Source organism: Rutilus rutilus (assembly GCF_951802725.1).
Source record: "Rutilus rutilus genome assembly, chromosome: 12".
Taxonomy (NCBI): Eukaryota; Metazoa; Chordata; class Actinopteri; order Cypriniformes; family Leuciscidae; genus Rutilus; species Rutilus rutilus.
The window spans coordinates 31,410,944-31,478,995 of record NC_140217.1 but is presented as its reverse complement, the minus strand read 5'-3'; the positions used below and the strand labels follow the sequence as shown (position 1 = coordinate 31,478,995).

Genomic DNA, 68,052 nt, shown 5'->3' with positions numbered 1-68,052 from the left:
ACATTTAACTCATCTCACCTGTCGCTGGTGGCATGCCTGGGAAAAAGTCCTGCATAGGGGCTCTCTGTGGGAAGAGTGGGGGAGAAGCGCGATGGTGTATGAGGCCAGACACAGAAGCGGGAACAGGCCCATGAGGAGCAACCAACAATTCCTAAAGCACAAAATCTTGCATTATTTGTCAGCACTCATAACTTTACTAGGACAGTGTTTTAATAAAATGTATATATTACTCTTATTGCATAAGCGAAGTAACCTGCTTCAGCTCCACTGTTAGTGAAAGCTGACATTGCTTCAATCCTGCAGTGTTGAAGCAAAATTATGTCAATCAAATAGATCAAATTGACTGGCCCCTAGGGGTGTGCCGGTTCCAGAATTGGCGTTGCGATGTTCATCTGTTATAGGACAACTTAGTTTGAATAAACGAGCAGTCACTGATTAGCTACTTGATCGCCTAAATAAAAAAAAATTAAATTTCTATTTGTGTAGTGTTCAATGTTGTTACCAATAGAGATACGCGGATGGGGTATTATTTCATCCGCAACCGCATCACAAAACTAATCTTCCATTTTTTGACCAAATTTCAAAGCCGCACCCGCCCGCCATCCGCTGATTGTTTTGCGGTCTATGGACGATGCAATGCTCTGCTGATGCGAGCCGCAAGAAAGCCCTTGTCTGTTCTATAAAGGATGCAGCAAAGATATTTAATGCTAATGTATGAGGCATAGGCCTACGCTGAGTTTCATTCATTTACGATGAGATGCGCTCTAGTTCACAATGCAATGCAAGTGAACGCGGTGCACTGGCGCCTCCATGTCACGGTTATTATATTGTCTGCTATATTTGCTTTTTATTTATTAAATACATGCAATTGGCTGATGAAACATTAAAATTAAGATACAATTTGTACAAAACGAAATTCGCTTTAAAGAAAGGCTTTTAACAATGCAATGCAAGTGAACGCGGCGCCTCAATGTCACGGTTATTATATTGTCTGCTATATTTACTTTATTAAATACATGCAATTGGTTGATGAAACTATTATTATTATTAATTATTATTTATTATTAAATTAAGATACAATTTGTACAAAACGAAATTCGCTTTAAAGAAAGGCTTTCTACAAAGCAAAACTTAATGAAGTGGTAAAAACCATTTCTCCCGATATATTGCGCATCTTATGATCCTATCTTTTATTACAATTGTTTTTGAGCTAAAATGTAATACACATCATATAGCCTATATACACACTGTATATGTTTCTTTTATCAAACATGTTTGGGGCCAGTCAAGGGGTAATTAAACTGCGCGATCAGTTATTGGTAATGATACGTTGTTTATTATTGCAAATGTTTATTGCTAATGTTTATTATTGCAAATGTTTTTCATTTGTTTAATAAATCTCATAATGATGGCACATCACTATGTCATAGCTTTTATTTCTATCTCAAATGATTGCGGTCGGTCAGGGGGTACTTGGCAAAGAATCAAATACAGTTGGAAACGACGTAGACCATTAATAACAGACTGTTAACAATTGTTTTTAATTAGTATTTAAACATTCTCTATGATAAAAAAAAAAAGGTAAAAAATATCTTAACACCACGGTTTTGGCAGTTATAGAGTTCTAATGACGGTGTTCAACTATAACCGTCGGTCTCACGGTTATATACTAACCGTCACACCCCTACTGGCCCCTTTGTGTGCATGAAGTTCTGGTTATGCATTACTGACAATAGTTTACTTCATTTGTTACAGTAGTTTACAGATAGTCATATCTGGTCACTGGGCTTACTGATATCATGACAAGTATAAATTATTTGTATTAAACAGAATGTCTTCAACAATGAAAAGGGTAAAGCTTTGATCACCTGAAAGATGTTTTTCTGCTGAGAGGCAGGTACCTGTGCCTCTGATAAGGACACAAGAGCAGGATCCACTGACTGCTAAAAACAAAAGCAGGGAACAAGTGATAACAGCAAGTTAACAGTTGCAGTCTGAAACAGACAAAAACGGATCAAATAGCATGCATGCCATTTGGTCCATGTTTTGTTAGCTAGCGTCACAAACTGATGGCGTCTACATCATACCAGGGACGGCTTGAGCAAAAAAAAAATTCACGGTCAGAGCGGGATATGCCAAGTCATGCATGCAAAAGTTCACTGACTAATCAGCCACAACTGCCAAACACAAATTTATGCCCATCACTAGTCAGAATAAACACTTCATTTACTACCCCAGACCAACTAGCAAGTAAAAAGCACTGGCATGAGTTGCATGCAAAACCCATTAAAGGCAGATAATACTTTTGTAACAAGCTGTGCGACCAATGCATGCGTTTCAGTCTCACATGCAGCAAGCACTTACAAAACCATGCAAACATAACCGACGGCTGCATACTTACATAGCTCCCGCTGGCTTTGGGGTGAGTGGGCAGGGTTCCACTTGCCTTCATGGTGCTCACTAACTTATTAAATGCAGACATGTCAGGGTCTCGCGGTCGTGACGCAGCCCCGGTCCCTCCTGTGAAAGCCTCTTCCAGGTGCTCAGCCATGAAGGGAGTACCCCCACCTCTGCTGGACTGCCTTTGAGGTAATGAAGCCGGTTCAGTCTGCACCTTCAGACCCTTCAGACCCACCTCCACCTCCTCCAGAGACAACACCACCCCTGAGTTTGCTATAAAAGGGCAGACAGATGTATTAAGAATAATTAATTTTTTTATTATGAGGGGAAATTTTACATTCTGCGTTAATGGGCAGCAGGCCACCGACACTGTATTAAACCACTGTGTTAAACACTTTATACAATATTCTAGCAAAACTGGTAAATTATACAGGATGCTACTCACTGCTCTCCTTTAGGTGAGCCTTGTTGACATTCAGGCTGGACAATAAAGGTTTCAGGTCAACATTGGCTTTATGCAGCAGTTCCAGTATGTCCACCTTCTCCTTGCGTTCCACTGAAGAAATGGGGGTGAAGTACAAAGATGTACCCTGATTCAGAGATCCAGTATGAGGATCGAGACCTGACACACAAAACAATTGTTAAAACAAAATATCCCAGTAGACAACACCAATGTTTAACATTTTATTACATATATATTCATTCGAGTTAACTAACACTACCGTTCAAAACATTTTTTACGATTTAATACATTTATTCAACAAGGGTGCATTAAATGGATACTTTCACTTGCACTTTCAATAAAATCAAATAAAAATCCTGAACAAGATGCACCACTTTCCAAAAAAAAAAAAAAAAAAAAAAAAAGTCAATTAATTGTTAATGCTAATTATTACAAGTAAATACATTTAAATATTTGAAGGCAACCTGCAGATATTTTATACATGTAGCCATTAAATATTCTTTTTATTTAAGTAAACGTTGCTTTAAACAAGTGGAATGTTAGTAATAAAGTTAACAGAGAGACATTACACATAATAGAACAAGTGGCAGGTCAATTAGTCTGCATTCACACAATGCACAGATCTATTTTGACAGACTTTTTGTCCCGTCTGTTGCTATGGTTATCACTGTCAATCAACAATTTGGGATTCAATCTCGCACTTAAATATAGCTTTGCAGGGTGCATTTAGAAGGGGTGCAGCGGATCGCAGTTGAGCCGGGGTCCTTACGGGCCAGGCCCCACGGTTTGCCACGCATGTAATTAGCGGATTAATTGCTCAGTTTAACCATCATTGAGTGAATGTGTAAAACATGTGCAAATGATAAACTTTCAAACAATTTTAAACCATTCAAGTGCAAGGGGCAAAAGAGAACTCGATCACGCACCGTTATCTGAGCGTACAGCTGTACACACCCCAAGCACACGCAGGCGCGTTTCATCAATTTGGTGTTTGCACGTCTCCTTGCGCTTGAACAGACTTGTACACAAAATTATTAAAATTCTCGTAAACGCAGTCGATTATGTCTTAAGTGAACGTAAACGGTTGAAAGAAATTGGATGTGTTATTATATTGGATCCATTCATTAGGTCTTAGACAGTAGCAGATATTTATAGGCTGCTGTCACTTTGTCATTTTGTTGTTTGTTAAAGGGGACAAATCATGAAAATCAGACTGAAGTGCTATAATAGGGTCCCCGGTGCATCTACCAACCCTGAAAACGTGAAAAGTTGCAACCCAGTAACTTTGCTTTGGTGAGCCTTTCTCTGCAAGCATATAAAAAATAAAGCCAATTTCCGATTTTATTACATTACCACCCCTTAATCTGCATGTTTCCACCCACGGCACCACCATTTGGTTAACGCAAGACAACAGTGTAACCAGTTCTAACACAATGGCAAATGTTCGAGCAAAGCATGCAAACTGTTCTGTTGTTGGCTGCACAAAACACTATTTGACCAAAAAAAAAGAAAAAAAGAAAAAAGGAAAAAAAGTCAGCTGTCTTATAAAGACCTCAGGAAACTGTCAATTTGTGTAAAAGTTAAACATGGCAGTACATGCAAGTCGATGAGATTAATCAATGTAACTCAACATCTACATCCATGTATCAACTAACCATTCAGAAACATCCAGGTGCAGTCTAAAAGCTGCAACCTCTTCTTGAGTCTCTCTGTAAGGCTGCATTCCGCTACGGGTTATTTCGGAGATTTGACTGAAATTAGAGTTTGTTATCGCTGGAGTATCCGAAGCTCGTGTAAAGGATCGGCCCTCTTCTGAACGGAGGAGGGGAGCAGCAACTCATTTGCATTTAAAGGGACACACACGATTTTGGTCACACCCAAAAAGGGGCAACTTTGACAAGCTATAATAAATGATCTGGAGGGTATTTTGAGCTGAAATTTAGATTTAGAATTAGAATACATCTTGTGAAAAGGGGCATAATGTGTCACCTTTAACCAAACAAAACTGCTTTAATAAAGATCTATATAATTTACAGTGAACACTTTCTCTCAGGAGAAATCATCGATGCACGTATGGCCGTGGCTCGCATTGTGAGAGGAATTATGAGTAGAGAACGTTACGAACACCTCCCGACAATTTTCTAATGAGTTTAGTTAACATTGGATAGTCTCCCCAAGTTTTTTAGTGTATAGGCTGTCCCACACAAACAACCACACAGCCTAGATCTATGAATATTATTATAGCCCAGTGGCTGCAAACCTACAGTGTGCACATACACTAACACTAGCTGTGGCTGTGTTGTTCTCTGCTATTCACCAAATCATTTGCACATTCGTCTTTTTATCTGAAGCTATAGCAGCAACATTTAGAGCTCCAGATTCTGTGTTTAATGTGAAAGCTCATGTGACTGCCGCTGGTTTGCTGTGTACTAGATGCTTTGACGCGATTATCGGGTTTATTGACTCGCAACGTGTGCAATGGCACACAACCTCCCGAGTGTCCTTGCACAGTGTATGTCCGCCTTAACACTGCAAAAACATTTTTAACATTTGAAGCTCTTCACAAAATGCTCACAAATACAAATGGGAGTCACTCGAAAAGCAGTCACCTATCAACAGGTACCAGATTTGCACTACTTTGGTGTCAAAGTACCAGAGCAATAAATGAATACAACTGTTATTGTTGATTATTGGTGAGCAACCTTACACCAGGTGAAGAGAATGGATTAGAAAAGAGTTACCTGCTAGTCTCTCCAACTCCTCGTGCGGTGTGGAACGTAGACTGCTGGAGCGGCTGCCAGAGGGACTCCTGTTACTGGAGAACCAGCGGCTGAAACGACTGGCCATGACCGGACCCTCAGCAAGAACATCTTCAATCATCTGTAGGAAAGAAAGAGGAGCACTTGTTTGTACTGTATTCTAAAACAGAAGCAAGAAACAGCCATGGGGACTAAATGACACTTACGTGAAGAGTGTCTGCAGACTGCTTAGCGCAAAGGGGGTGGAAAATGGGCATTGTGGAGCACAGTTTCATTTACAGGATCCCCCTCCCAAAAATTCCTAAATTAATTGGCACAACCGAGATGTGCAGCCAATCCCACACCTCCCACTCAAGAGTATCAATATAATCCTTACAAGTCAGATGGGCATAAATTTGCATTTCATTGAGCTTTCTGTATAACCAACATAAAACCAACAAATAGCTTGATGCCACAAAACCGCAAAAAGACAATTTCACATTTCTAACACCAAAGTCGTCAGGCGCAACATATGAACCTTAAACAGTCCTGCTGAACCATTCGGCAAATCACCAAAAAAACCACCTAATGTTACATTAATTCATGTAGTAGGTGCTTTTATCCAAAGTTACTGACAAGCGAGGAGAGATTTACAATCGATTCATTACATACAATCACATTAGGAGAAATCAGAAGTGCTGCAAGACAACTATGGCCAGAAAATTACTACTACTAAAGAGATATAAATGTAAAAGAACACAGTAAAGAGTAGAGTAAAAAGCTTAGATTAAGTATAGAGTATAGTATAGACTAATAAAAAGTGCCCAGAAAAGACCTAATAAACATCATCTGATGGACCACACATTTCTCAAAGCCCCAAAAAACCTTGCGTGATTTGTTGTCTGTTACTTATCCCTTTAAGACAAGCCAGCTATTTTGTGTCCATCACCCTTAGAAGCATGCAGTGCTCCCCATATCTTACCGAAGCCAGGCCAGGCATGGTCTTTTCAAGATTGAAGAACTCATTGAAATCAAATTCTCCAGGGGTTTGCTCAGGAAGAACCTCGGCATGTGGAACCTCTTGATCAGCTCCAGACTCTTGAACTACTTCAGGGTCCTCAGAGAGACCGCCATTACATTCAACTGTAGGCGTGGAAGATTTAAAAAACAAAAACAAATTAGCACGCTGATAGATGCACAGAAGCATTTCTTAAACATTTGCCATAACATTTTACTGTACATGCCTCCTTTAAAAGACTCTGGCTTCTTCCTGGAACGTTTGGACCTCCGTTTGTCATCCTCCAAAATTTTGTCATCAAAGCCAATGAGCTCAATGGTCTCAGACTGACTAGTGGGTCCACCAGAGAACCACTCTGGCTCCTCTTCTGCATACGAGTCATTTCTTCTTCTCTCACTGAACACTCTTTTGTCTCCAAAGTCTCTCTGTAGTGGAACACAGGAAAAAAAAGCTTTATTCTTTGAACATTGCAATAATAGCAATCATTTCTTTTGCATCTAGCCCATAGCACAATACCCTAAATCTCTTGTCCTTATAGTCACGCTCTCTGTCTCGCTCCCTCTCCTTGTCAACTCGTGTGTCCCTCTCAAATACGCGTGAGGCCATGATGCGGCCGCTCCCTATGCGACGTGCTCCCCCCAAACGGAGTGACTCATTCTCTTTGTTCTCCAGAGGGCTGATGGGGCGGCGAGGGAGGGCGGTGGGTGCCACTTGACAACCACCTCCAAAACTACGACGCTGAGGACTAAGAACCACTTCCAGATCATCATCTTTTACACGTTCCCGAGGATCTGGGGAAGGCAAAGTTAATTTAGGTGTGGGAAAAACAAGGCTTAGATAGTCAAATAACTATATAATAATAATACATTTTTTTAAAAGACCAAGTTCTTGTCCAATTACCTGCAATTCTGCGTTTCAGCGGAACTCTATCCTCTGCATAATCTTTCTTGTATCCTTCTGCTGGACAGCTGTTTTCTGAAGAGGGATATAGCGAGGCATGCCATTTTTCAGGGTCCCAGACCCCATCACTGGAAAGGAGACAGTACAGTTAGCACATACAAGGCTTAGATTTTTCAATATAAGCTCATTTAAAACAACACTAGTCAGTAACGTCACACTAAAGCCGGGTTCACACTGTACGGTTTTGGCTACAATTTGGCCGTCTGAGACAAACGTTGAGAATCCTAAAAGATTCCTCTGATCTGAAGTTTTGATCGCTAGTTTGACATTTTCACCGACAGCCATGATGGCTGATTTACTGACTGTTAATGACAAATTTGACCTCAGACGAAATTCTGGCAGTGTGACTTCTCTTACGACAACCATCAAATCAAAAAGCAATAGAAGTGCAGAAGCGGATGACACAACTAGTGAGAGACAAACCACCACTTGCTCCAAACACATCTTCGTTTTCTGACATTGACAACGGAGATGCCACAGTGTGACATTGCTTACAGCGGGGATCATATTTGTATAGTCTGACAATAGCGATGGGCGGCACTATTTGATTGATCAATTAAAGATACTGCTGCTGCTATTAGACTTGGAAATACTAGCTTATTTATTTAGCACATTAAATTGTTTTGCTCTATAGTTTTACAAAGGCTACGTTTAAATAACCATCATGTTAATGTTACATTTTAAAACTAATATTATTTTGAAAAGATTGACTTTGCATGCATTCGTTTTCTCTGTGACACTCCCCGCGGGTTCAGAGAAAAGTCCACTCGTAAGATGAGCAAGGTCATGTCAAACTAGTATATAACAATTACGCTTAAGGCTTGTTATATTACAGGTTATGAGGGACAACACAGTATGAAATTTTATTTCGGATTTAAGGAGAAACAACATGGAATGAAATTTACTTGAACAGTTGCTATATCAACGTCCTAACAATGGGAATACGCTTAATGTATAGTTGTCAGTACAGGTCAAGTTTTTTTGTGATTATCACCCACCATGTGTACAGACATTTCATACACAAGCAGCGCGTTCAAACCTGGACAAGCAAGTGGTTGCTGTGGTAACATACCTTAACATGCTGACTTATGTGGACTAACTTATTTGAGGAAATCTGTTTATAGGCTATTAGGTTTTAACTTATTGGTCCTGTGCTGCCTATTGATTCAGTTGTTTTGAATAAATAGGTCTATACTGCTAACGTTGCTTAAGTGAACGCTTAAGTTTAATATACATATGATAATGCAAGGCAAACACATCGCATGTATTTTACCTATTTTTAGTGGTATTCAGTGGGGGGGGGGGGACTAGTCTGTTGCAAATATTTCAGTTTAAATGATTATAAAATTAGTCATTACACACATCCCTATCTGACAAGCACCAGTTGTGAAGGACTATTATAAATCATACAGTGTGAACCCGGCTTAAGAGTATTCAAACTAATACTGGAAGGCAGCTAGTTTGTAAAGTGCTAAAGAACTACTGACAAAAGTAGGACGACAATACTAGTTGTCGATGCCTAAAACTTGACAATGAAAAGCTTAATGTTTAAACCCTCAAGGTGAATGTTGACACAAGAGTCCACTAGATGGCATGCAGTTGTGATGCATTATGCAGTAGATGAAGAAGAGTGTGGAAAGAGCGATACAAAAACCATGCTGTTCCAAGAACAGTAAACAAAGGAGCATATCCTTAATTTTTGTTTTGGTTCTTGTTCTAAACTTTGCATGCTATGGCAGATCCGCTACTTTTCTAACCTTCCAAGTGAATGGCTGCATCCAAAAATCTCATACTTCCCTATTATATAGTAGGCGAAAAACAGTATGTGACAATAGTATGTCCGAATTTACAGTACTCAGAGTAGTCAAAAAGTACCCGGATGACCTACTATTTCCGGCAAGATTTTGAAGTGCATACGATGGACACTTTACTATCCAATGAGTCCACGGGAGAGGATTTGTGAATGGCAGTGAAGCGATGTAACTGACGCTGGTAGGTCAACATGATAATGACAACATGGCAGATGTAGTACGTCCAGATTACATTCATACTATATAGAAAATTTAGCGGCCGTGAAGTAATTACTGGTTCAAAATAAGTACCTACTCAAGACAGTATGTGGTTTCAGACTCAGCCAATGTCCTATAAACGACAACCATGCACATGTGTCGAACTCTTTCATCCACGGTTGAGCAGAGGTGTAAAGTCCAGAGGTGTAAAGTCCAGGTTCAGAAAGTAAAAGTCCTCCTCAGTATTTTGTTCCAATCACCTGGATTTGCTAATTAGTACAGTTTTTCAGACAGGAGATAGAACTAATTAGTGAAATCAGCTGTCTGAGTTCATAGGTGGAATAAACATATGGCAGGACTTTTTCTTTCAGACCCCTGGACTTTACACCTCTGCAGTTGAGTATTCGTTGAAAGTATGGCTGGGACAATAAATCGATGCATCGCGAATCAAGAAATTATTCTGGATCAATTCTGAAATTTGCCGACCGCATCGCGACTCCCTCTCAAATTTATTCTGAGCTTAGTTTTTAACACCAGATGGCACTCTATGCTTTAGAAACAGCCGTACCCTGCTTGCTTCTAATTCCTTATACACCACTTGAACCTTCTATAAAATAATCATTCATAAAGTTCAAAAAGGTTGAAGCGAATTATGAGGGTGTTTGCAGTGGGCTGTTTACATTAATCTCGCATCATAAAAGCATCCTGAGGTGGAAGTACAGACTCAGCCTAACACACGAACGCTCTTCTTTGTGAGCATCTGAGCATGTGGTTAAAAACTAGCCTAGAGCGCGATCTGCTGTTAAAGCTCAGAATTGATTCGAGAGAGAATCGATGCATTCGAAAAATCTCAGAATTGATCCACGAATCGTGATGCATCGATTTATTGTCCTAGCGCTAGTTGAAAGCTGTCAAAGCTCAGAAAATGAAGTATACCCAGGCCTTTAGGTATACTGGAGGATATGCAGCAAAATGTCCTTTTCCAATGATCTTTTGCAAGATAATATGGTGCCACATTCATAATTACTCAAACTGAAGTTGCAAACAAACAATAAATAAAAAGTTCACCTGTCATATTTCTCTGAAAGACACTCTGGCCTCTCATTGGAAATCGGCAATTCTTTGATTTCCATAAGCTCTTCCTGCAAAAACAAACAGTTGATTATCAGCATGACAAAACATTTTCCAACTAAAAAAAAAAATGTGGGGGCTTTCACACTACCAATTCTGGATCGCACATGATCATTTCATTTGTGAAATCTGGTTCATTTGTCAGAGTTTGGTTCAATCGGATGATATGAACGCTGCTTTTCAAACTCAGGTACGCTTCATGTGAACTCCAGTATGGCTCAGTGCTGATATGCATGCAATCGTACTAAACCACAGTAGTGAACCGCTATTGCGTTTCCTTTTTATTTTTTGACTTTGTATAGTTTAATCAAAATGTAATTACTGGACCTTCCAGGGAAAATTACACTTTTCTCTGGTGATGTATGCCAGACTTCTCCAATCATTTAGTCTGTTTAAACACAGCACCTGCAAGTTAGCTCACATTCATCTGCCTCCACTTTTGAGTGAAACGCCCACATCTCAAAATCCAATCAGCATCAAATGCATAAAAGCAAGTCCCCGACCAACATTTTTCTCTTTTCTGAAAATCCGTTTCACTCAGCTGTACGTCACAATACGGAAGTAAATGTCGGTCTCTATTTCCGTTTCTTTGTGACTTTTAAAGCTTAGTTTCATTATATGGTAGAACATTTAGAGCTCTAAAAGTTAAAGTATGTGTTCAAAAGTATATCAGACTATAATATCAAAAAAGAGTCAAATTTGTTCCTCATTAGATGTCTCCTTTAAAGGATTGTTCTTACCTTGGTATATCTATAGGCGGAGGTCACCACTGAGTCCCTCACCGTGTCCACCATGTTTTCACCATTTTCATCCTTCTCCATGACTCAGGTGGGTGGTCAAACTGAAGTGAAACCCCAATATCAGACACTCTGGGCACCTGTGAATGACAATCTTTAGCATTAATTAAACTGCCATGTCAGGGTAGTGCACCTTTATTTGGATGATACCAAATGTATACTGAAAAGGTGGCACAGAAGTGCCATGTAGTAGGGGTCTTTACATAGATTGTTTAAAGGTGTGAGAAGTATTTACACTTGAATTACAACTATATAGTACATACTTTAATATTAGGGGCTGAAGTGGGTCAGAACAGACATAATTTAATGGCTTTTATGTGGTACTGTCTTTACACTGCAGGCACAGAGCAGCCTTAACTTGGCTGGTAAAGATGTCAAAATACTATAACATACATTAAAACTAGCTATGCAGATCAAAATCAGTGAGTAATTAAGTGTAGCCTAATTATTCAAACAGGCTGCAAGCATCTTAGAAAGGACTATATACAAATCTCTTAAAGTCTAGGGGGACATCGGATTATATTGAACTTGAATCTATTTTAAGGCAAATTCAATGTTGTCGGGAAATAAAATGACCAGGTAAATGTCTGGCTCCTCTGTAATCTGAGTAGCTGTTGTATTAGCAAGTGACGAGGCATACAGCACACGAACTACAGAATACTAATCAGCCTAACGCAGGTAAATTAAGCTACAATCTCTCACACGAAGAACGAGTCTGTTGTGAAAACCCAAGCTGCTTTCTCAATATATTGATGAACTCACCTGATATTAGAAACGGTGCCACAACACCTCCACTCTCCCCGCCTGGATACCTCAGTTAGCTTCTGGCTACCTGTCCTATACCAAACTACAAGAGATGCTGCAGTCAGTCCAGATTTCAGGCAGGACGCAGATGAAGTGTCCTGCTTAAAAATAAAGCTTCTCGGTCGACAATCTTGACAGGAGGTTCGGGTATCGCTCGTCAATCCAGATTGAATAGTTAATTGACAGATAGGAGCATTTCATTAGCAAACTGGCTAAACCCAACAAGCCGACGCAGAGGATTTACTTCAGTTCTTACGGACAAACGGCTCTATTTGTACCTTTACCGTTTTTTTATTTAAATGTTGGCTTGTTTCTACTTTGTGTTTCTTCGTGCGAGCGAATGTTTTTTTTTAAATCGTGTTTGTTTGTTTGTTTATTTATAGGCTAGTGAGTCGGGTTAGCAGGCTAGGAAACTTATTAACAATCATAAAGCTGCACGACGCACATAAAAATGCGCGTCAATACACTAAAGCTCACATATATTAGGACCAATTCCGACAGATAACAGGGTTCTACCACTTCATTAAAGCTTCTAGTCCGACTCCAACAAACAATGTACCTCGGGGTACTTTCTCTGAGCTCTCTCTTTCGTCTCTGTTCAGTCGCAGAGCGGCGAATTTCTTCAGATCTCTGACTGGTTCTGAGAGAGGCCCCAATCAAGGATTATATAGTGTCTAATCACGCCTTCTTTAAAGTTTCAAGTAACCAACACTTACATTTGATTATAATTTCAAATTGAAAAACACAGAACACAAAACTGTGTGGTTAGACGTGTGTATTTTATACAACAGGGTTAACAAGAGTCATTATACAATTTTAGAGCAAGAATACATTTCAGGCAATCAACGTGGCCACCCATTGTAAATTGTAGTCACGTGACAGGATTTAAACGGTTCTTTTGCGTTGCTTGATTTTTATTTTTTTTCCGAATTTGACTGATGTTAAAAGTGTTAAAATAAAGTTAAACGTGTTTTTCTGCTATTTATCCAACAATTTGTGTTAAGTTTGTCACACACAAATAATACGTAGGTAGTGAAGTTTTCCCATAGGCCTACTAACAGTGTTTAAATAAAGTACAAATGACAGAAAAATTTACGTTTTGTTAACAAAAATCAATTAATTGAACATGTAATATAATAAAACAGAACAAATAAATACAAAATATGATATATATATATATATATATACAATGAGAAAAAATATGAAATAAGAAAAGTGCAAAATAGAAACATTTCCTTAGATACAAAATGTTACCAACATAAAAATTTGAGTGAAAAGTGCAAAATTGGTCATACTCACACTGTCAAGGTAAAAGTGTGTTACTGAATACATTTCCGAGGTTACATGGAAACCTCCATAAGTAAAACCGTTAAGCCCTATGTTATCTACTTGTAGGCCATATTAGTGCCACTGTATTAGACTGAAAACTTTTCTGTTATGTGATGTTATTAGGACATGAACATAACCCAAATACATAGTTCCGACGTACTCATTGACACATTCTTTTTGGGTTTTATTATAATGATGAGAATCTAATCAAAGCAGGTTTTTGTATAAATCTTCTTTTATTTAGTGGTAAGTCTAATATCCATAAATGTAAATACATAAAAAGTAAACCCCACATTAACATCTTCAAACAAGAATTGAATTAGTTTAAATACAGTCTCAATGGCTATTCATTAAAAAAAAAAAAACATAAAAACATCTACATCTCTTTTTACCATGTTTAATAATCTTTCTTAATATGCTTTCACCTTCATTTTTTTCTTCTTTTTCATTTCTTAGGACATATTTAAAACAGGCTAGTTTTATATAATTTCTCTTGTGAACTCTTATGTCATAACTTGTTTATTGTTTAAAAGACTGTTTGTATGTTTCTGTGTCCTTTGTTTGATAAAATTGCAATAATTAATAAATAAATAACACTCTTAAGAAATCTCACAAACTGAAATGTTGACCATAACCTTGTAATGACTTCTGCATGACTGACTGATTGAAAAACACAACTTTAACAGCAATGCACATTAATGCTTCAATTCACAAAATAGGCCTACTCTGTACAAGTGAGGCATAAAAGATCAATTGTATAAGGCCACATTAATTATTTTAATATAACTGCATTATTTTAATACAACTGTATTAATATTGTAACTTTATTACAACAGGGTTGACAAGAGTCATTCTCATAATTATTATTATTATTATTTGCAATATAACCGTAGCATTAAAGGGCTTCTATACTCTTTGTAAAGGGTTCAAAGTGCCCCTTTTAAAGAAAGTCTTTTATTATGACATTATTTTACCGGAAGAATATTCCTTCAACACAGAGGAGCGGCAGTTATGGTTTGTTGTTGGTTGTTGTCAGTACGATAGCACTTATATGACAGATTTTTTAACGAGCTGTAGTAGCTTTAAAGCCTTAAGTGGAACATGTAAACCCTTAAAAGCTACTTTAATAACTTTATTTCTACCAGTTATAGCTCAAGCACCGGCTGCTAGACAGTGCGCTGATTGACTGAAACTCATGTATGCTCCAATAAACCATTGAAGATGCAAACGACAAGACCAAAAGCTGGGAAACTGTTGTCTTCTGCTGTTGAAAAGAACCGGCCACGCAAAACACACATTCGCAAAAACACGTACCGGGTCGGATATAATTGGAACCGAGGTGGTAGACTTAAAGAGCTACGGATAAGGTAGGACTTCGTTCATTTTATAACGCTGTAGTGGCATCCTCTATTCGTTGACAGTTGAAGTGATTATTGCATTGATTGTTTAGGCACCTTGCTCGGAAGTTCCTTCACTTGTGGATTCAGAAGACATTTGGACGAATAACAACATCACAAGCCAGGTATGTGTTTAATTAGTGCACTAAAAAGTCAGTCTTCTTTACTTATTTAATAAAAAAAAATATTTTCTGTTTAGGTCTCATTATTGTAAGGTGGTCTTGAGGAAGACCTTAGGAGCTTGGAGAGATGAGTGGTGGCACGTAAGAAAGGAATGGACCCTAAATATAAGGGCAGATTGCCATTATACGTAAGTTTAGTCTCATATGCTCACAAGGATGTATTTATTTGATCAAAAATACAGTAAAACACAATAATATTGTGAAATGTTTTCTATTTTAATATGTTCTAAAATGTTATTTATTCTTTTGATGGCAAAGCTGAATTTGCATCTGCTTTTTCTCCAGTCTTCAGTGTTGCATGGGCCTTCAGAATTCATTCTATTATGTTGATGTGTTGCTTAAAGGGATAGTACGCCTAAAAATGAAAATTCTGTCATCATTTACTCACCCTCGATTTGTTCCAAACCTGTATGAATTGGACCCCATTGCCATATATAGAATGGAAAAAAATACTATGGAAGTCAATGGGGTTTTCAAGAGAGGCGTCTATTCTTACCTAAGCTTAAGCTACACCATACATACATATGTCCTACATCGGGTCAGAGGTCAGCCTTCCGCCTGAACTCGACTCTCATGAACGTGCGTACCGCCATTGCCTGAAGCCAATGATTATAGTTTTTTTTTAAGGTTTAAATATAGATATTTTTCTTACAAAAACTTACTTTCAGATGGCATTTATTAACCCAATGGAGTCGTATGGATTACTTTTTATGATGGATGGATGCGCTTTTTGGAGCTTCAAAAACGTGGGCACTATTCAATGCCATTACGGGTATGTGGCGGGTGGTGTGGCGCAATGGATAAGACACATGCCTTTGGTGTGAGAGACCCGGGTTCGAATCCACTGTGAGACACCAATGTGTCCCTGAGCAAGACACTTAACCCCTAGTTGCTCCAGAGGCGTGCGACCTCTGACATATATAGCAATTGTAAGTCGCTTTGGATAAAAGCGTCAGCTAAATGAATAAATGTAAATGTAAATGTAAATTACAAAGCTGGGAAAAGCCAGGATATTATTTAACATCAATTTTAAATGGTATAATTTTCATTTTTGGTTTCACTATTCCTTTAATATTTTGTGGAAACTGCGAAAAAAAAAAGAAAAAAAAAGCAGGACTCTGATCTTTTTTTAAATTGTTAATGTCTTTTCTTTCATTTTTTTATTATTTTAATGCATTTTTGCTGAATAAAAGTATTAATTTCTTTCTCTTTTGAACGGTAGTGTGTACCCCATCCCATACTGCAATGGGGTGTTTTGTTTTGTCTTCATTGTTTGTTCTGTAGTCAGGGAGGAAAACACTTTGCTTAAGGGCTAGGACTTCAATGATCACCACCTGTAATATTTGTCTTTTTTCTTTTTTGCCTATTGTAGGTATATGCTGTACAGCAAAACATTTCAAGCCTGGCAGGATTATGTTGTTGTCCAGAGAGAAGAAAAGAAGAAACTGCAACTTGCAATCAGATTTGGTAAATAGACGGCTAATCTATTAATATTTGAGTTGAACAAACGTAGCTGTAACTGAATAGGCCTATTTGTACTGCAGAGACGGAGCACAAACTGCGGTGTGTGTGGAATGGCTGGGAGCTGTACCTGGACATGTGTCGCATGAAACACAGGATGCAAGAAGCAGCAGTACAGCGCGAGAGACTCGCTGTGCTGAAGTGAGCATTGCTCTCATCATGTGGTGTTAGACCAACAATGCAGAGCCACATATGTAAAGTGAAGCAGACCGATACATAATATACAGTGTTACAATCCTGGTGAAGGGTTGGAGTGACAGAACATAAACTTGAAAAGTTTGGGGTTGGTAAGATTTTTAGTGTTTATGCTTTAGTCTCTTGTGCTGCATTTATTTGATTAAAAATACAGTAAAGACTAATATTGTGGAAAAGTATTACAATTTAAAAATAACTTTTCTATTTGAATACATTTCAAAATATAATTTATTCCTGTGATGGCAGAACCCACGACTCCAGTCTTTAGTGTCACATGATCCTTCAGAAATCATTCTAAAATGCTGATTTTACGCTAAAAAAAAATGTATTATTATTATTATTATTATTAATGTTGTTAACAGTTGTGCTGCTTAATATTTGTGCATTTTTTTCAAGATTTTTTATGATGAATAGAAAGTTCGAAAGAACAGCATTTATTTGGAATAGAAGTCTCGTGAAATTCTAGATGTATTATTTACTCACTTTTGATTAATTGAATGCATTCTTGCTGAGTAAAAGTATCAGTTTCTTCAAATAAAATCGAAATTTTGAAAAATTGTTTATATAATAAGATATAAAGATGCATGTGTAACAGTTAAGTAATGCTTATGTTTAGTGGCTTGTAAGTAAAATATTTTTGTGCATGTGTTGGTTATTAAAGGTGGGTTTGGACTGTGTGGAACATGGCACTACAGCACAGGGATGTGGCGTACCATCAGGAAGATCTTGCCTTGCGACACTGGGCTCACACTGCACAAAGCAGAGTGAGTATGAGCGTGTGTGAATATAAATGTCTAGTTTGCGTGATCTCTAAAATGGCTGTTCTTCACAGGCATGGCTGCACTGGAGAGGCAGGATGAAACATGCCTGTGTTCTGAAAGAGAAGGAGTCCAAAGCTCATCGTCACTATTGTCTTCAGCTGTCGAGACATACACTTCATGGATGGATCAGACACACAGAGAACAGACAGGCTAAGAACAAGACAACAGGTGGCATTCATTTTTAATATTTATTATATGCACTACTGTTCAAAATATTGGGGTCGGAACGATTATTTTAAATGAAATTAATGCTTTTATTCAGCAATGACTATAATTTATCAAAAGTGAGAATATAGACATTAACAGTGTTACAAAAGATTTTTATTTCAAATAAATACTGCTCTTTTAAACTTTCTATTCATCAAAGATTTTTGAAAAAGGAATGCATCACAGTTTCCACAAACCTATTAAATATCACAACTGTTTTCAGCATTGATGATAATAATAAGAAATGTTACTTGAGCACTAAATCAGCATATTAGAATGATTTCTGAAGGATCATGTGACACTGAAGACTGGATTAATGATGCTGAAAATTCAGCTTTGCCATCACCGGAATAAATCACATTTTAAAATATATTAAAATAGAAATATTGTAATAATATTTCACAATATTACTATTTTTACTGTATTTTTGATCAAATAAATGCAGGCTTGAGAATTCTTTCAAAAAATTTCAAATGTTTTTACAAACCCCAAACCTTTTATTATTATTTTTTTGTTGTTGCTATAACTTTTTATATATCATTTTATGCATTAGTTTATCTTGAATCAAATTGAATTTGTCTTCTGTGTTGCAGCTGTTGCTCAGGATGTATGGCGTGTCTCTGTGCTGGAGAAGTTTTGGTGTCAGTGGTATAATGTGATGCAATCCAGGCAGGCTGAGAAAGACAGAGGACAGAGAGCAGACCAACTGGCCCAGCACGGCTCCCAACAGCTGGCGTTCTCCAACTGGAGACACTGTATCTTTGCTTGCACCATTAAACAGACAATTTGCATTTACTTTTATTCTCCTAGAAGAAATGAAATATGTCAATGAAAGCATGATGGCACGTCGTAGTGCAGTTGTTTTCCTGATCTGTTTGTAGATGTCAGTATGTGCTCACAGAAGGCTAAAAGGGAAAAGGCTGCCATGCATCACAGACATCTCTATCTTCTGGTTAGTGGTGTACTTGTTCTTAGAGGTTTTAACATGTTTTTATTTATTTTTATGTGTGTTATGTAGCTTTCTTTTTTTAATTCTTGTTTATTTATGATGGTCTTGTATTTCTTCACAGCGGTTGGGTTTAAAAGGCCTTACTCTAAACGTCACTCACAGTAAAACTCATCGTCTCAACAAGAATCTTAGTGTCCAGCATCATCATCACATTGTAAGAACAACACAAATAGAGAACATATACACAACACATGACAGAACTGTCCTTAAATGTAATATATTTGTGGAAATATTTTTTTTTTCTTTAAATAAAAGACTTTATTGTACCATGAAAACTAAATTTCCGTACTAAAAACAGGCCGTGATAACAGCAATTATTAACACATGGTCTACCAGTCATCTATCGGTAATGATTATGAGTGTTACGTCATGCAGTTGTGCCGAGTTTAATTGTCAGAAATGGATACTGATGTTTTGCAGTTGCTGGAAAGCTGTTGGAAAGTCTGGCAGTTGCGCTTGGATCAGGCTGAGGACAGAAGTCTGCAACCCCAGATGAGTGTTGCACAAACTCATCACAAGTTAGTCACATAAATGAGTTAAATTTTTTCACAGTTCTGCTTGTGCTTTTTAATTTGAAGCATGCTATATACTCAGCAAAAAAAGAAAGAAAGATCCTCCCACTTTCAACTGCTTTTTTCCCAGCTAATTTCTCATGTGTAAACATTTGTATGAACATAAAAAGATTTAACAACTGAGACATAAACGGAACAAATTTCACAGACATTTGACAAACAGGAATGGAATTACGAGTCCCTGAACAAAGCGAGGGTGAATATCAAAAGTAGCAGTCAGTATGTGGATTTTACAAAAATTATCTTTAAAACACAGTATCCTATAAAAGGGATGTTTCTTTATTTGCTGAGTTTATATATTTTAGGTCATTAATAAACATGAGTTTGTCTGTGAGGCTTTTAAACGGTTGATATTAATCAATAGGTTCTCTGTGCTGAGATTTTGCCTTGATCGGTGGAGAAAACGTCTTAAAGAGCACATACAAATGCAGGTAGCCACCACACTTTCTGACACTCTCATTATCTTAGGTCATAGGTCTTATCATAGGCCACTGCAATTATTAATGGACTGTGCTTTTTTCATTGTTCCATGGACTGTACCATTTTTGCCTTAAAAATGCTTCTAATATTTTATCACACAATCTGTATATGTACAAATGTATAGGAGTTGGAACTACGTGCGGATGCCTGCTTTGCCCGTCGTATCTTCCCACGATGTGTAAACACTTGGATGGAGTTCACAGCGCAACACACAGAGAAACGAGAGCGGAAAGAAAGAGCTGAACAACATGACAGGTGGGTTTCTGTAGCTAAGTAGTGTATGCATTTTTTTTTGTGGTGTGTAACGTTATAATAAGGTTAAAGGTGTTAAGATTATTTTCAGGTTAGGTAAAGTAAGTTGAGTCTGGCCTAAATTATAAGCTTTTTAAATTACTAACAATTTGGTCAGAAGACTTCTCTGTGGTATGTTCTTATTTAAAGTCTTAACACTATAAATCAAAGCCTTGGTAGGCAGTTTTTTGTAATCAATTAAATTTCAGTCAGCTGTGGGCTTCTTGTCTTCCGCTTGGGGTTTGTTGTCCTCAGCTCTGGGCTTCTAGGTGTCGGGGATGACATATCAGTATTCAAAGAGGCAATCACTCCTGTTGTTTGCCGCCGAGGTTAGGTTCTAATCTTCTTGATTAGTGTAAATTGTAACTTTCCCAAAATTTCCAAGATCCTTCTCAAGGCCTCTCAGGTGCAAGCTGTCTGCCCTTTCAGGTCCTTGAACTCCAGTTATCTTAACCGAGATGGCCGATTTCCTTTTAAGGTTCTAGGAGTAGAACCACAGTCTTTTGTGTCTTTGAGCACACACACATACGCTCACATACTTCTGCTCCTCCTTTTCATGGGTAGGCACACACATACATAACTAACAATTACTATACATCTCTGCCAAAACAGTATAAGGCATTTCTTAGGAACAAAAATAAATAACAAAGTTGTAAGCAATGCATTAAATTCAATACATTTGGCTAAATGTGTGTAACAAAAAGGCATCTACAGTAAACAAGGAGGCAGTGTAATTGCATTTCCTTGATATTATACAACAATGTAGATATCCATGTCTGTGTTGTATTGTACTGAAAAATTTACATGTTTTTGTCCTCGATATAGGCAACAGACTTGCAGTTGGGCGTTTTATACATGGTGGAGAAGTTTGGAGGTACGAGGAGATCAGAGACTTGCTGAAAGAACGGTATGCTGACAACCATGAATATACATTGGCATTAAAAGTTTTGAGTCAGCAAGATTTTCGTTTCTTTTACCAAGTAATCAGTATATTTCTTGTAGGCTGTGTTGCATGCCGAGCATGTGTGTTGTGCCCGTGCCTGGTCTAAGTGGTCCTGCAGTGCTGTACAGTGTAGAGAGGAGAGATTCAAACGAGCAGCAGCTGACTCCCTTTACAAACGCACTCTTCTACGGAAGGCCCTGAACCAATGGAGAAACCTCGTTGCCAACATACAAACCAGGTGTGAATCAGATAATGTAGCTGAATAAACTGAATGAAGTATTTTGATTTTGAAGTTTCAGCTTTGTTGTGTTTTGTTGATCAGTCAGAGACGTTTGGAGCAGGCACAGGGTCATGATGGACAGCGGTGTCTGAGAAGAACCATGGCAGACTGGCATCAGGTACGAGTTGCACAACTGGCTCTATTCACTAAGGGAAACAGCTGACAATGTTTTTTTAATCATCATATGATGCAGATGTTGTTGTTGTTATTGGTTTGAAATATTATATCTAAAGTAAATATGAGCTTGTTTAACAGTATGTAGATCACAAAAGACAGAAAAGAGCGAAACTTGCACAAATGGAGAAACACCACCACAGCAAATTGCTCAAACATGCTCTAGAAGCTTGGAAGGTATGAATATCATGTTTGTTTTGACACAGTATACAGTATATCTACAAATATTGCTGTAATATACTAGTGTATTATTATTTTTATTATTTTTTTTACTGTATATACAAAGCTTGCAGCTCTGAAGATGATAAACTCGTTGTTTTTACATGCATGCGTGTAGTCGTACCATTTGCAGACTCAGTCGATTAACAAAAATGTGGAGTGCCGTTACCAGGAGCATCAGCAACATCTGGTCAGGTATTATGATATATTTACTAAAATTGTTGTATTGTTTATTTAAAGAAATGTAATCTAATCTATCTTTTTTATTATTTGTTTCTGCAGGAAAATGTTCTGTTTATGGAGAATAAACGTGACACGGCTGATGGAAGAGAGACAAAAGGAAAACAGAGCAAAATGTTTTTCTCAAAAGCACATTCTATCTCAGGTGCTTATAACATCAAAATTAGTTATATACTGAAGTACAAAATTAACACCTATTATTTATCAGTGCAATTTTGTCATTTTACAACATATTTTACAATTTATATGTCTAAAAGGTGTTTCTGGCATGGCGACAGAGAACGGTATCTGCTCATCGTCAACGTCATCAACAGGAGGAAGCCCTGAAACAAGCTCAAATACACCTGGAGAAATGTACTTTGGTTATATAAATACCACTGTTAGTAGTCTGTGCAGTGATGAAATTATTCAGTGCTGTTTTTGTTCTGTTAGTACGCATGCAAGTGGCTTTGAGAAGATGGAGAGAGCGAAGCGTGGAGGTAAAAGATGAGAGACTGGCGAATGACAGAGCCAACAGACACTACAGCAGAACGCTGGGAAAAAGAACCCTCAACACATGGACCAGCAATATTCACCATCACAAAACATATCAGGTGCCAGTTCAAGTAGTCCCATTCTTAATTATTTTTAATATATATATATATATATATATATATATATATATATATATATATATATATATATATATATATATGTATGTATATATGTATGTATATATATATATATATGTGTGTGTGTGTGTGTGTGTGTATGTATATGTGTGTAGATGTACGTGTATATATATGTGTATATATGTATATATATGTGTATATATGTATATATATGTGTATATATGTATGTATATATAAACACAAATGTATGCTTTTTAGGTAATGAAGAAAAGAAGCTTTGAGCTTCACAGGTTGAGGATTTATCAGCGCTTTTTTATCTGCTGGAGAACACAAGTGAGTTTTGATTTAGCAAAGTGTTCAATCATATTCGAAGGCTATTTCACTCAGATATACATTACAATAGGGAAGAAAAGATGATCACAACATCCATTTCATGTCCACTCGGTACAGTCTTTTGTTTAAATATAGATGTTGTTGTGGTGTTAAAGCTTATAACTTCACCTGCTGTACAGTAGTTCAAGCTGCTGACATTGCATCATTTTCTTTTTTGAGCTGAAGCTACTAATGATTGATTGTTACTGTCTCTTTGAAGATTTTATATTGTATTTTTGTCTGATTTTGAATGATTATGACACACAGCTGCAGAGCAGAAGAAGAGAGGCGGAGCAAACTGAGACTGCCCTTTGGCATTGGTCCCTCAACCTACAGGCCAAAGTAATGCCAGATCTTGCACTGTTTATCATTGACAATTCAAGTTTCCTGCACCTGCATAGTGTCATACAGTTTGGTCTATATGCTTTAGGTGTTTTGCGTGTGGCGGCTGTGGATCGCAGAACGTCAGAGAAAACAGAAGCGTTTGACTGAGGCAGCTCAGTTTTACAGAGATGAACTGTTGAGAGAGGGTGTCACGCACATCCTCACGCACACAGCGCACATGAGTGCTTTCTCAACTAATATTGCCCAGCACAGCTATGAACAGGTGCTGTTTCCATAGTGTATATTTGTGCATTTCATTCTACAGTCTGTAAAGTATATGTGTGTGTATTTTGTTTACATTAATATAAGTAATCCTCATCAAATACAGAGCTGTCGTCAGCTTCAGGACGTGGTAAGGCGGTGTGCCGTTCGATGGAAGCAGCGGGCACTGTGCAAGCCTGTCAAGGGTAAAACAGTGCCGTCCAAAGTCAGCCACCCCAAGAAATGTGTGTCTTTTTTTCTGCCAGAAGACCACACCCCCATTCCTACCGCCTCTCCAATCAGGAGCCAAGCAGCAGAACAGAAAGATTCCATCATCAATCACCTGTGAGTCAATGTCATTCTTATTGCAAATGTTAATCCTAAGCTTATTTTTTGTTAGTTGTTAAAGTAGCTAGTAGAATTGGGTTTTTTTTGGGGGGGCGAGGTTGTTCATTTTTATGTATAATATAGTATATATTAGTCAGAACCAGTATTATTTTAGTATCTATCAGATTATAGTTTTTATTAATATTTTGAATTATTTTTTATTTTTTCATTTTAGTTAGAATTTTAGTATTTTTGTTGTATTAAAATGTCTGTATAGTTGTATTAATTTTTTTGATTTAAAACAACAAAAAACTTTTTTTATGCTTTTAGTTTAATTTAACTACAATAACCCTTGTCAGAACCGTCAATGGAAAAACATGCATGCATAGTGTAATTATGGTAACTACAGGAACTATAACTAATAGGTATCATAGGAAAAGAATAATTAGTTTATGACACAACATCTTATTTCTAATTTATCTTCTTTTATTCAAATTTTATTCTGATTTTGAAACTTATTCTGATGGACATGTCTCGAGTAAATCTGATCCTCCTGTTTTGTCAGCAGTTGGTCGGTTCGAGCATCTAGATTGCAACCAAGAAGACCAGATGACCTGCTGCAGTCTCCAGCCAAACCTCTGCCACATGACTTCAAGATCAGCAGGTGTAGTACTCGCACAAACGTTGTGACATAATCAAACAATTCTTTTGTTCACATACTAATGAGCATCTACCTTTCTCCATGGTGCTTCAGTAGTCAGAGGGTGTCTGTACGAGAGACTGCATTGTCCTCCAGCAGTCCTGCCTTTCCTTCTCCATTACCCTTTGTCCATTTGACCCAAAACCCACTGGAGTCACCTGCAGTGGTACCACAACCTAGGATCCTCCCAGTCAAACCTGGTCCTCCAGGATATTTTGCTGCTACCGGCCAGGACATACTTCTTCCTCCATCTTCATTTACTGTCTCAGTATCACATGGCAAGGTAATCATGATGTTGTAAGAACACTTGTTTTTTCTTAGGCTAGGACAAAAATAGGTTTTGTATCTTTTTCCCCCCGCCAGTTTTTATTTACTCCGTTACTTATTCTTGTTTTTGTTTCGTCATCTTGCCTCCTAATAGAAAAATTGTAATTTGGCTTAATTGTGAATTTCCAATTTTTTCTGTTTTACAGCAAAAAAGCTTAAGGAATCAGGAGCCCCTACTGCATTCTACTCATTTCACTTCCCACCTTCTCCCAAAACAAGGTAAAAAAACATAATCTTTCATAATATGAAGTAGTGCTGCACAATTAATCATTAAAAGACCGCAACCTCGATTCAAACACCCGCACAATCTTACTCCTAAATGACAACAATTCGACTTTTAAACCTTTGACAAGTACGATCAAAGCGAGCATTCAAATCTCAATTGGCACTGCTGCTGAGCCTGAGGAAGCAGATGTTATGAAACCGCTTCACAAACATTCTTTTCAACCACACAGTGTTATTTTATTTTTTTTCTGTTACAATAATTCAAATTAAGATTAAAGTTGGAAATTTGGAATTTTGAAAGTAATTTGACACTATAAAAAAAGATTGTATCAATTACATTGTTACAGCAGTAGGTGGCGACAAGTGACTGTTAAAAATGGGTTTGTCATTGAATCAAGAGATTCATTAAAAAAACGCAGATTCATCCAGTAATGAAACAAGTGAAGTTTGTGTGATTTGAGTCATTGAATCATTCATTCAAACTAATAAAAAAAAAAAGAGTTCATTTATTTATATATACCAAGTGAGTTTTGCTTGTTTATGTTTTCATTTACGTGACACATTAACACTTGTCATTTTGTCCGGGCTGTAGGTATGCATGAAAGATTACCTGAGCAGGAAGAGGAGAATGAGGAAGATGAGGCTGTGGATGTGGAGCAAACTGAAAAACTCACCAAAGATCTACTAGATATTAGACTGGAAATGCAACGATACCAGCAAGACAGAAAACAGTTACAGTATGTTAGTCTGGCTTTCAATAGGAAGAATATACAGTGTTTAGAATTATTATTCTAATTATTAAAGTTGTTATAATTAATTATTTGTTAGAATTATAAATACATACACACACACATGCATATATTATTGTAGATTTGCATACTATTTTTGTACATTTTTTTGTTTGTTTTTCTGATGTGATCCTGCTGTAAAAGTCACAAATCTCCTAAAATTGAAACCACTACTTTGGAAATGCATTTTATAAAAAAAAGTTAATTGAGCCTCCAGCTGTAGTTTGACTGAATCAACATATTAAAGTGGGTTATTTATTCTAGCACACACAAACTTGGCTTTTGGAATGAATAGTTGTTTCTGCTATGTTTGAGAGACTGAGGTGAAAATGTTTGGCTTCATGTTAAATTAGGGAAAGGAATGTTTTGCTTTTCTATTTTGTGTTCGAACTAAATGGGTATAACAGATATCATCACTTTCATATAAAAACATTGCATCTAATGAGATGTTTTCACTAATATAGTGAAATCAGCCTGCGTTTGTGTGTGTTTAGGACATGGCGTAAGCTCCAAAAGATCTTGAGTAACTGGCTCGCAACAACAGGCATTGAGGGAGAAACTGAGGAAAGAGAAAGCGTCTTAAAGGAGTTAAGTGAGGTATCCATATATCTTTCTTTCTTTCTCGCACACACTCGTAAACAAATTCTCATCTTTAAATATGTACAGTAAAGGATTAACAAATAAGTCAAGGCAACACTCTTGGTTCCTCAGACTGCACTATTGCACAGAGGACACTGGTGGTTTACATTTAACACGCATATTTTTGGAGAATTTACGTAAACATAAATCAAAATTCTCAAAACCAGCTGTCAGGAGTGTCACTAGATAAATGTTACAGATTGCATAAACCCTTGCTTTTATGTATGATGTGCAATACTGGAAAGTTATAATATGGAAAATATTAAGATCTGATATTAGTGATTTAATAATAAATGTAACATTTATTATCGTTATGCTTGTCATTACACCCCTAGGTCTAATGGATTTTGAGCATGGTGGTCTATATAAAATATCTTTATAAATATTCTAGTTTTTTTAGAGACCGCAGATATTTGTTAATCTCTGGTTTTGATTATTTTAATTTTCAAAGTAATTTTTTAATATTATGTTTCTTTGCAGCTTGAGAGTCGCATTTCTTCTCTATCTTTGAGATTAAACAAGCAGAAACCCACCATGATGTGCCATGCTGCCAGAGTTAACACCATCCAGAGCCAATTACTACCGCCCATGGTTAATACAAAAACACCTACCAAGTTTGGAATATAGACTAAGGCTATATTGTGCAACCTGTTATCCCAGTAATAATTCTAAACAATATTGTATTTTTGTAGTCCTTGAGTCACTTTAAAACCTGTTTTTTATTTCAGTATTTATTTATTAAAATACAGTTGTAAATACTTTTTAATAAAGCATTAAATCACATATTTTGATGTTTTGAAATTGCTTATTTAACTTGAGATCCTATGGATTACCTGAATTAAAATGATGTTGGCCTTTTGTGACATTGGAATGCTCCCAGCTAACAAGGAACGCTTCAAAAAATACATTTTGAACGTTTAGAGAACAGTAGAACGTTCAGAAATAACGTTTTGCTAACTTAATAAAGTTAGCAAAACGTTCTTGGAACAAACTTTTGTTAGTTTGGTTGGATTCTATCTTGGAATCTTCATTTGGGCGTAAGCTACACCTGGACTCCGTTGCTGCTTCAATGTAAGCCCAGTAGCATTTAATACCATTAATAGCATTTAACACAATGCCAAACAAAATGCGCTCTCTGGAAATGCCATAAAACGCCAGGCAAGAAAATATGCCTGGACGAGAATGTTCCACGTGACACAAGAGTTCCAGTAATATTTTCCATATGTGCACATTTATTATAAGAACTATTCGCTTTGGAAACACCCGCTTGCCCAATACGTATTTTTTCAGACTCGCGCAAACCAATTAGATCTCTAGGCGAAATGCCCGTTCAACTGAAACGTCTGTACAGGACTCGATGTAACGTTAGACTGTTACTGTGATTTATTTTTCCTAGAAGAGATTTCTGATACTATGATGAAGCGAGTGGGAGTTATTGTTGTCATTCTACTGCTGTGCACCATCACCAGCTGGGGTAAGTGCGAGCTTGCCAAAATTAAGAAAAGCAGCAAAAACGTATTTCAGGATTAGGGAGTAAACAGAAATGCCTGCTGCTCTGCCAGAACTTTCAGTAGCAATAAGTGGTTACAAAATGTTGCTCCTAATTAACAGTAACATACCGCGCTAAAAAATATACATCTATTAATGCACACGCACCTTAATCTACTCAGGGTGATATCGCTATAAATTTAGGAGTATGCGTTATATTAAATTAGCGTGCGAGGTACCGATATTATTGTGTCAATCAATAATAAATCCTCTAAGTTTTAAGTTATTTAAGCCTAAGTAATGACATAATTTCATATCGTTTAACAAAAGTTTCATATTTCCAAATAAATAGATTATGAGCCACAAATAAATTGCAAATGTCATTGTATTTATGAATTTTTGTGAAACTCCTAACATGATGGCTTGTCGTGATCTCATTAAATGTTTTTTTTTGTTGTTGTTTTTTTATGAATTTTTCATTTCTGTGAATCTCTCATTATCTATGTAGGCTATTTGGAAATATGAATTATAATATTAATCATAACGTAAAGTTTCTATAGTAGGCCTAATCATCTCAGTAAAAGCAACTTTGTGGTTACTGAAACGTTAATTGTCAACACTGTGAAATCTATTCTATTTGCAGTATGCAACAATAACAAAAAGTCTCCCCTCACCAGAATATTGAAAAATATGCCCCTCATTGATTTAACTGCAACACCTTTTAATGTTAGCAGCTCCTTTTGCTGCAATCTTTGGTCTTTAAAATCCTAAGATGATTTCCCACCATAAAAATATTTGATTTGTCAAACTTGAAATGTTCTTTAAGTGTATGCCTGTATACCTGCATTCAGGTAAGAAGATACGTTGGTGTACAGTATCAGAGCCGGAGCAGAGAAAGTGTGCAGAGCTGGCTAAAGCACTGGTCGCTGTCCTTCCACCTGCAGCGGTCACAGCCTTCGCACGTCTCTCGTGTGTGAAAGCTTATGGGACAGCTGACTGCATTAATAAGATACGGGTGGGTGACGTATGATACTGCATAAGTATGAAACTGCTTTTTTTTTTTTTAATCAACCCCTGAGACATAAAAGTAGATGGTTTACATTCTGCCACTATCTTTTATCAGGATAATAAAGCTGACCTAGTGACTCTGGATGCTGGAGAGGTGTACTCTGCAGTAAAACAGTTCGGTCTCACAGTAGTCGCAAAGGAAATCTACAGAGATGGTATACAGAATCCTAATGTAGTTTCATAGGCATCACACTCTGCTAGCACTAACATGTAAACATCTTCCTTTTCCACTTTGTCTCCTCCATCTGCTAGGTGGCTGTATTCTTGCTGTTGCGGTGGTGAGGAACAATAGTTCTTTTAATATGCGCTCTTTGAAGGGCAGTAGGAGCTGTCATAGTGGAGCTCGCTGGACTGCAGGTTGGAGTCTCCCTTTGGGACATCTCCTTTCTCGAAACCTCCTGCCCTGGGGAGAGGATGAGCCCCTCAGTCAGGGTAAGACAACCGCAAATCATAAGTTGTATATAAGCAGTGTTATTGTTGACTAAATTTAAAACTATTACAAAATATTTCATTAATTAAAATTATTATTCATTATTGTTAATCGAAATAAAATAATATATACACTCACCAGCCACTTTATAGGGACACCTTGCTAGTACTGGGTTGGACCCCCTTTTGCCTTCAGAACTGTCTTAATTCTTTGTGGCATAGAATCAACAAGGTTCTGAAAACGTTCCACAGAGATTTTGGTCCATATTGACATCATCCACCAAGTCCCAAAGGTTCTCTATTGGATTGAGATCTAGTGACTGTGGAGGCCATTTGAGTAAAGGCCATTTGGAGACATGGCACTTTGTCCTGCTGGAAGTAGCCATCAGAAGATGGGTATGCTGTGGTCATAAAGGGACGGACATGGTCAGCAACAATACTCAGGTAGGCTGTGACATATAAACAATGCTCAGTTGGAACTAATAAAATATCCCCCACACCATTACACCTCCAGCACCAACCTGAACCTTTGATACAAGACAGAATGGATCCATGCTTTGATGTTGTTTACTCCTAATTCTGAGCCTACCATTTGAATGTTGCCGCAGAAATGAGAATCTCACTCAAACCAGGCAACATTTTTCCAGTCTTCTATTGTCCAATTTTGGTGATCCTGTGCACTGCAAACTGTAGCCTCAGTTTCGTGTTCTTGGCTGACAGGAGTGGCACCCGGTGTGGTCTTCTGCTGCTGTAGCCCAACTACATCAAGGTTCGACGTGTTGTGTGTTTAGGGATGCTCTTCTGCAGACCTCAGTTGTAACGAGTGGTTGTTTGAGTTACTGTTGCCTTTCTAGCTCAAACCAGTCTGGTTCTCCTCTGACCTTTGACATCATCAAGGCATTTTCACCCACAGAACTGCCGCTCACTGTACATTTTCTCTTTCTCTCGGACCGTTCTCTATAAACCCTAGAGATAGTTGTGTGTGAAAATCGTAGATTAGCAGTTTATGAAATACTTAGACCAGCTCATCTGGCACTAACAACCATGCCATGTTGAAGTGAAGTGACATGTAAAGGCCAAGTATGATAACCCATACTCGGAATTTGTCCTCTGCATTTAATCTCTCCAAGTTAGTGCAGTAGTGGGCAGCCATTTTTGCTGAGGCGCAGATGGAGTGATTGGGGGTTAGGTGCCTCAGTCGTTTCCTGCTGGTATTGAGAATCGAACCCACAACATTGGGGTTACCAGTCTGACTCTCTAACCATTAGCCCACAATCCCATTCTGATGCCCAGTTTGAACTTCAATCATCTTGACCATGTCTACATGCATTGAGTTGCTGCCTTGTGATTGGCTGATTGGATATTTGCGTTAATGGGCAGTTGAACAAGTGTACTTAATAAAGTGGCCGGTGAGTGTAAATATTACATGAAAACCTTAAACATCAAAATCTATTATTTTAGAATATAAATAACACTAAACAACACCGTATATAACAGTCTCTAAAGGATCAATCCAGAAAATTCTGATTAAATGGATTAAGTTTTAAGTGATTTCCCAATTTTTTGTTGTTGTTGGTATATTTCCAGTCACTCTGTAATTTGGTCATAACCTAGGGAGTATTCCGTCATGTTCTCCCAAACCAAACAAAGTCTTCAAAAATATGTATGATTGTGTCGAGGTCCCAGTGCTCATATTTTGACTGTTTTGTCAGCGGTTAGCGCTTTCTTCAATGCCAGCTGTGTGCCTGGAGCAGCTACAATGGCAGCCAGCCTTTGTTCCTTGTGCCAAGGTCAAAGGTCATACATTCGTCAGAAAAATTTCCATTGTGAGACATCTCACAGTGAACCATTCTACCACAACCAAGGAGCACTCAGGTTAAAATAATCCTATTTACGTCTGTATCAGTGAGTCACTGCCAAGTTACCTTTAGGATCTTACAGTCCCACTGTTTTTCTTTCAGATGTTTGCAGTCACGGGCAGGAGATGTTGCCTTTGTGGATCACACAGCTCTGGATAGCATAGATGGTTAACACAATGAACTCTTACACAACTTTTTATTTTACCAAATTGTACATTCATGGTGTAACATATATGTTTATGTGGGTACAATAGTGATTAAATCCTATATGATGAAGACCTCTCTTTCTTGTTTCTATTTGATCACTTTACTCAATAGAAAGTGAGAAAGATGAGTTCAGACTGCTTTGTACAGATGGTACTCATGCTCCCCTCAGCAGTTTTAAAAGGTGTAACCTTGGACGAGGCCCTGGAGCGGGTGTGGTCACAAGAATGAACATGCGTAAAATTGCCCGGAAGTTCTTGGTCGCTGCCCAGGTATGCTTTGTGTTGAAGGCTAAAACTGACACATAAAAATTGTCTGATCCGACCATCCTGTACTGTAAAGTTTTAATAACAAACCAGAAATGTCTCAATCTTTTCATTTTTTATTTGCTGAGCAAAGAGGGTGTCCAGACTCGGTCCTGGAGGGCAACTGTCCTGCAGAGTTTAGCTCCAACTTGCTGGAAGTTTCAAGTATGCCTATTGAGACCTTGATTAGCTGGTTCAGGTGTGTTTAATTGGGGTTGGAGCTAAACTTTGTAGGACAGTGGCCCTCCAGGAGCAGGACTGGACACCCCTGGCAAAGAGATGCAATGTGTAATGTATATATGTGCATATATGTCCAATGTGCAGGACACATAATGGTAAAATTAAAACATAAGTTCAGTAACTACAAACTCAAACCTGACACAAACCCAGAATTTGTGTTTTCATTTTGTACCCATTTAAGATCAGTTTTTCCATGTACTACAAGACAAACTCTTGTAGTACATGGAAAAACTGATCTTAAATGGGTACAAAATGAAAATTCTGTTATCATTTACTCATCCTCATGTCATTCCAAATATGTATGCAATATAAAAGAAGATACTTAAATGATTGTCCCAGTGAGTTCATTTTTGGGTGAACTATCCCTTTAACAGATTGATGGTCCTGCCGGTGTCAAGTTGACCTCAGGTCCCTGGTGATGTTCCTTAATAATGTTATTATTATCTTGGCTGATAGGATTTCAGTATCTTATGAGAGAGAAAAAAATCTTCGCTTTGTTTTCTTTTGAAGATGTCGTTTGGTTGGAGGGGAAGGGAGCGTCAGCGCTTCCAGCTGTTCGAATCAGCAACCTATGGTTGGAGTGACCTTCTCTTCAAAGATGTGACTGAGAAATTATTAGTTCTGATGGAAGACATGGATATGAGCCAGGTTCTTGGACTGGACTATGTGGCCTTGCTCAAGGGCCTTGGACATGAAGGTGAAAGATTGCTTCCCCTCTGTACCATACAATCTTGGAAATGATAAGCTTAGGCTTTAATTTGTGCGTGTGTGTGATTAGGTAGCTCGCTGGAGGACAGTGTGGTGAGGTGGTGCTGTATAAGTCATGCTGAACAGAAGAAATGCGAGCAGTGGGCTCTTAACATAAAATCCGATCCTCTGGTGTGTGTAAAAGCCTCGTCTATGAGTGACTGCATTGAGAAGATCAAGGTCTAGTAAGACAATTTTTCAGCAGTTGTGATTTGGTTAAACAAATATACATAACAAACATCATTTTATTTATATTCATTTATTTTAGATACAAAATATTGCAGAATACAGTTTCATCACCAAAAATATTTATGGCCTGTACATTTTCTGAGTTTACCCCTCATTTGCAGATATATGTCAATTTGGTTCTGTTTAGTATAAATCTGTTTTGGTATCTATTTAGTTAAAAAAAAAAAAATTCAGTTTTAGTTATTTTAGTACTAATTCTACTCAAACCTATTTTATTTCAGCTTTTTGCCAAGGCAACATTTCCTAATTTCATTAGTTTTTCATTTAACATTTATATATATATATATATTTTTTACATTTAATTCAATTAAAGATTTTTTTTAATAGTTTTAGTGTTCGATATCTATACCAACATTGGCGATTGTCTCAGTATCAGTGCCTAAAACAGAATCATTTGTTCATTTTCACAGAGGGATGAGGTGGATGCTGTTTCTCTGGATGCCACTCATGCTTTCATAGCTGGGAAATGTGGCCTTGTCCCTGTGGTGACTGAATATTATGGTATGTAAAACATCCAGAGTCATACTCACTCATGTCTTCAAGTTCATCTCACCCTGATTTGTTTTTCTCTTTGTTGGTTCATTTGAAATTTAGGAGAGAAATGTGAGATTCCTGAAGGAGCAGGTGGCCATTTTGAAAGTGATGGTAATAAGAAATAAAACAAGCTTAACATACAGTGCAATGCATAAGTTAATACACCCATGCTAAAGTTGACTAAAAAGAGGAATAAAAAATCATATTTTGGAAATTGAACTTAATGCCTTAATTTAAAAAATTAGGAAAAATCCAACCTTTAAGGACACCAATTTTCTTTGTGAATGAATAATGTATCGTAAATAAATAAATGTTCTTCCTTAAAATACAGGGTGCATAAGTTTGGACACCCCTATGTTAAATTCCCATAGAGGCATGCAGATTTTTAGCATTGAGAGCAATGCAAATCAAACTAGCTTTTAGGCTAACTGAAATAAAACCATGCCAATCTCTAGGTATGGTGAATGCTATGTGATGATGTGGGGCTATTTTAATTCCAAAGGCCAAGGGAACTTTATCAGGATGCATAGTATTCTGGATCCATGAAGTAACTGGCCTTTAAAAATAAAAATCTGCCTGCCTCTATGGGAATTTAACATAGGGGTGTACTAACTTATGCACCATGTATTTTAAGGAAGAACATTTATTTATTTATTTACGATACATTATTCATTCACAAAGAAAATTGGTGTCCTTAAAGGTTGGATTTTTCCTAATTTTTTTAAATTAAGGCATTAAGTTCAATTTCCAAAATATGATTTTTTATTCCTCTTTTTAGTGAACTTTAGCATGGGTGTATTAACTTATGCATTGCACTGTAAATGATACATCCCTATTATTATGTCTTTATAAAATATATTTGTCTCTTTAGAATTACCATCAGTGTATGGTGTGGCAGTTGTTCGTCGGACAAGCCGGAGTTTATATTTTGGAAGCCTGGGTGGTAGACGTTCTTGCCACGGTCACATGTACAGCCCTGCTGGCTGGGTTTTACCTGTAAGACACATGCTTAGCACAGAGCACAGCAGCAGCGCCCCATGTGAGCCGAATAATGGTACTACATTTTCCTTTCTTTTGCATGGTATCTTTATCAAACTGTTCAAATATAATATTTTAGTTACTTATATTTAAAGAGGACATATTATGCCCTTTTACAAAGTCTTTTGATTTTTGGGGTCTTGTACTTGAATGTACAAAAAACACATTTATTATTTTCCACATGCTTTATATTGTTGCAGCACTTCTCTTCCCAGACTTTCAGTAACGCTCTGTTTAGTTCCTGTCTCTATGAAGCACCTCTTTCTGAAAGAGCAGTGTGCTCTGATTGGCCAGCTGGATCAGTGCCCTGAGCAGGAATTATTTAAATTAGGACTATTGTGGTGTGTACTTTCCTGGAAGAAATCTCAAGACTACAATCTAGTCATTTCAGGGAGTTCAGAAACAGAGCTCACTGATACAGAGAATAACTCCCTTCGGAGTGGACTTTGTGCTCAAATAGCAACATTACACACTAAAAAAAGTTGAAAATGTAAAAAAGCGTAATAGCTCCTATTTAGTGTTACTCTCTGCTTTCAGTGTATGCTGAGGTGTTTTGGAAAGGTTGTTTGCCAGGAGGTCAAGGCAATCTATGTAAGGTGTGTATGGGTGGGACTGAAGAAGCTGCCACCAAACGGTGTGCTGACAACCATAATGAGCGTTACTATGGCAATATGGGTGCATTAAGGTGAGGAACAGTTCGAATAAAATCATGTACAGGAAAATATGTCTGATCACCCATTGCTATAGTGTATTAAAGTGCAACCATACAGCTTTGCAGGCTTCAAAATGTCTTTTACTCCAGATGCTTGGTTGGAGACCCCAGTGGGAAGAGTTTTGGAGATGTGGCCTTTATGGAACACCACAATCTGGAGAGCAACATTGAACGTAAGATGTACACAATGAGAAATGTCATCAGGATGAATCTCATTGATGATAATGCGTGATATGTTTGATGGACAGGTCTAAACACCAGTGGCTGGGCTGAGGGTTGGCTCCCTTGGGACTTTGAGCTGCTTTGCAGCGATGGCAGTCGGGCTCCTCTGACAGAATGGAAGACCTGTAACTTAGGGGCAGTCCCTCCAAATATTGTTATGACACGTCCTGTTCTTACAGCTCGCATTTATGACCTCTTAATGAAGTCGCAGGTCTGCACACTGAAATTATGATCATCTGATTGATTTGGGAGTCTTTTAGAATCCGAATACTGATGTGTTTTTGCGCTATAGGAAACCATAGCAGCTCGTCCAGATACTGGGTTCCACCTGTTTGAGTCTCAGCAGTATGGAGAGAGTGACCTGCTCTTTAAAGATGCCACAAAGTGCCTCGTTCACACAAGTCACGTGGACTATCGCACCATTCTGGGAGATGAGTTCTATTCACAGGCTGAAAGCATCTTTAACTGCACACACGCAAGTAAGAAAAACATTATTATTTTATGCATTGCATACCAATTATTTGTTTGCATTTATAATATTACAATCACTGGATTTTTAAAAGAGTTTGATTTTATTGTTTTATTATTATTATTATTATTATTTCAATAAGTATTCATGGATATTTTAATTGCACTTTTTAATTTAATTGTAATTTTTTTTTACAGAAATCTTACAGTTCTGCAATCAAGATGTGTGCAGCATATTCTAAACAACCTAGATGAAATGGCATTTATGACAATGTTAAAAAGAAGCATGGGTCATATATATGATTTATTTTGTATCATTCCTGACATACAATAAAATACTCTTTGAAGATATATTTTATATCTGTGAGTGCAATACTAGAGTTTATCAATTTCATCAAAGAACACAGATGGAGATATTTCAGCGTGCCAAAAAGCGAGGACGTTCACTAAACCACATTTACCATCATGCACTTGTGTAACAACACGGAAGTTCTTTTTTGACGACCGCTGCAGCTACTGTACTAATGTTTACGAAATAGAAGACTTTTGGTGCTGAGGATTTTATTAATACAGGTACGTTATTAAATTAAATTAGTTGTACATCTGAAACATGTGTTAAAAATATAGATTCGCACGTGGCATAATGTCATTCCATGTTTATTATTGTCCTAGCTTACTTGACATTTAAATCAAGTAGCGTTAAGTGTTATACAACGAGTTGGTCACATACATTCCACCTACTTTTTCAAGTTTTACTCAAAACAAACAGCCTTAAGACGTAACTAAATCTGTGATTTAACTTATTTTAATCGTTACGTTAATAACGTAATAATTGACTTTATGGTCGAAAACCATTGAATGTAATGGACAATATGTTCTGTAATGTTATAATGATGAATTAATTCCATACACTTTTAAGGCCGTGCACTTTAAGGTTCATAGTCAGCTATTAGGCTACTGTTAATTTACAGACTGATCTTTGCTCCAGTAATGGAAGCATGCATATTGTTTTTAAATGATATGTAATTTTTATCAAATGTATTCATTCAACTTAATTAGTACATATTCTATATTTCAGACCATAACATTTAATGGTAAAATTGATTGAATGGTTGACAAACTATTGTGCAGAATATTGTGTTGTTGATAAAGAGTTGTTTGCTTTTATCTGCGGTTGTATGAACAGGTCTGTAGATGCTGTTGCCATGGAGATCCCTGCCTCCACATGTGGCAGTGGGAAGATGTGCTTCTACAATACAAGCTAGTGTACAACGATTTGTTCCTGCCAGTGGCTCAATTGACTCCAGTGCTTTGGAACAACTCCAGGCCTTTGTGTCACAGGCTTCACGGCTGTTTGTAATTAGCGGTGCCGGACTGTCCACTGAATCTGGAATTCCAGACTATAGATCAGAGGGTGTGGGACTGTATGCACGGACTAACAGGCGGCCTATGCAGCACTCAGAGTTTGTGCGCAGTGCAAAATCGAGGCAGCGATACTGGGCACGGAACTACATGGGGTGGCCGCAGTTCTCTTCACACCAGCCTAATTCAGCACATTTAGCATTACGGGACTGGGAGGAAAAGGGAAAATTGCACTGGCTTGTCACTCAGAATGTAGATGCCTTACACTTAAAGGCTGGACAACAGAGACTTACCGAACTTCATGGATCTACACACAGGTAACTAGATCTACGCAAAGGTCTACACACAAACAGTCAAGTCACCTTTATTTCTCTAACGATTTATACAATGCAGATTGCTTCAAAGCAGCTTCACAGTAATAAATAAGAAAATAACAGAATCAGTGATGCAAACTTCATCAAATATTGGACTGATTCAAATTCTGCTGTAAAGCAGCTATAAAATAAAATATTTTTCAGCTCAATAAATATATTGATAATGTTTTATTTATAAAGCACCTTTCCCAGGCTGAAGGTAATACAGGCATAATGTGATGTTGTATATGTTGAATAGTATTGGACCAAGAACGGAACCCTGAGGAACACCTTGAGCGAGAGGAGAAATGGAAGATTTGAAGTTGTGAATAGAAATAAATAATTATCAATTAGTGAGATATGATGTAAACCATGAAAGAGCTTCATCTTTAAAAATTCAGTTCAATTTAGTTCAAGTTTTTTTGATATCCAATAGTGTCAGTGTAGTCAAATCGATCACAGCACAGCACACGCTTAAAGTCAGCATGAAACAGAAGTTGCAATAGTCTATTGTGACGTATATCCGAGTGAAACGGCTTCTCAAACAAGAAAAAGAGTAGGGCGGGACTTGATTTTTTCTTTCCATCAGGAATTGATTGAATTGTTGTCGTTTGATCCCGAAACCTTTAAAAAAAAAAAATTCATGGTGACTTTAATGATCATTGATTACAGCATTAAAAGGGATGTAGAGTTTATGAGAAAAAAGCTAGCCTATATGTTCTTGCAAATTTATGTTTCGCCTAGGGTTGTGTGTTTGGACTGCGGCCAACTGACTCCACGTGCCGAGCTTCAGAAGCGTTTTGTAGCTCTGAACCCTGGCTGGGAAGCAAGTGCAGGTGCTGTGGCCCCAGATGGAGATGTGTTTCTGGAGGATGAGCAGGTGTTGAACTTCAGAGTACCTGCATGTGATGCCTGTGGCGGTGTACTCAAACCTGAGGTGACCTTCTTTGGTGATGTAGTGAACCGGACTACAGTTCACTTTGTGTATAACAAGCTGGCTGAGTCTGATGCAGTGCTTGTGGCTGGATCTTCTCTTCAGGTGAGTAATGTTTCATCAATATCAAAAAAATTACTATGCACCTATAACAGGGTTACTCATTCCTACTCACTAGAGTGAAACCCCCAGGATTATAATAGTAAACTAAAACTATAAAAATGTACATTAAATTAAATTAAATAAACATTAACTCAAATAAAATAAATGTAAAAAATATATAAATATCTATTTTTTTTATAAATATAAAATATTTGTAAAAAATCAGCTTGTTGCAAATGTAACATTTCTCACAATTTAATTTAACTTGATTTACTAAAATAACTAAAACTTAAATAAAAAAATAATAAACTGGCGTATTAATATACAGACATATAAAAAAAATGACAAAAATGGGGTCACTGAACCACCCCATGCCCTTAAATGAATGCACTTACACACACACTAAAAAAAATCCTTACTTGTCTTTGCATTTACCTCTTCTCTAGCTTCCTTCCTAATCTAGTTGTCCAATAAACTTTACATTGTATATTATAAATATTGTTGGCTAAATTGCTTGACAAGTTGATTTTGTTCCTCTTTTGCGAGTTGCTTTGGATCTGCTGAATACATAAATGACAAAAACACGCAACAAAATTATTAAAACTTTAAATTAAAATAAAATGGAAACTATATAAATGAAAGCTAATTCAAAATGTTAATAAAAAACTATAATAGTATCTCAATGATACTAAAATAACAATGATCCCCACTACTAGTTCCAAACCTACTACTCCAGTGCACCTTGTTCTAATTTTCAAATAAACAAATTAAGAAGTTCATAAGTAGTTGGTTCAGGTGTGTTTGACAAGAGTTTGACCTAGTTAATGAGTATCCCTGACCTATAGATAAGGCAAATACTTTTCTCTTCCTTGACTTTTGGGAAAGTGGTATCTGGTTTCCTTTTTCAGGTTTTTTCTGGGTACCGCTTTTTACTCGCCGCTAGTGAAAGAAAACTTCCAATAGCGATGGTGAATATAGGACCTACAAGAGCTGATCATCTCACTGACATCAGGGTGAGTGCTCGTTGTGGAGAAGTGCTGCCTGCCATTCAACTCAACTGAGAAACGGACTCTTCCTTGAAGCTCTTCTGAACCTCAACACTCCATCCACAGCTCATCACAAGATTACTGGAACATAGTTTTGGTTTGGTTATAGGCTGCTTGCATAATACAACAGATCTCTACCTCAAATTACTAACATATTCACACATTATTGGTTAGTTAGCTAGAGTTTAAAGTGCAATACAGAATAAAGCATCAGTACAAATGAGTTGTTTAAATGATATCTTTAAAATGATAAAGTGGGTTTATAGGGACATCTACATTTCCCATGTAGAATGTACTCTCTGAAAAGTTACCCAGCTCCTCAAGAATCAATGTGGGAAACATTAAATGAGCTATATGGATACAACTTTTTGTTTTTATTTAATAATGGTAGTTTTGTTAAATATATGAATCACTATTATTTATATATTTTGATTATATAAATGAATATAAGTGAATGTATCAGGATGTTTTTAAAATGTTAATCATTTGTTTTGCCTGACAATAAACCTCAAATCAAACCAATTGTATTATAGCACTTTTCACAAAACACATTTCAAAATAATAATGTGAAGGTTTATAATATCTTAATATCTTCATGCCTATCGTCACATTCTGCAGATTAAAGCTGTGCAATAATATAGTTTACAACTTATGATGATATAAGCAATCAAGCAGCTGAGAATTGGTATAGTAGTGTATATATAGTATACTGTGTGTATGCTGATAAAGTTGGAATTTGAAAAGGACATTTATTTATTTTTACTATTTTAGTACCTGTATCCAATTGTACTCAACCAAGGGTCTGAAGCCCACTAGGGGGCCTCAGCAAACTTCCAGGGAGGCCCCCATAAATAAATTAAAAAAGAAAGGAAAAAAAAAAACCCCACTATGGCCCGGTTTCACATACAGGGCTTATATTTAGCCAGGATTAGGCCTTAGTTCAGTTAGGGTATTTAAGTAGCTTTTATAAACTTTTTTAAAAACATTAAACTGATATTTTTTTGTTTGTTTTTTATTAAAACAGAAATACAAATCAGCTCCATAGAAAACTATATATATTGTTTTGAACAAATGGCTTTGGAGTCAAAAAGGTTGAGATCCACTGCCTTATTGTTACCAACACAATGCACACATTATTATATGTTGTTTGGTATGAAATTTTTCCATGGAAAACAGAAATGATACTGAAAATATGCGGTGCATGGAAAAAGAAATTAAACGAATAAAACATGAATGTAATGTTTCTAATAAAATACAGATTTACAATTATAACTGACAAAATGACAATAATAAAAAAAAAAAAAATCAGGTTTATTCAAAGGGTCACAGAGGGCAAAGTGATGGCATCCCTAGAAAAGCTGAGATCAGTCAGAACTGTCTGTTTGTTAAATCTCTCTCTCAAATGCTCTGTCCACCGTTGCATATGACTTTGTACTTCTGACCACAGCTCCTCAGGAACACTAAATGAATAAAGACAACAGCGATGATTTATGTCATGTATTTGCCATGTGATCCAAACAGTGCACACCACCAGTGGTGTCATACAAAGACAGTTCCCAAATCCCTTAGTTTGGTCAAACCAGTAGGAGGCTGGATAACCTAACAGGATTCCAAAGAGAGTACACAAGTTCCAGTCACTATACAACTCCTCTCCCATCAGAATCACAGAGGAGTCCATCTCATTCATGAAGACTCCTGAAAGACTTTTGATCATATCCTTAGTTCTCTTTTCCAAGCCAGCCAAGACAGGTTGCTTTCTTGAGGGACATACGTCAATCAGAAGGAGACTTTTGCTTTTGAGCAGTTCATCCAGGTGGGACTGAACAGTGGCAGGGTTAAAAATGAATGTGTTGTCATCAATGGACAGTATCCGTAGTGAATTGGTTACAACTCCAGACTCCTGCAGTGAACTGAGGTACAGGTAAAGCTGTTCTGGAGATGCTGCATTACTGTCGTACAACAGCGCAGGTTTGACTCCCAGATCCACAGCCATTATTTGAACAGTAACGTCAAGACATGTAGACGGAGATAAACGTTTCTTACGAGGACACAATAACTTCTGTGCGGCCGAAATTAGCATTTCTCTGGCAACCATTGCGCCCCTTTCTATGGACACATATAATTAAAAATATATATATTTGTTGACAGCAGGACACACAAAATTGTTCAGCACTTAATTAAAGAAGGCTCACACTCTAGCATTGGTCAGGTCCATAGTAACGTTAGTAGTGTTGTTGAAAGACACATTTTTATCGACTCGGTGTTAACGAATCGAGTAAATGGTTCATTGAATTGTTCATAACACAAAATATTCATGTTGCATAATGTCAGTGTAACCTGCAAAAAGAGCACTGAACGAATATTTTTTTTGTTGAAGGTGATTCAAAAGATTCGAATCACTGGGATGAATCAAAACCCCATCAACATCCTGTAAAAAGTTTAAACAAGTTAAAAGTGCTTCAAAATAAATACAATTATGAAACAAATTGAACTTGAACATAGATTTAGTCTCGGGTCAGTGTTTTATTAACATTTTGAAGATTTGTAAAATAACGCGAGTCGTCTATTTCCAAACAAAGCCTTAGTTAGAAACGTCACCGAAATACACGGACTTTTATTTTGAAATGTCTGTGAAACGGAAGTATATTTTATTTGACAACTTGTACAGTTGTGAAATACCATAATACCAAATGGCAAATACTACTAGTGCAGAATCATAGTAATAATATCTGTACAATGAAGCGAACGCAGCGCTTATTTTATAGCGGTGAATTTCGGTGATTTTGTTGTTAGTGATTTTAAATAGTTGTGTTAAAAAAGTAAAGTTCACAATGGGCTCAGAGGATGTGCTCAAGAGTGCTTCAACACTGGCTTCTTATAATGTCCTGCTTCAGGTACGATTAACCAACGTGTACGCACATACAGACACTAAATACACCTTTATTTGAGACATATAATAAAGTAATATTCCTCTTGAAATGCTTTATATTTCAGGTGATGTTTCGAGTGTTGACATTTCTCTTGAATGCATTTACTTTGCGGTTCGTGTCCAAGGAGCTGATGGGCGTGGTAAATGTCAGGTGGGTTTACAATTACAAAATATAAACTCGAATATTCGTTTGAATGGGCCACAAACCGCAACGTTTGCTTTTGTTACAGGTTGATGCTGCTCTATTCTACACTGGTGTTTCTGTCTAGGGAGGCGTTCCGGAGGGCGTGTCTAAGCGGCGAAGGGGCGGGGCGTAACTGGAGACAGGTCATCAACTTGTTATGGCTCACGTAAGTACAAGAAATGAAATATTAATAAAAACTATAATCAAAATAAATGAATACTTGATTATGAATCTTTTATTGCTCCCTGGCTGCCAAATCACATGTTCATCATAGCTCATTAAGGCCCCATTTTGTTCATTTTCATTGTTGAAGCCATCTGCTTGCATTATTTTAACTTATTTTTTTAAATAATCATGTTTAACAGCTGAATTCATGGTGAAAAACTACATTACCCATGATGTTGTACGAAAATTCCATCAATTAGAGATTCACAACAAATTGCATAAGGAATATTTCCCCTAACAATTAAAATGTTCTTTCTTTGACTTTCTTCTCAAATTGGCAGATTTCCTCTGGGGTGTGTGTGGGGTGTGTTATTGGTGTGTGTGTGGTGTTGGGTGCTCCAGGCACCTGATCCAGAGTCCATCCCGCATTATGTTCCCGCTGTTGGATTGTTCTGCCTGTCTGCACTTACAGAGCTGCTGGCCGAACCTCTTTGGGTTCTTGCACACGCGCACATGTTCGTCCGTTTGAAGGTGTCGGAATCTGCCTTTCATACTTTAAATTGCACTTCAGAATCATTGTAGATTGAATAAGATGAAACCATCTGATCAAATGATGCATATTCACAGGTGATTACGGAAAGCTTAGCCATGATTGCTAAATGTCTTGTTACGGTAGTGTTGGTGGTCTCAGCGCCTCAATGGGGGCTCTATATCTTCTCTGCAGCCCAGGTATGTACAGTATGTTTGAACGTATACAACATCTATAGTTTCGGTTGCAATACCTTTCAGTTTGTAATCTCAATTATGTGTGTTTTTCATTTGACAGTGCGTCTATGCAGGGTTTTTGCTCCTTTGTTATGTGTTATACTTCATCCATTTCCTTGGCTCAGAGGAAGCAGACAAGAAATTGTTCCCTGTTCGTCACATAACAGATCTTCTGCCATCTAGAGTGGATCACGAGGTGTGACTACTTTTACAACACAAGGTCTGCTGTAGACTTTTTCTTTCAGTGTAACAACTTTGCTGTATATTTGTTTTTGTTTTTAGCCACTGCTAAACTGGAAGTTGACCACACTAACCTGGAGCTTTTTCAAACAGTCATTTCTCAAACAGATACTTACAGAAGGTAAGTGTCCATCATGCTCAATTACGTAGTTCTAGTAGTAGTAATTGTTTAAATGATGTTGATAGATATTTCATTTTGATTTTATAGGCGAGCGTTATGTGATGACTTTTTTGAATGTGCTTAACTTTGGAGACCAGGGTGAGTTTGTACATTCATAAACACAAGCCACACTGCCTGGCCAAAAATTGGTGTGATGCTATTTCTGTCAAGATGTCCATACATTTTTGGTCAAGAAAGATCTTTTATTGACAATGCAAGAGTCAAGCACTGACTTTTTAAAGTCTTTTAAATTGTCATCCTGGAATATGGCCATGATGTGTCTTCCTACATGGTTGCTTAAGAAATGAAAAGCTACACACTCCATCAATTAGGGTTAGAAGAACTGTTGCCAAGCATATAACATGCTAGAAACATAATAATCACTGCAATAATGATCCAATCATTGACTCTTAAGCATTTGCCTATTTAAATCCAAACAGCGACTTTCTTTTTTGGCCGGGCAGTTTATTATATTTTATAAAATATTATACTATTATACACATCATATTTGTCACATCATATTTGTGTCTTTACTTGTGTTTTTTTTTTTTTTTTTTAACAGGGGTTTATGATATAATAAACAATCTGGGCTCAATGGTGGCTAGATTTCTTTTCTTGCCCATTGAGGAGAGTTTCTATGTGTTCTTCGCTAATGTCCTGGAGCGTGGACGAGATGTACGACATCAAAAACAAGTCAGTATCTGTTTATGGTCATAACTTTATTTAGTGCAGCCAGCCAGATGTGGGTTGGATAATTGTAAAATGCTGATTGGTTCACAGGAGGAAGTTTCCATGGCAGCTGAGGTATTGGAATGTCTTTTGAAGCTGGTGCTTTTGATTGGTCTGGTCATCTCAGTTTTTGGTTATGCATATTCTCATCTAGCACTTGACATCTATGGTGGGGAGCTTCTGAGCAGCGGAACCGGTAAATCACAAATATGCTCATACTGGATACCTGTCCTGATTTGACTAACTTTTCAGTTCAAATAAATACATTTTTATTTGTGTGTGTGCCATAAAAGTTTAAATGGTTTGTTTGTGTATTTTGCAGGGCCAGCTCTCCTACGGTGTTATAGCTGTTATGTTCTGCTGTTAGCTATTAATGGAGTAACAGAGTGTTTTGTTTTTGCTGCCATGAGCAAAGAGGAGGTTGACAGGTAAACAACACATAATTACTATATATACACTACTGTTCAAAAATGAAAGATTCTACAATTTTTTATTTATTTTTTTACTCTCTTCTGCTCACCAAGGCTGCATTTATTAGACCAAAAATACTGTGAATATTGTGAAATTTTATTACAATTTAAAATAACTGTTTTCTATTTTAATAATTTTTTAAGATGCAATGTACTCCTGTGATGGCAAAGCTGAATTTTCAGCATCATTCAGTGTCACATGATCCTTCAGAAATCATTCTAATATGCTGATTTGCTGCTCAAGAAACACTTCTTATCACTGTTGAAACCAGTTGTGCTGCTTAATATTTTTATGTAAACCATGATTAAAAAACCAAGAACTTCTTTTATTTTCTATCCAAGAACAGCATTTATATTTATTTAAGATTTTTAAAAAAAAGTCCATCTTCACGTTCACTTTTGATCAATTTAATGCGTCCTTCCAGAATAAGACAAGTCAAGTCATCTTTATTTTTATTTTATACAATACAAATAATTTCAAAGCAGCCTCAGTGGTAAATAGAAAAAAAAATGATCAATGATGCAAACAGAATTACATTTAAAAAAAAGACAATTGTGTCTTTTTTTTAACTTACTGATCCAAAACTTTTGAACCGGAGTGTAGAATATGTATATATTTTTAAATATATTTAAATACAATTTTTTTTTTTAAATATTTTTATTTAAATATATTTAAAAATGTAATTTTCTAAGAAATTGTTTAAACAAGATTCTTTCTCTCTCTCTCTCTCTTTAGATACAATCTAGTGATGCTGGGCCTGTCGGTCTCTTTTCTGCTGCTTTCGTATTGGCTAACCTGGATGTTAGGAGGCATTGGCTTCATTTTGGCAAATTGCTGTAACATGGCTTTACGAATCACTCACAGTATTGTTTACATACATCGCTATTTCCTGCAAAGTGAATGCGCGCCGCTGTGGGGGCTCCGCCCACATTCTGCTGTCATAATTGCCCTTGGAGTGAGCGCTATCCTCACAGGCTTCTCAGAGGTATTGTAGCCAGCCACTCATTGTTTACATTTTCAAATGTACAAATTCAAATCTGATTTGAAACCATTTTGTCTTTCAGAGCATGTTCTGCTGTGATGGTGGCTGGTTGCTAAGGCTGGTTCATGTTGCCGTGGGGGCAGTTTGTCTCCTGAGTGTGGTCATCACAGTATTTCTAACAGAAACAAAACTTGTGCAGTTTGTCAAAACTCAGTTGCTACCCAAATACAGCAAGAAACTTACATGAGCTTTTACTTTGAAAACACCTAAACCTTCCCGAGGTGAGGTTGACACTAACATGTTATGGACCAGATTTTGCCTCGAGTTTTTAAAACTGTGTGTAATATTCTACAAACATATTTTGTTTTCTGAAAACAGTGGGAATGTTTACTCCAGAAGACGCAGTACCTCTATGTTCAGTTTTTGCTAATGACATCAAAAGAAGTTCACTTAGATGCTGACAGTTTGAAGGTTCTTGTCCATACCTTATAGAATATTTTATTGTTTGATTACAGAACAAACACATAGAATATTGTAATGTAATGCAAATATATCAAAGGGTCTCTCAGTATGTAACTACATCTCCAAGAAATACATTACGATTCTTCGTCTTTTGACGGTTCGTACCAAAGGTGTACATTGACCAAATATTTTGTAACATTGTACCTATACATAACATACTAGATATACTATAGCGGTGTAAATCAGTGGTGAACTTTGTATAGATGGTGTATGTATAAAATGGTAATGTAATAAATTTAAATGGTACTGGTTACGATTTTCTTTGAAAGACTGGAAAGTATAGTCTACTCTTCTAATATTTGGGTCTAACATTTCCTGAATGTACTGTTTTGTGACTTTGATTTACATACAATACCATTATCTAAGGTCACAAAGTTTTTTTTATTGAAGAAATTAATACTTTTATTCAGAAAAGATTTATAAAATGGTAACACTTTATAAGGTCCCATTTGTCAACATTAGTAAAATGCATTAGCTAACATGAAATAACAATGAAACATTTTTTCGTTAATGTTAGTACAAATATAATTGTTCATGTTAGTTCACAGTGTATTAATTCATGTTTACAAATACAACTTAATTTTAAAAATGTATTAGTGTTAAAATTACCATTCACTATCCTCAAAGTATTCATTGTTAGTTCATGTTAACTAATGTTGACAAAAGAAAACTCATTGTAGCGTTACTCATTAAAAAAAGGCAATCAGATGTGACAGTAAATATGTTTACATTATTAGAAAAGATTTCTATTGAAATAAATGTTCTTTTGAAATGAACTTTCTGGGGAATCCTGGGGAAGAAAAGGTATTACAGTTTCTACTAAAACATTAGGCAGCACAAATGTTTTCGACATTGATAATAGTAAGAAATGTTTCTTGAAAACTAAATCAGTATATAAGAATGATTTCTGAAGGATCATTTGACACTGAAGACTGGAGGAATGATGCTGCTTGAATGTTTTACAAACCAGTGAAAACGACTAAGAAAGTTCAAACATAAGGACAGCTGTAAAGACTTAATGGACATTATAAGCAAGTCCTAATTACCTCTCCCTAAAAAGTATGTCATTCTAATGGAATACGCAAGAGAGACAAATTAACATTCACAAACAAGCACTTAGCAACCCTCAAAACCCCACCAAACACAACAGTGTACAAATAAACACTTGCACTCCAACATGAGCAATAAAGCAGATACAAGACACAAACCATAAACTGTTTTCATTTCTGAACTGCTGGAACTAATTGAAGTACTGAAGATGTCATCCTTAAATAACCATGTGTTTGTTTATCCCTACAAGAACAGTGACTGATTAAATGGGAGGAGGAACCGTGTGACTCATGCTTTGGCCAAAGGAATTATGGTCCATTTGGGATTGGACTCGGCAAGGGAAGGCTGTGTGTGCGTGTATAAATGCACATCCAACAAGTATAAAACAGAGAAACTTAAGCAACACTTTAAGACATCACAACTGATTTTGAGAGTTGACCATGTCTCAAGTAAGAGAAAGAAGAGACACTGAGAAGAAATAAATATCCTTTTGCTTATTCATTTTCTGTTTCTCTTCAGCAGGGCGCGGAAGAGGAAGTTAAGAGGCCCGAGGTGAAAGCGGAGGATTTGATTGGAGCCAGGGATAAACTAGCATTTGGAACAGAGGTGAAGAGCAAGACCTTTGAGGTGATGCAGGAATGCGGTGAGTCGAGTAGCAACTGTTAGATCAGCAGAAACTGTAATAATTCAGTTGGAAGGTAGTGTGATGAAATGTGATTGAATCCTAGTGTCCCTATTTTTTTTTATTTTGGGCCAAGAGGATAAAGAAGAGCTGTGTGTGAGTGTGTGTGTGTGTGTGTGTGTGTGTGTGCTTCCATTTTATAGTGTTTCCACTCCATATATAGCAGGAAGTCGACACACAAACAAAAAGAGAGGACACTCCTAGTCAATCTTGTTGTGCAATGTTTATTGTGTCTTATGTGTTTATATTGACTAATTTGACTTTTATTCCTGAAGATAGTCCTTGCATTTTTATTAGGCTTTTATAATCTCGACTTTAAGATTCCAGTTGTAATATTTTCAGAGGTGGAAAGTAACAGTACATTTACTTGAGTACTGTAGTAGCCTACTTAAGTACACTTTTTGAGTATCTGTGCTTTACTTGAGTATTATTTTTTCTGGAAACGTTTTACTTTCACTTCACTACATTTAAAAGACAAATATCTTACTTTTTACTCCAATACATTTCTGTCAAGGTCCTTGAGTAGAAAGTAGTAACGTCAGGGGAGGATTTTGGATGCAGGGGTTGCATTTTGGATGGAAATGAAAGTCGGGTTGACGTCAGAACCCGACTGATGTTGGTTTCTGACGTCAACCTGATTTTTATTTTTAACAACAATACAACATCTGTCCAACGTTGGAGATTAATGTCAATGTGACATTGGATTCTGACATCAACCTGATTTTCATTTTCAACGTTGGGTTTGGTCTTCTAAGTGCGATTTTTGTCATTGTTTTGGAGCACACTAGCTTATAGATAACAGCAAGGCTAACATATTTAAATACTAAAGCCAAACAACTTTAAATAGGGCACTATCTGAGGGAACAGCCAGTTGGGTGTCCGAAACCATTGTGGACGTGATTGAGTGCACTTATTCAATCTCCCATTCACTGTGTTCAAGAAATAAATTTGATATTGATATGAGATTCAGAGGCATAAGGTACTGTAAGTATTACATACAACAATGCAACAATAATAAAACAATGCATTGACATTTACTTTTGATACTTAAGTACTTTTAAAAACGAGTACTTCTGGGCCCGTATTCATAAAGAATCTTAATGCAAAGAGTAGCTCCTAGTGACAAAATTCTAAGAAAATTCTTAGAAATGTGGGCGTTTACTCTTAAAATTAAAGAAAAACTCCTAGTAAAGAAAAAAGTAATTCAGAAAGCATCTTAACCCTTAAAAGAGGTCTTAAGGTCCAAATTGTTAGGAGCACGGACGAGGACTTTTAAGAGGCTTAAGAGTTTCTTTAGCAGAGGAGAAAATGGCAGAAAGACGAAATGTGTTGCAGACAATGGATGACAGTGAGTTAATAAGACGCTATAGATTAGATCGTGCAGGGATCATGTTTGTGACTGATCTTTTTAGAGACACGCTAATATCTCCGACACAGCGCAGAAATGCCATAGCGCCTGAAATGAAAGTAATCACTACATTTTGATATTTGGCAACTGGGAAAATTCCATGTTTGATACATTAAAACCAACATTCAAACCACCGCTTAAATAGACATGCCAGCAATCAGTGTAACTGGAAAGAGTGGAACAATTTTTATCATTCTAAGCAATCAAATACCTTATGGGAAATCAACAGCATGGTAAATAAAAAAAGGATTTATATACATATATAATGTGTGTGTGTGTGTGTGAGAGAACGATCAAATAGGAAAAATTACGCATGTAAGTTCAAAGTGGAGGCTTAGAATAGACCCTATACTTAAAATCACTTTTTTTTTTTTCTTCTTGGACAACCAACCAATCACAGTCTTCAAAAGATTGTGTCATACATAGCAACGGGGTCAACCCCGCCTCCTCACTAAGATAAAAGTTTTTGTATTTTCCTTACTCAGAGTTGCTCTCAGATCGGTCCCGAATCGCTCTTAAGCTAAGACTCCTACATAAAAGTTTTTAAGCTAAATTAAGAGTTTTCTGAGAGGATTCTTAGAATCTTTATGAATACGGGCCCAGGGCCCGTATTCATAAAGAATCTTAATGCAAAGAGTAGCTCCTAGTGACAAAATTCTAAGAAAATTCTTAGAAATGTGGGCGTTTACTCTTAAATTTAAAGAAAAAATCCTAGTAAAGAAAAAAGTAATTCAGAAAGCATCTTAACCCTTAAAAGAGGTCTTAAGATCAAAATTGTTAGGAGCACGGACGAGGACTTTTAAGAGGCTTAAGAGTTTCTTTAGCAGAGGAGAAAATGGCAGAAAGACGAAGAAGGAGAAGAAATGTGTTGCAGACAATGGATGACAGTGAGTTAATAAGACGCTTTAGATTAGATCATGCAGGGATCATGTTTGTGACAGATCTTTTTAGAGACACGTTAATATCTCCAACACAGCGCAGAAATGCCATAGTGCCCGAAATGAAAGTAATCACTACATTACGATATTTGGCAACTGGGAAAATTCCATGTTTGATACATTAAAACCAACATTCAAACCACCATTTAAATAGACATGCCAACAATCAGTGTAATTGGAAAGAGTGGAACAATTTTTATCATTCTAAGCCAAGCAAATACCTTATAGGAAATTAACAGCATGGTTAATAAAATAAGGATTTATATATATAATGTGTGTGTGTGAGAATGGTCAAACAGGAAAAATTACGCATGTAATTTCAAAGTGAAGGCTTAGAATAGACCCTATACTTAAAATCACTTTTTTCCCCTTCTTGGACAACCAACCAATCACAGTCTTCAAAAGATTGTGTCATACATAGCAACGGGGTCAACCCCGCCTTCTTACTAAGATAAAAGTTTTTGTCTTTTCCTTACTCAGAGTTGCTCTCAGATCAGTCCTGAATTGCTCTTAAGCTAAGACTCCTACGTAAAAGTTTTTAAGCTAAATTAAGAGTTTTCTGAGAGGATTCTTAGAATCTTTATGAATACGGGCCCTGGTCTTTTACTTAAGTAAAAATCGGTATTTACAACTTTTACTTGTAATGGAGTAATATTTGACCAGTAGTATCTGTCCTTTCACTCAAGTTAGGGAGTTGTGTACTTTCTCCACCTCTGAACATTTTACAATGTATTAATTTACCTCTATTGTAGAAACGGACTATCAGTAATGTTACCTTGAATATGAAAGTGTTGCCAGTATTACATCATTGAAGACTTGAAAGATTGGGTAACACTTCACAATAAGGTCCAATTAGTTAATGCATTAACTAACAATAAGCACGTTTGTAACACTTTTTATGTAACTTTGTTAACATCTAACACCACAACTGTTAGATCATATTAGCTCAGGTCCATTAAATATTAACATTGTTCATATTAACTAATGTTCACAAATGAACATTATTGTAAAGTGTTACCAAAGATTGTGTATACCATTAATAAACACTTTGATTCTCTACATGTGAAGTTCGTATTTTACAGTATATTTAATGTTTTATTCACTTCTTAGTTATAAGTTCAGATTTGATGTGTTCTGTCAGTTCAAACATGTATATTTTACATAAATGGAGCACTTTGTGTTGAGGTAAATGAAATTCAAATGTGTAGGATGTTGTATGTAGTTTGTATTATTGTGTATTCTGAGTATCTGTCTCTTTGTATCTTTGTTAGAACAAGCTGGGAAGGTCGCGCCATCCATCTTCAGCAAAGATCGCTCAGGATCTGAGACTGCCTTTAACAAACCCAGCAAAAGAAAGTAACTGTGGGACCATACACTCAATTTTGTTTCAATGAATCCTACAGCTAAAAACATGTTAAGGTGCATTTCTAAATTAATCTAAAGCATTAACATTGAAATAACAGTAGATTTTATTTCAACAGTTATTTAACTAACATGTCAGATGTGTCACAACAGCACAGCTAAACAATATTAGTAGTTTTGAGAGTGAATGCAAAGTCTGATCTTAAGAACTTCATAAAATGTATTTTTCTATTTTTTTATCCAACCTCCAAATTTGATTTTGTGTGGAAATTAAATACGTCATAATAAAACAAATTAAATTCAAACCCATTTATATTTCACATTACTATCAAAAAAAATATTTATTTTCAAAACAATGCAAAAAAACAAGGACAATGGAGAACTTATCCTACAGGAGAATAACAAAAGTGGGGGATAAAATCCAATTGAAAGAATGTTATTAACGAAGAGACTGTTTTCTTTCCTGTTCTCATTTGATATTTGTGACAAACAGCAACTGACACAATTAGGTAGAACAATACAGTAGCCATGGTACATCAAGCCATGGCTTGGTACATCTGTCATACTGTTATAATATCATGACAAATATGAAATAATCAACCAGTAAATCAAACCATAGCAGGGCGTACAGAGAAAGCGAGAGAGTTATTTCATAAACTTGGTGTGCTGATCTTGTAGGATCTTTGCAGATGACTTTGCATCATAGAAGAGTTCATTAATTTCTTCCACATGTTCTTTTTCGACTACTTCCCTCCCCTGAACTCGTGCCAACAGATTGGCAGGTGTCAGCAGCTGCACTGCATATCTGCATATCATTTACACAAAGACACACACGTTAGCCAACATTACATAACCAAATTGTTTAAATTATAATGAATAAGTGAGTATGCAGGTAGCAAGGCACAAGTAAATATGAGACAGTTTAATCAAATCTATATTAGTAGGATATAACGTTATGAGAGGTGTGTATGTTCTCGTAGTAACAAGTATTACCTGAGTGTAGTCTTAGTACCGATCTCTCCAAGGTGAGATAAAGAATCCTCGCTGATGTTGAGGCCCTCTGTCTGAGCTCGGATCTTTATGATCTATAGAAACATGCAAATTAAACAAATTAATGTATACTTCATCTTTTATATATCTTCGTTTTTAAGGAGCTTATTTTGACAAAAATGTGTATGCACACCTGTTTCATTTCTTGAGGAGTGTACAGCATAGTTCTGATAATCATGACTCGATCCAGGAGATCCAGTGGAATTCCGTGAGGAGAGCTGATGTCCTCTGTCCCCCTAAAACAGAATTATGCATATCTGTAAACTTGTCCATCAACTCCATAACCAATCAAATGGATCATTCTAACAGTTGGTCATTAGCGTCATTGTTAGTGCACTCGTCTCGCTTGGAGGCGGAGCAATGAAGAAAGGGTGTGTTCGTTTGGGCTGATTTCAAATATCAACATTGGCCAACAGCATATTTTAAAAACGACTTACCCCACGTTTAACTAATGAGACCTTATTGTAAAGTAATAACTATTGTTCTTTGTAATTCTTGCACTTTAATCTGTTTGAAACATTGACATTCTAATCTTAAGGGTTAAGATTTTCGGTTGTCGGGCAGGAAAATAATCTAAATGAACAAAATGCTCTCATTACAATTCTCCACCAGATTTACATATAAACTCAAAAACTTGAGTACATGAGCTAAGACCTGATGCGAGATTTGATCGTAGCCACCGCTCGCAACCATATTGATAAATGGCAAGTAAAAGTCGTACGTTCGTTTTTTAAATGAGGGAGAATCACTTTTTGTTGAGCATTTTGATCTTTGCAGACCTTTTACGTTCACATTACATACAGCATTAAAGGGATTCTCCACTTTTTTTGGAAATAGGCTCATTTTACAACTCCCCCAGAGTTAAACAGTTGAGTTTTACCGTTTTCGAATCCATTCATCCGATCTCCGGGTCTGGCGGTACCACTTTTAGCATAGCTTAGCATAGATCATTGAATCGGACAAGACCATTAGCATCTCTCTCAAAAAAATGACCAAAGAGTTTCGATATTTTTCCTATTTAAAACTTGACTCTTCTGTAGTTACATCGTGTACTAAGACCGACGGAAAATGAAAAGTTGCGATTTTCTAGGCTGATATGGCTAAGAACTATACTCTATACGCAGCCCCTGAAAATAGTCCCCAGCTCTGTAACTTCCAACGTGACCGGGACTAAGTTTGTCTAACCTGTCAGACCTATTTTCAGGCGCTGCGTCATATCATTACGCCTGCTGGACCCATGGTACTGCAGCAAAGTTTCTTGATTATTACGCAGGAATGAGAGTATAGTTCCTAGCCATATCAGCCTAGAAAAATCGCAACTTTACATTTTCCATCGGTCTTAGTACACGATGTAACTACAGAAGAGTCAAGTTTTAAATAGGAAAAATATCGAAACTCTTTGGTCATTTTTTTGAGAGAGATGCTAATGGTCTTGTCCGATTCAATGATCTATGCTAAGCTATGCTAAAAGTGGTACCGCCAGACCCGGAGATCGACTGCATGGATTCGAAAACAGTAAAACTCAACTGTTTAACTCTGGGGGAGTTGTAAAATGAGCCTATTTCCAAAAAAAGTGGAGTATCCTTTTAAAGGTAATATTTGAAAAAGCCATATAGGGGCACTTTAACTAATTGAGCTTTATTGTAAAAGTGTTACCTAAATAAATATCCTACAATTTTACAAAACTGTGACAAAGCTATTTTACTTTAAACATAACCTACATTTCCCACCAAAAACCCACCTGATGAGGCAGTTTCCTCGATTGGATGCAAACACTACGATGGGAGCGATGGAGCTCTCCAGAGCTCGGTGCAGGTAGGTAAAACACTCAATGTCCAGCATGTGAACTTCATCAATAAACAGAACGCCAGGAACCAGCTCTGCCACGCCCTGTTCAATGTATTTATTCACAACCTTATTGATCTCTGCTCGCAGTTTATCTGTATACAGAATACACAAACACAAAGAAATGGTTAAACATGGCCTCATTAAAAATTCTACTAGGATTATCAGTATATAAAAATATTAACCATTTTACCTGTGATTTCTGTCTTTTTGGGTTTCATCAGTTGACCCATCATAGAAAGTAAGTCCTGGCCTCCCTAGAAAACACAATACACTGATATTATTAGAATCATGGAGATCCACTTAAAGCTGGATAACATGATGTTTGTGTGCACGTACCTGAGGTCTTGCATTAGCAACATCCAGGTCATGAAGTGTAACATCCTGAATGATCTCTTTCTTCTTGTGAACGTCGCCTTTCGGTAGTGGTACATACTCTTCCGCCTCCAAATCAAACTCTGTTGCAAACGTGTCACATCGTCCCTGCCTCTGCAAACCAAAAACAGAAATACTTATGAATAAACTCAATAAGAGCTTTGAGATATGCTTGTCACTTATTTACAAGGGAAGTGTATTGAACTTTATGTAATGTGGGATTTCGTTTAAATATATATGTTTATTTAAAAACTATATACGTGTACAAAACCATTAAAGTAGTGCTTGGGGTCAGTAAATTTTTTTTTTTTTTTTTTTTTTTTTATGTTTTTGAAAGAAATCTCTTATGCTCACCATGCAGGTCACACTTTAGTTTAGGGTCCAATTCTCACTATTAACTAGTAAGGTAGTTAAGTTTAGGTATTGGGTAGATAAAGGGATGTAGAATATGGTTATGCAGAATAAGGCATTAACATGTGCTATATAACTACTAATAAACAGCTAATATCATAGTAATATGCATGCTAATAAGCAACTAGTTAATAGTAAGAATTGGACCCTAAAATGAAGTGTTACCACTCACCAATGCTGCAATTATTTGATCAAATATTATTATAAAGTAATATAGATTTTCTATTTTAATATATCTTAAAATGTAATTTATTCCTGTGATGGCAAAGCTGAATTTTCAGCATCATTACTCCAGTCTTCAGTGCCACATGATCCTTCAGAAATCATTCTATTATGCTGATTTGGTGCTCAAGAAACTTTTTTTTTGCAAACGGTTGTGCTGCTTAATGTTTTTGTGGAAACTGTGATCATTTTTTTCAGGAATCTTTGGTGAATAGAAAGTTCAAAAGAACAGATTTAACATTATAAAAATCTATACTGTCACTTTTGATCAATTTAATAAATCCTTGCTGAATAAAAGTATTACTTTCTTTCAAAAATATGTAAGACAATCTTGTCTTTTATACCGCTGCCAGACTAGTACCTGCCCACCTGCACTGACAAAAGATTACTTCAACATGTCAAGCGCAGATATGGGCCGGAGAGAGAATGGTTAAGCAAATCCGTCCATACCTTGACTGCCCCACTGTTAGCCTCGATGTAGATAACATCACCGACCTCCACTCTCTCCTTCTGCAGACTTTCATAGATACTGGGATCCAGCTGCATAACCATATCAAACGCAATGAGATATAACATAACTTTAAACAGATGTAAAACAGATGCTGCTTTTTTACATGAAAGCAGCACTCTTTCACTTCCTTACCTTCAACTGTTTGGTGCCCTTCGCCGTCTTTAAACCAATAATGACATGACTGATAGTTTTGCCATAGCCCCCCATTGGGTTCTCCGTCTCACAGGGAGTCAGTTCAGTGACCTCTCCTTCATACACCTCTTTAGTCTCCTTGATACGCAGACCTGAATGCACAAACACAATAAGAAATTTAGATACAAAAAAAGAACAGAACATGTAAACAATGCTAACTAATTACTAGTGGATCTATCAATACATTCTTAAACACCAACAGAATTTGTTATATTAAATACTTGAGTCTATTCACCTGCCCATGCCAGTATATATCTGTCAGCGTTTTAATAATGTGTGTGTGCATGCATGCCTATCTTACTAGATCACACAGTCCACATTGTTTCAGATGCATACTGTTGGTCTAATATCAGACTATAGTAACCATGTTTCCCTCCACCTATTTTTATGCAAATTTTGGGATATCACATAAAAATAAAAATAAACTCAAAGATGCGCATGAATTAAAAAAGTGTGCATAAAAAACATATGTACTCAACTACATTTTTTATTCGATAAGAAGACATGTCCATAACCTACGACGGAAACACATTTACTGAATAAATGCTTCAATGAGCAACCAAAAAAACGTTGCCTCAACTGAGGATGCAATCGGATAGCTGGACCACCAGCGAATCAGTTTCATTGCACAGCATCTCAAACATTGTTTCAGTTATTGTGAAATGCCTGTCCCAAAGTCTATCATCAAAATATTTTGGTAAAATGGCCTCCCAGAACTGTATCACATTATTGCATTTACAAACATCAGGCATCCGAGCACAAGAGAACACGACAGCGTTTATTGCATTTCATCTGCGCGCAAGTCATTTATGATGTATGATAAAAAAGCCACAGTGGCTTTGCAAAAACTTCCATTTTTATTAGATATTTTGCGCCAATTTCTCAGGAAGTGACGATTTTGTTCTCTTGAACACATGGGATGGAAACAGTGCTTTATTCACAAATGTTTTAAGTGATATTCCAACTATGAACATAAGTTACATTTGCAATATAGTATGGAAACATAGCTAGTGTGTGAAGAGTTATTGACAAGTAAAAAAAAAAAAAAAAAAAAAAGTGAATCACATTTTATCTTTACTACTAAAAGTATCTCCTAAAAGAAATTAATAAATGTATTGTATGATGTTTTTATAGGTAATGGTACACAGGTATGTTGTCTACTCTTGAAGTAGACAAATATAGGTTCTTTGCACGAGAGCTCACCTATGGCTCTTCTGAAGTTCTCCATCAGCACTTCAGTCTTCTTGATTTCTGATGAATACACTTCACTGCCCACCATAGGACAGAACGGCACTTTATTTCCCAGTTCCTGCGCCATGGCCAATGCTAGAGCAGTCTGTGGGGTACAGAAATAAAATTAATAAACCATAAACACTTTCACATACAACAGCTGTGAAGCTCTCAGTCCATACCTTGCCTGTTCCAGGTGGTCCTGCCAGTAAAATAGCTCTGCCAGCCATCTTTTTGCAACGAATCAGCTCTACAATGATGCCACAAGCCTAATAAAAATGTAAGAATTATTATTATTATTATTTTAAGAAACACTTTACAGCTAAACAGGATGTCCTTTATACATTTTTAATGTCAAGTGAATGGCAGGAAATTTTTACAAACATTAATAATCTCCAGGATCTGTTATGATCACAACAATATAATCTTAGTGAATGTGAAATATGTATTTTATATGGCTCTTCCTGACACATAAGTTACCATTTATCAGATATTTTGTATTCGTTCTTCACAAATAATCAGTTAAATACAAATTATTAAATTAATTAGCGTAATTAAATGTACTGAATCCCCATTCACAAACTGGAAAATGCTGAAATTGATCTCTAGGTTAACTTAACGTTACCTCTCTAGCTGTCTCCTGCCCCACTAGTCCGGACGCGGACTGTTTAGCATTACCGGCCTCATCCAGCCCGAGACCCTTCACATGGCTGTGAGATGCGACGCGCTGCGTCTTCGTTGTGCTTTTCACTTCTTCGATCTTCATGTTTCTTATTTGTTAATTAAACGCTCTAAAACGTGAGTAAAACAACTTCAAGCCTATCTCATGAAAGGCCGTTGAAATCAAACACAAGAGACCCGCGTTTCCATGTGGGTAACCAAGGCGATTTGAGGAAGTACCGCCCCCGAAACGGTTTTTGGTCGTTCTTTGTTTCGATTTGTCAATTTGTGGAATCTCTGTTTAATCATTGGATGCCGCTAATGTCTGTAGACAACTGCGAACACGCCCCTATTTTCCATTTGTGCTCCATTTGAAATGTTGTACTGGAACAAAGATAACCGCTGTAGGTTCCACAAATCTCTTTTTCTGTATGAAGCGTAAATAAACTCCTAATTATGTATTAAACATGTTGTAAATAATTTAAACCATTTTACTAGCTAATAAATAATTAGATCCACGAGTTATGTTTCTTTTCTAAATAATAATGCTGTGAAGTGGAACCGAGTGTTCCATATGAGTTGAACTGTTTTGTCAGAGATTGTTTTTTGGTAGCGCAGGAAGAACAAATGTCAAATTTCAGAAAAGTTTTCTGAATGCAGTAATGTACTTAGCATGCAATTTAATCTCTCATATTATTAAATTCCACCAAATTAGATCAATTTGGTTTACTGACAGTTTAACATTGAGCTGGTTAGGTTGAACCAACAGCATTGCTGTCAGCAGTTCAAAGTCTGCGCATTCAGTCTCTGTTACCCAACAGTTCCAGTAATGGCAGATTCCAGTCTTCCTAAAACGCTGAACTTTAACGTCGGTGTCCTCGGCCATGTGGACAGCGGAAAAACCTCTCTCGCCCGGGCGCTGAGCAGCACCGCATCCACAGCAGCCTTCGACAAGAACCCCCAGTCCAAAGAGCGCGGCATCACGCTGGATCTCGGCTTTAGTGCGTTCACGGTGCCCTTACCGGAGCACCTGAGACAGTCCTGCGGGGACAGACCATACGACAGTCTGCAGTTCACACTGGTGGACTGCCCTGGACATGCCTCCCTCATACGCACTATCATCGGGGGTAAGTGGATATATTAGTTGGGCAAGGGTTACACCAATTCAACCCACAATACCAAACTGCATGTTTACAAGTATGCGTGGATCAATATGTAATTCATGCAAAACAAAGCAATGCACCATACGTCTTTTAATTTCTAGTATGACTATAATTAGTAGAATAAAAGCAACCTGTCAGGGCATTTTAAACATGGTCCAGCACTACCACTTTTGACCAATAGGTGGTGTGTGTGTGTTAATTTGAAGAGATCTAACCCTGTAGAAACTGACATATAACAATACATCAGTAAAATCAATTTTAAATAGGCTAGAACAGTTTATTGAACCTTCAGGAAAATATATATATATATAAAAGAAAACCAAATATGCTGTGTGTCATATTTATTACATCTTTAATGGTATAGTGAGAATATGTAGTTCATATTTGAGGCCCAAACTGAGGAAAAATATGTAAATTGGTGCAGATTGCAGATGTTGTTATTTATATGTAAAGTAAGAATAAATTTGGGTAGACCTCACCAGACTACATGCATATAAATTAATATAACAGTACTTGCATATAAATGTCAATTAAAACCATCTCTCCCAATCATATGATATGTAATGCTTAGTTTTATGATCAAAGCTCTGTAGTTTTAATTGTGGGGGACCAACACATAATGCAATTCAGTACAATGATGATTGAGAGATAAATAAATGTTCCTCAAAAACCTGTTGTATTAAATTTGATACTGACTTTTTTTAAAGAAAAAAATCATGTCAAAATGTATGTAAGATTAATCAAGTATTCTTTTCTTTAGTCCAGTTTTGAAATATTAATAACTATCTAAAAGTTATTCTTATATTTACTTTGTAAAAAATTCCCAGCAAAAAGACATGTACCACGACCTGAAGGCCTTTTACTTGATTAAAAATGATGAACTATCAATTAGAGTGCAGAGGGCATCTAGTAGATCGGGTACAACAGTTTTTCCAACAAAGTTATAATAATGTTGGAAATTTAGAGGCCCTAGAAATTCATGTATCAAAAATGATACCATACACTTTATAGGGTTAAAACAAGCTCTCAAATCAAAAGACAAATATGCTTTTAATGACAGACTTGTAATATCTACATAGATTAAATAGCATGATTACACCAAAGAACAACATAATTTTTCTGATCATGATCAGATTCTGTCATTTAATGCATTTCAAAATTATACAACAGAATTAAGTGATTAATCACATCTATTTGCTAACCTACGTAGTCGTGACTCGTGGGTACACAATACATGCTTTCGATATTCCTCTATACTAAAAAAAAAGTAGCTTACATGACTTGTTTTCTTGCATACGCAATCTCATAAGTAATATGAGGGATTTATGAAGGAATATATGATTTGGAGAAACAATGTCTAGAGGGACCAAACAAACTCAAGAGATCTCAAGTGTAGTGGGAAAGTCTAGTGTAATTGCATTGATGGCGTGTGTGTATGTGTGTGTGTGTGTGTGCATTTATGTCACATGTGGTTGATTAAGGCGGAAGAGGGCTGTTCATGGCTCCAGCTTGACTTCCTCTCTCCCCCAGAGGGGATCTCTCAGGAAAGAATGAGTGCCAGAGAGAGGGAGAGAAAAAGAGGGAAAGGAAAGGCAATAGCCTGGTCTCCTGCCTCTCTTGTTTTTGGTCTCTTTTTCTGTTATGTTTGTCATTGTTGAACTTATATGTTTTACTCTCATCTGTGTACTTGCATTCAGGTGCTCAGATCATTGATCTGATGATATTGGTGGTTGACGTTGTGAAAGGTATGCAGACGCAAACAGCAGAGTGCCTTTTGATTGGTCAGCTGACCTGCTCCCGCATGATCGTCATACTCAACAAAACAGACATGTTGCCTAGTGACAAGAGACAGGCGGCTATTGACAAAATGACCAAGAGGATGCACAAAACTCTCGAGAACACAAGGTAGACACCGTCAACTTAAGCACGTTTCACTATATATTCTATATATTGTACATTTTGCCAGCTCTACTCTTCTAAATGCAACTAAGGCATGATGATATTAAGATATTATAAACATTACCATTGTGATGTAAATCTGCTTTAAAAACTGTATATTGTGAAAAGTGCTATACAAATAAAACTGACTTGATTTATTTTTTGCTTGTCAGATTTAAAGATTGTCCTATAATTGCTGTGGCAGCAAAGCCAGGTGGTCCTGAGGCCCCGGACACAGACGAGCCACAGGGGATAACTGAACTCATAGATGTGAGTTAGTGGGGGTGCTGTCACAGCACAGATTAAAAATCCAAAAATCGGAGACCACTTTTACATTTTGTAAATCGTTTTATAAATTAAAAATGCCTATATAAATAAAAGTTAGGATGTAAAAGAAGTTAAAAATCCTTTAAGATATATATAGAAAACTGAATCAAATTTATGCAAATTTGTGACACTGACCATGATGACAGATAACAGATTTCCTTTTTTCCATTGATACATGATAGATTTTTTTTTTCAAATCATGCTGGATGACCTTTTTAGCACAAACTAGTTTATACTAGCTTGAGTGGATGTTATCATTATAGCTAAAGGGAGATTTTAGGTCTCAGGGCTTTTTGTTATTACTGTATTTTTGAAAGGTATGGACCATATTTTTGAGGTTGTCTCTGATTGTGTGTTTAGTTATTGAAGGCCCAGGCCTTCCTTCCTCGTAGAGATCCGTCAGGTTCCCTCCTCATGGCTGTAGATCACTGCTTCTCCATCCGTGGCCAGGGAACAGTCATTACTGGCACCATCTTACAAGGGTCACTCAGTGTCAATGAGACTGTAGAGATACCAGCGTTAAAGGTACTTATCTACACACTACAATACATACATTACAGTTCAAAAGACTATTTTTCTTACTATTCATCAAAGTATCACAGTTTTTACAAGCACAACCATTTTCAACATTGATAATAAGAAGAAATGTTTCCATATTAGAATGATTTCTGAAGGATCATGTGACACAGAAGACTGGACCATTACAGGAATAAATTACATTTTAAAATATATTTCAACAGAAAAAATATTTCACAATATTACTGTATTTTTGATTAAATAGGTCAGGCTTGGACTTTTCAAAAACATAAAAAAATCTTACCGACCCCAAACCTTTGAACACTTGTATATACTGTATGCATTGTAAACTGCACAAATTGCATTAAAAAAGATTCTTATCTTTTTTTATTTTTTTATTCTCTGACTGTTTCCAAATGAGCAATTTCACAATCATAGGTGAACAAATATTTTGCAACATTGTGTATTGATATGATCAGCTCCTTATTTCTTTCTCTTTTTTTTTATTCCTTAGGTAACTCGCAAGGTCAAATCTGTGCAGATGTTTCGTAAGCCGGTTCCTAGTGCTATGCAAGGGGATCGGGTTGGCGTGTGTGTGACACAGTTTGACCCAAAACTGTTAGAACGGGGTGTAATATGCACACCAGGTTCATTGCAAACTCTTTACGCTGCTATTATATCCGTCCAAAAGATTGAATACTATCGCGGAGCACTTAGCAGCCGTGCAAAGTTTCACATCACCGTTGGACATGAAACCGTTATGGCGCGTATCTCATTCTTCAATCGAGTGCTTCCTGGCAAAGAAAATGGAGACTGTAGACCCGCCTCTCAAGAGCAAAGTACAAGCTCTTTCTCATTTGATTGGGAGTTTCACCACCTGGATGAGTTTTTGACTGGTCAGGCGGAAGGAGGGAGAGGGGAACCACAGCAATGGGCTTTACTTGAGTTTGAACGACCGGTCACATGTCCACCACTTTGCTTAGTGATTGGGTCACGACTGGACTCAGATATCCATGGTAACACATGCAGGCTTGCCTTTCACGGAAAGCTTTTGGAAGGGTTTGAGGACAAAAACTACACAGAGACAGCACTGCCTCGACTCAAAATCAGCAAAGATAAGGAGAAAGAAGGATCAGTGGAACGGGTAACTACAAATATTTATATATTGATAATGTATAAATGTAAAATTACACATACACAGACAAAGTTTGAGATCAGTAAGTTTTAATAAAGAAATGAACACTTTTGTTAAGAAAAGATTCATTAAATTGCTGCTAAAAGCTATTATTTAAAATGTTCTATTCATCAAAGAATCCTGAAAATCACGGTTTCCACAAAAATATTAAGCAGCACAACTGTTCAGCATTGATAATCATTATAATAATAAATATTACTTGAGCGTCAAATCAGCATATTAGAATGATTTCACTGATTTCACCATGTGACAGTGAAGACTGGAGTAATGATGCTGAAAATTCAGCTTTGCCATCACAGGAATAAATTACATCTTAGAATATATTAAAAATAGAAAACAGTTATTTTAAATTGTAATTATTTCACAATATTACAGTTTTTACTGTATTTTTCATCAAATAAATGCAGCCTTGGTGAGCATAAGAGACTTCTTTGAAAAATATTATAAATCTTTACCGACCACAGACTTTTGAATGGTAATGTACATAATATACATGATTTAATTGTATAATTGATTTCACTATATCTGGGGTCAGATATTGTTTGATTTTGTTCCTACACAATTCTTTCTAATTTTATTAATTTATTTGACTTTTTACAGTCTTTTGAGCACCTTGTGTACTCGGGCTTTAGCTCATCAGTTTTTTATCTTTGGTCAGGTGACAGATGACTACACTGTGATTGGTCGAAACCTGTTTAAGAAGGAGACGAACCTTCAGCTGTTTGTGGGTTTAAAAGTTACGCTGTCGACAGGAGAAATGGGGTCCATTGAAGGTGGCTTCGGCCAGAGTGGCAAGATCAAAATCCGAATACCAGGTAAGCAAAGACAAATACACTCTTATTTACTCTCCCTAACTTTTTCTTGGCCTCTTTTTTTCCTCCTTCCTCTATGTTTCTTGTCAGGGGACTTGTTTTTTTTTACATCCATGCACTCATTCATTCATTCAAGACAGCATATACACAAAAGCTGCTCTCATATAAAGTTACACACAGCAAAAATGCACGCTATATCTTAAATATATGTGCAAAAAAACATACATCCTTTTCCTGACCCTCAAGGCTCTCTTGTGTTGGTAGACCTCAGCCACACAAATATGCATCCGCACACACAGACACACCTCTCTTCAGGCTCAATGAATTTAGTAGAATGAATGTATCCATAACCACACTGGAAAGGATGTTTAGTTTTTTTGTACTGTACTTTACCTCAAATTTTTGTCTAGTTAAAAAAAAAAAAAAGAGTTTACAAGTCATTTCTGTTAGTTGAAATAAAGCTAAAAGAAATATTAATATTAGTTGAAAAACTCAAACTAAACGAAAATTTGAAATGTTGCCTTGGGATTAAACTGAAATACATTTAAGTCGAAGCATTAAAATTAATAACTGGAATTAAATCAAAATGAAACCGAACTAAAACTGAAATAAAAAATAAATTAAACCTAAATGGCAATATTTAAAAATAATAATAAAATGACAAAAACAGTCTTATTGATTTTTTTTAAATAAAACTAAAATAACACTGAAATAAGTCAATCTAGATTTTTTTTTGAAAATGTATACATTTTGATTGACGCAGCAGTTAATTCCTGTTTAAAACTTTAATGGTCATATGATCAATGTATCCATCCAAAACATGAGTATCTAGTATCTTTGTATGTCCCTTGTCCATGAATGCCTGTTCTTTCTTTCTTTCTCTTCTGTTAGAGGGGCTGAAAGAAGAAACCAAGCAGCTTCTGTGCTCTTCATCTAAGAAGAAGGGGAAGGGTGGGGCCAAAAATGAATCCTCCAAATCTGAGGAAACCAAGCTTGACACTCAGCCAGTTACCATACACTTAAACTTCAAACGCTACATATATGATCCCCACAAAAAGATGGTGCAGTCCTGACCCTCAGTCCGATCATTCCCGATAAGAGCTGAAAAGCGGACAGGAAAAACAGACACTACAAGTCTGGGATATGGAGCGGGAAACTTTTCTATTCTGAGAGTTTCTATTCTGTTATTTGGCATTTTTATTATTCCTTCAAATATGGAATAATAAAAATGAACTAAAAAGAAAACATGGAATATTCCTTCAAAACACATCATTACCTTACTAATAAGTGATGTTATATGACTGCTAATAAAACAACTCTATTAGCTAAACTGCTTTAGTTGCAATGAACTATTTTTTTTGTGAGTGTGTGGAACGTGTTTATGCATCTTTGAGCTTGGCATATTGAGAGTGGTTGGGATGTTGCTTAAGGGCAGAAAGCATTGTGAGTATAGGCAAATATTTCTGTTGTTTCCACACACCTCACCTCCAGTTACTCTAAATGTATAAATATCAATTTTTAATTTCCACTGTTTGTTTGTTTGTGCACATGTAGGCCTGCTTGTGAATGTGTGTTTCTGAGTCCCCCCCACCCCACAAAAAAAAAGAAACAAAAACTATATTTAACCACAATAAGTCTTATCATTGTTTACCGATTTGCTTCACAGATTTGCATAGATTCCATTTACATTGCAGCAACTCGGGGGAATCTGTAGTCAAATTCATTCTTAATTTGCGAGTATACAAAAAGCAGCTGTACTAAAATATTAAATGCCACCTGTGTTGATATACTTCCCTATTTTTACCTGACATTGCATGTAAGAACAAAGCCTTTATTTGTTATTCATTATAATTGCTAATAACTGGACTTTTTAAGAAGTGCATTCATAGGTTACTGCCTATCACTCTCATTCTCTTACGCACACTTTCTTTGACTAGCAAATGTGCTGTCATTTATTCCAACAGGAAGATGTTGATCTAACTGAATAAAAGTTTTTATATATACAGTATATAGATTTGTATAGATCCTTTGGCCATACATTAACCTCTAAAGGAAGGATTTTATTCCAAAATGTGGAACACAAAAGGAGATGTTTTGCAGAATGTCAAGGTTGCTCTTTTCCACACCGTGGTCCAAAAAAGTAGTCTATACAATTTACTATAGCTTATTCTCTGAAAATGTTCCCCTCCATATTGGCTTTTAAATCACATTCATATTTAAACCTGCCAGTCACTCTGCAAAACATTTATTCTCTGTGTTGCACAGAAGAAAGAAAATAAAACAGGTCACAAACACACACACACACATATATATATATATATATTATTATTATTATTTATTTATTTATTTATTTATTTTTTATTACTTATCCAATATACAGACCCTTTCCAAAAAATTTGAATATCATGGAAAAGTTTATTTCCATAATTCCATTCAAAACGTTAAACTTTCATAGATTATAGATTCAGGGCCCACAACTTAAACGATTTCAAGTATTTAGTTGTTTATTTGTACATAATTTGTGCTTCCAGCTCATAAAACCCACAAAAACAGGATTTAATTTTTTTTGAATATTACATGAAATCACACAGTAATTACACAGTGATACCATGGTCATTGAACCAGGTTTTGGTTCTTTTGGCAGTGTGGGCAGGTGCAAATCCTGTACAAATAAACAACTAAATGCTTGAAATCGTTTAAGTTGTGGGCCCTGAATATAATCTATGGAAGTTTAACGTTTTGAATGGAATTATGGAAATGAATAAACTTTTCCATGATATTCAAATTTTTTGGAAAGGGTCTATATATATATATATATATATATATATATATATATATATATATATATAGCCTATATATACTAAAATAGAAAACAGATTTTAAATTGTAATAATATTTAAGAAT

At 36.6% G+C, this 68,052-nt stretch overlaps 8 protein-coding genes across 18 annotated transcripts in view; 5 read left to right on the top strand and 3 right to left on the bottom strand.

Moving 5' to 3' along the window:
* eif4enif1 (eukaryotic translation initiation factor 4E nuclear import factor 1) overlaps nt 1-12,962 on the bottom strand; it is a 17,390-nt gene extending 4,428 nt beyond the window's left edge. Inside the window, exons 1-13 of one of the 2 annotated variants that reach the window (XM_084425957.1) lie at nt 12,880-12,961; nt 12,279-12,363; nt 11,460-11,596; nt 10,657-10,730; nt 7,520-7,647; nt 7,136-7,410; nt 6,846-7,044; nt 6,584-6,744; nt 5,605-5,743; nt 2,846-3,022; nt 2,402-2,673; nt 1,869-1,943; nt 19-151 (exon numbers count right to left, since the gene is read on the bottom strand). In XM_084425957.1, coding sequence (XP_084282083.1) covers nt 19-151; nt 1,869-1,943; nt 2,402-2,673; nt 2,846-3,022; nt 5,605-5,743; nt 6,584-6,744; nt 6,846-7,044; nt 7,136-7,410; nt 7,520-7,647; nt 10,657-10,730; nt 11,460-11,540 — 1,714 coding nt within the window. In that variant the 5' untranslated portion in view covers nt 11,541-11,596; nt 12,279-12,363; nt 12,880-12,961. Of the gene's footprint in view, nt 1-18; nt 152-1,868; nt 1,944-2,401; nt 2,674-2,845; nt 3,023-5,604; nt 5,744-6,583; nt 6,745-6,845; nt 7,045-7,135; nt 7,411-7,519; nt 7,648-10,656; nt 10,731-11,459; nt 11,597-12,278 lie in introns of both variants that reach the window. The other variant, XM_084425956.1, reaches the window with a different exon arrangement.
* A 1,666-nt stretch (nt 12,963-14,628) lies between these two features.
* Nucleotides 14,629-27,537, top strand: sfi1 (SFI1 centrin binding protein). 6 transcript variants are annotated; one of them, XM_084425949.1, is made up of 32 exons: nt 14,637-14,663; nt 14,795-15,016; nt 15,100-15,171; nt 15,246-15,356; nt 16,601-16,695; nt 16,773-16,890; nt 17,606-17,708; nt 17,777-17,933; nt 18,566-18,727; nt 18,854-18,924; nt 19,043-19,135; nt 19,402-19,499; nt 19,918-19,984; nt 20,158-20,288; nt 21,150-21,231; nt 21,327-21,505; nt 21,590-21,665; nt 21,803-21,898; nt 22,059-22,135; nt 22,223-22,325; nt 22,438-22,534; nt 22,613-22,773; nt 23,050-23,124; nt 23,431-23,505; nt 23,594-23,770; nt 23,876-24,093; nt 24,641-24,739; nt 24,830-25,058; nt 25,249-25,321; nt 25,920-26,064; nt 26,610-26,712; nt 27,235-27,537. In XM_084425949.1, exons 2-32 carry the CDS (start codon nt 14,871-14,873, stop codon nt 27,379-27,381), a joined length of 3,636 nt encoding a protein of 1,211 aa, XP_084282075.1. In that variant the 5' UTR covers nt 14,637-14,663; nt 14,795-14,870; the 3' UTR covers nt 27,382-27,537. The 6 variants fall into 6 exon arrangements, with proteins under 6 accessions (XP_084282079.1, XP_084282077.1, XP_084282074.1 ...); XM_084425950.1 differs by lacking the exon at nt 14,637-14,663 and adding an exon at nt 14,665-14,680; XM_084425953.1 differs by having other exon boundaries at nt 14,629-15,016; nt 24,644-24,739; nt 26,610-26,702.
* Nucleotides 27,538-28,019: 482 nt separating this feature from the next.
* Nucleotides 28,020-36,688, top strand: sxph (saxiphilin). Its single transcript, XM_084425968.1, has 17 exons — nt 28,020-28,228; nt 29,094-29,257; nt 29,366-29,465; nt 29,563-29,742; nt 31,452-31,614; nt 31,701-31,765; nt 31,917-32,074; nt 32,858-33,044; nt 33,126-33,274; nt 33,754-33,844; nt 33,938-33,988; nt 34,749-34,931; nt 35,453-35,600; nt 35,718-35,800; nt 35,876-36,060; nt 36,142-36,328; nt 36,516-36,688. The coding sequence occupies exons 1-17, from the start codon at nt 28,168-28,170 to the stop codon at nt 36,557-36,559; spliced, it is 2,199 nt and encodes a 732-aa protein (XP_084282094.1). The 5' UTR covers nt 28,020-28,167; the 3' UTR covers nt 36,560-36,688.
* Nucleotides 36,689-36,740: 52 nt separating this feature from the next.
* sirt4 (sirtuin 4) lies at nt 36,741-40,634 on the top strand. The gene is made up of 4 exons (XM_084425993.1): nt 36,741-36,890; nt 37,504-37,996; nt 38,777-39,071; nt 39,977-40,634. Exons 2-4 carry the CDS (start codon nt 37,512-37,514, stop codon nt 40,127-40,129), a joined length of 933 nt encoding a protein of 310 aa, XP_084282119.1. The 5' UTR covers nt 36,741-36,890; nt 37,504-37,511; the 3' UTR covers nt 40,130-40,634.
* Nucleotides 40,635-41,313: 679 nt separating this feature from the next.
* Nucleotides 41,314-42,360, bottom strand: cUnh1orf74 (chromosome Un C1orf74 homolog). Its single transcript, XM_084425994.1, has one exon. The coding sequence runs from the start codon at nt 42,207-42,209 to the stop codon at nt 41,430-41,432; it is 780 nt and encodes a 259-aa protein (XP_084282120.1). The 5' UTR covers nt 42,210-42,360; the 3' UTR covers nt 41,314-41,429.
* A 384-nt stretch (nt 42,361-42,744) lies between these two features.
* LOC311301109 (man(5)GlcNAc(2)-PP-dolichol translocation protein RFT1-like) lies at nt 42,745-53,006 on the top strand. Of its 5 annotated transcripts, none has more exons than XM_084425977.1 (14): nt 42,745-43,008; nt 43,109-43,194; nt 43,274-43,393; nt 43,734-43,923; nt 44,020-44,121; nt 44,219-44,353; nt 44,440-44,518; nt 44,606-44,656; nt 45,120-45,250; nt 45,338-45,482; nt 45,609-45,714; nt 46,493-46,742; nt 46,822-47,020; nt 47,118-47,583. In XM_084425977.1, exons 1-13 carry the CDS (start codon nt 42,946-42,948, stop codon nt 46,984-46,986), a joined length of 1,623 nt encoding a protein of 540 aa, XP_084282103.1. In that variant the 5' UTR covers nt 42,745-42,945; the 3' UTR covers nt 46,987-47,020; nt 47,118-47,583. The 5 variants fall into 5 exon arrangements, with proteins under 5 accessions (XP_084282103.1, XP_084282102.1, XP_084282106.1 ...); XM_084425980.1 differs by lacking the exons at nt 46,822-47,020; nt 47,118-47,583 and adding exons at nt 48,831-48,954; nt 52,611-52,750 and having other exon boundaries at nt 42,765-43,008; XM_084425976.1 differs by having other exon boundaries at nt 42,755-43,008; nt 46,822-47,584.
* Nucleotides 53,003-59,801, bottom strand: ruvbl1 (RuvB-like AAA ATPase 1). Its single transcript, XM_084425985.1, has 11 exons — nt 59,163-59,801; nt 58,720-58,806; nt 58,511-58,643; nt 57,248-57,399; nt 57,055-57,144; nt 55,936-56,085; nt 55,790-55,853; nt 55,493-55,691; nt 53,885-53,987; nt 53,695-53,786; nt 53,003-53,506 (listed from the first exon to the last, which is right to left on the bottom strand). The coding sequence occupies exons 1-11, from the start codon at nt 59,301-59,303 to the stop codon at nt 53,347-53,349; spliced, it is 1,371 nt and encodes a 456-aa protein (XP_084282111.1). The 5' UTR covers nt 59,304-59,801; the 3' UTR covers nt 53,003-53,346.
* A 225-nt stretch (nt 59,802-60,026) lies between these two features.
* On the top strand, nt 60,027-67,156 carry eefsec (eukaryotic elongation factor, selenocysteine-tRNA-specific; the record flags this gene model as incomplete). The annotated part of the gene is made up of 7 exons (XM_084425973.1): nt 60,027-60,324; nt 62,058-62,265; nt 62,472-62,568; nt 62,986-63,150; nt 63,656-64,285; nt 64,995-65,151; nt 66,040-67,156. The coding sequence occupies 7 exons, from the start codon at nt 60,027-60,029 to the stop codon at nt 66,219-66,221; spliced, it is 1,737 nt and encodes a 578-aa protein (XP_084282099.1). The 3' UTR covers nt 66,222-67,156.
* Nucleotides 67,157-68,052: the final 896 nt, after the last annotated feature.

Coding starts and splice junctions, on each gene's coding strand:
- sirt4 (XM_084425993.1), top strand. CDS start 37,512: ATGCTGTTGCCATGGAGATCCCTGCCTCCACATGTGGCAGTGGGAAGA. Junction 37,997..38,776: donor CTTCATGGATCTACACACAG/GTAACTAGATCT, acceptor TGTTTCGCCTAG/GGTTGTGTGTTTGGACTGCG. Junction 39,072..39,976: donor TGGCTGGATCTTCTCTTCAG/GTGAGTAATGTT, acceptor TTCCTTTTTCAG/GTTTTTTCTGGGTACCGCTT.
- LOC311301109 (XM_084425980.1), top strand. CDS start 42,946: ATGGGCTCAGAGGATGTGCTCAAGAGTGCTTCAACACTGGCTTCTTAT. Junction 44,122..44,218: donor ATATCTTCTCTGCAGCCCAG/GTATGTACAGTA, acceptor TTCATTTGACAG/TGCGTCTATGCAGGGTTTTT. Junction 48,955..52,610: donor TGAGGTGATGCAGGAATGCG/GTGAGTCGAGTA, acceptor TATCTTTGTTAG/AACAAGCTGGGAAGGTCGCG.
- sfi1 (XM_084425948.1), top strand. CDS start 14,871: ATGCAAACGACAAGACCAAAAGCTGGGAAACTGTTGTCTTCTGCTGTT. Junction 17,709..17,776: donor CTCACACTGCACAAAGCAGA/GTGAGTATGAGC, acceptor TGTTCTTCACAG/GCATGGCTGCACTGGAGAGG. Junction 23,771..23,875: donor CCCAGCACAGCTATGAACAG/GTGCTGTTTCCA, acceptor CATCAAATACAG/AGCTGTCGTCAGCTTCAGGA.
- ruvbl1 (XM_084425985.1), bottom strand. CDS start 59,303: ATGAAGATCGAAGAAGTGAAAAGCACAACGAAGACGCAGCGCGTCGCA. Junction 57,400..58,510: donor GAACTTCAGAAGAGCCATAG/GTGAGCTCTCGT, acceptor TTGTGCATTCAG/GTCTGCGTATCAAGGAGACT. Junction 55,854..55,935: donor TTGCTAATGCAAGACCTCAG/GTACGTGCACAC, acceptor TGTGTTTTCTAG/GGAGGCCAGGACTTACTTTC.
- cUnh1orf74 (XM_084425994.1), bottom strand. CDS start 42,209: ATGGTTGCCAGAGAAATGCTAATTTCGGCCGCACAGAAGTTATTGTGT.
- sxph (XM_084425968.1), top strand. CDS start 28,168: ATGATGAAGCGAGTGGGAGTTATTGTTGTCATTCTACTGCTGTGCACC. Junction 29,466..29,562: donor AAAGGAAATCTACAGAGATG/GTATACAGAATC, acceptor TCCATCTGCTAG/GTGGCTGTATTCTTGCTGTT. Junction 36,329..36,515: donor CTTTAACTGCACACACGCAA/GTAAGAAAAACA, acceptor TTTTTTTTACAG/AAATCTTACAGTTCTGCAAT.